This window comes from Polypterus senegalus, chromosome 13, assembly GCF_016835505.1.
Source record: "Polypterus senegalus isolate Bchr_013 chromosome 13, ASM1683550v1, whole genome shotgun sequence".
NCBI lineage: Eukaryota > Metazoa > Chordata > Cladistia > Polypteriformes > Polypteridae > Polypterus > Polypterus senegalus.
In genome coordinates, this window is record NC_053166.1 from 123,422,689 (window position 1) to 123,494,777 (window position 72,089).

General features: G+C 39.6%; 2 protein-coding genes across 6 annotated transcripts; one reads left to right on the top strand and one right to left on the bottom strand.

The window, feature by feature from the left end:
* The first annotated feature begins 19,436 nt into the window (after positions 1-19,436).
* zdhhc4 (zinc finger DHHC-type palmitoyltransferase 4) lies at positions 19,437-29,131 on the top strand. Of its 4 annotated transcripts, none has more exons than XM_039773936.1 (7): positions 19,437-19,461; positions 20,265-20,395; positions 24,121-24,194; positions 24,284-24,462; positions 27,165-27,290; positions 27,703-27,947; positions 28,487-29,131. In XM_039773936.1, the coding sequence occupies exons 2-7, from the start codon at positions 20,273-20,275 to the stop codon at positions 28,766-28,768; spliced, it is 1,029 nt and encodes a 342-aa protein (XP_039629870.1). In that variant the 5' UTR covers positions 19,437-19,461; positions 20,265-20,272; the 3' UTR covers positions 28,769-29,131. The 4 variants fall into 4 exon arrangements, with proteins under 4 accessions (XP_039629870.1, XP_039629868.1, XP_039629869.1 ...); XM_039773934.1 differs by lacking the exon at positions 19,437-19,461 and adding an exon at positions 19,477-19,714; XM_039773935.1 differs by lacking the exon at positions 19,437-19,461 and adding an exon at positions 19,477-19,691.
* On the bottom strand, positions 29,103-55,445 carry e4f1 (E4F transcription factor 1). 2 transcript variants are annotated; one of them, XM_039773932.1, is made up of 14 exons: positions 55,300-55,445; positions 46,841-46,989; positions 42,840-42,930; positions 42,436-42,617; positions 42,031-42,151; positions 41,770-41,922; positions 41,514-41,668; positions 40,872-41,102; positions 39,095-39,200; positions 38,682-38,899; positions 38,189-38,387; positions 36,386-36,546; positions 36,236-36,298; positions 29,103-30,007 (listed from the first exon to the last, which is right to left on the bottom strand). In XM_039773932.1, exons 1-14 carry the CDS (start codon positions 55,391-55,393, stop codon positions 29,663-29,665), a joined length of 2,268 nt encoding a protein of 755 aa, XP_039629866.1. In that variant the 5' UTR covers positions 55,394-55,445; the 3' UTR covers positions 29,103-29,662. The 2 variants fall into 2 exon arrangements, with proteins under 2 accessions (XP_039629866.1, XP_039629865.1); XM_039773931.1 differs by having other exon boundaries at positions 42,436-42,620; positions 55,300-55,444.
* Positions 55,446-72,089: the final 16,644 nt, after the last annotated feature.

Consider the following 72,089-nt stretch of genomic DNA (forward strand, 5'->3'; position numbering starts at 1 on the left):
CTTGGACTTTTATCCGGTGTCTGGAGTGGTACCTGAGGGTTCAAGAGGTGGACAAGAGCCTTATCTGCGACAATGTCTATATAAAGAGGGGGTAACTACCAGCTGTTTGTTACACATTATGTATGAGAATGATGAAGAAGTGTATTTCTGAGATCCTCGTTCATCTAGTTCCTTGATATCTTCTAGATAATCTGTCTCATTGTGGGGTTTTCATAAAAGGTATATCTTTATACATATGATCCAGCACATAATTAAAGATGCTGCCCTATTGTTTCGCTGCTGATTAAATATATTGATGACATATTTCAAGTAATTTCAATTGACAAACTCATACTGAGCAAGTCAAGCAGTATGTCAAAAGTCGTGCTATCAATATACAGTGGTGTGAAAAATTATTTGCCCCCTTCCTGATTTCTTATTCTTTTGCATGTTTGTCACACAAAATGTTTCTGATCATCAAACACATTTAACCATTAGTCAAATATAACACAAGTAAACACAAAATGTAGTTTTTAAATGATGGTTTTTATTATATAGGGAGAAAAAAAATGCAAACCTACATGGCCCTGTGTAAAAAAGTAATTGCCCCCTGAACCTAATAACTGGTTGGGCCACCCTTAGCAGCAATAACTGCAATCAAGCGTTTGCGATAACTTGCAATGAGTCTTTTACAGCGCTCTGGAGGAATTTTGGCCCACTCATCTTTGCAGAATTGTTGTAATTCAGCTTTATTTGAGGGTTTTCTAGCATGAACCACCTTTTTAAGGTCATGCCATAGCATCTCAATTGGATTCAGGTCAGGACTTTGACTAGGCCACTCCAAAGTCTTCATTTTGTTTTTCTTCAGCCATTCAGAGGTGGATTTGCTGGTGTGTTTTGGGTCATTGTCCTGTTGCAGCACCCAAGATCGCTTCAGCTTGAGTTGACAACAGATGGCGGACATTCTCCTTCAGGATTTTTGGTAGACAGTAGAATTCATGGTTCCATCTATCACAGCAAGCCTTCCAGGTCCTGAAGCAGCAAAACAACCCCAGACCATCACACTACCACCACCATATTTTACTGTTGGTATGATGTTCTTTTTCTGAAATGCTGTGTTCCTTTTACGCCAGATGTAACGGACATTTGCCTTCCAAAAGTTCAACTTTTGTCTCATCAGTCCACAAGGTATTTTCCCAAAAGTCTTGGCAATCATTGAGATGTTTCTTAGCAAAATTGAGACGAGCCCTAATGTTCTTTTTGCTTAACAGTGGTTTGCGTCTTGGAAATCTGCCATGCAGGCCATTTTGCCCAGTCTCTTTCTTATGGTGGAGTCGTAAACACTGACCTTAATTGAGGCAAGTGAGGCCTGCAGTTCTTTAGACGTTGTCCTGGGGTCTTTGTGACCTCTCGGATGAGTCGTCTCTGCGCTCTTGGGGTAATTTTGGTCGGCCGGCCACTCCTGGGAAGGTTCACCACTGTTCCATGTTTTTGCCATTTGTGGATAATGGCTCTCACTGTGGTTCGCTGGAGTCCCAAAGCTTTAGAAATGGCTTTATAACCTTTACCAGACTGATAGATCTCAATTACTTCTATTCTCATTTGTTCCAGAATTTCTTTGGATCTTGGCATGATGTCTAGCTTTTGAGGTGCTTTTGGTCTACTTCTCTGTGTCAGGCAGCTCCTATTTAAGTGATTTCTTGATTGAAACAGGTGTGGCAGTAATCAGGCCTGGGGGTGGCTACGGAAATTGAACTCAGGTGTGATACACCACAGTTAGGTTATTTTTAACAAGGGGCAATTACTTTTCACACAGGGCCATGTAGGTTTGGATTTTTTTTCTCCCTAAATAATAACAACCATCATTTAAAAACTGCATTTTGTGTTTACTTGTGTTATATTTGACTAATGGTTAAATGTGTTTGATGATCAGAAACTTTTTGTGTGACAAACATGCAAAAGAATAAGAAATCAGGAAGGGGGCAAATAGTTTTTCACACCACTGTATATTGCATCTTAGAATGGAGTTTATAACATAAAGGTGCTACACAAAAGCAAATTAATATACATCCATTTATTTATTATTGGCCGTACATTAGTAAGCAAAATGTGAGATCAAATAAATTCTAAATATTTTAATGCATTTTTAAACTAACCTGATTATGTCTTTTGTATGATGGTAGGTGGAAGTATCTTCTTTCATGTATTGTTGTAGATTAATTCCAACTTCTCCTGTCCAGAGAACATTGTTTCAGGAGTTCTGTTCTACACCCTGATGATCTCTATCAAGTATTATGTATTTTCACTTTTTAGAACAGATTATTCTTTGTTCTATATCTCCCATACTGATGAGAGTTGTCCAAGCTCTTCGTAACAGATGCAGAACCGGCCCTAGACAATTTCGGGCCCGAAGCAAAGACCCCTGCAGCTAGGGGGTCCGGGGCAGAGCACCGACTGCCAAGCGATTTCCTGCATTCTGAGCTGCAGAAATGCATTTTCCCGGCATCTACAACCATCACTTTTTGACGATTTCCATTTGACACTGACAACCGTAACCGTAACACACTGACAGGAGCCAAATTTGCAGGCTGTCAGCGCATTATCATTTGGTAATTTTCGGGAATAAAAGGAATCAGAAAAATGGCGCCCATCATCATTCGTCAGATATTGAATCCTTGTTTCGTGAAAGGGCCCCTTTTGGACTAGGAAGACACATTCCTTGTCGGTGATTGCTGCACCCCACAAACCTGGATCTCCCCAACTAAAGGAATCGAAATCATTATCAGCCTCATCATGATCTTCATTTTTCTGGTTAGAAACCGAAACGGCTGGCAACATTGCTGAACCTGACGAAAAACCCATGTCCATGTCATTCTTAACATCATCGGCTTCTGACTCCTCAGAGTTGGATACAAGTTTGTGGGGCTTGGACGGCGTTGCGGTATCTTCGACTAATGGAAGTTCAGTCCTGGTGCTAGTGCTGCTGCTGCTAGAGCTAACCGTTTTCGTTAGGAAGCGTTGCAAAGCGCCTTTTTGGGTAGCGAAGAATTCATCTTTCGCTGCTTTTTCTTTACGTTTTTGAGCACCTGATTTATATTTCTTTGGCAGTGGAACTGAAGACATTTGGAATACAATAATTTCAAACTCGGCAAGGCCTAAGTACTATCTACAAGACGTTCTTTCTAACAAAATGGAAATATATTGATATGAAGAAAAGTGATGGCTTTACGAAGAGAAGGGCCCCTTTTATGCTCTGTCGAGAATGCAGTGCGGCGAAGCGGCCCTGACTGAAGTATAAGTGGCCGCCTACTGAGGACAGAGGCACAGATGAGCCGTGTGGGCGGCAACAGGAGTGTGGGCCTGAGTGAAGCGTAATGAAGATTGGAGTGCCGAGTGGAGATGTCCATGTGGAGTAATTAGATGATGGAATATGTTGCCCGTGAATTATATATACAGTGGTGTGAAAAACTATTTCCCCCCTTCCTGATTTCTTATTCTTTTGCATGTTTGTCACACAAAATGTTTCTGATCATCAAACACATTTAACCATTAGTCAAATATAACACAAGTAATTATGGTTTTTATTATTTAGGGAGAAAAAAAAATCCAAACCTACATGGCCCTGTGTGAAAAAGTAATTGCCCCTTGTTAAAAAATAACCTAACTGTGGTGTATCACACCTGAGTTCAATTTCCATAGCCACCCCCAGGCCTGATTACTGCCACACCTGTTTCAATCAAGAAATCACTTAAATAGGAGCTGCCTGACACAGAGAACTGTTGGGCCACCCTTAGCAGCAATAACTGCAATCAAGCGTTTGCGATAACTTGCAATGAGTCTTTTACAGCTCTGGAGGAATTTTGGCCCACTCATCTTTGCAGAATTGTTGTAATTCAGCTTTATTTGAGGGTTTTCTAGCATGAACCGCCTTTTTAAGGTCATGCCATAGCATCTCAATTGGATTCAGGTCAGGACTTTGACTAGGCCACTCCAAAGTCTTCATTTTGTTTTTCTTCAGCCATTCAGAGGTGGATTTGCTGGTGTGTTTTGGGTCATTGTCCTGTTGCAGCACCCAAGATCGCTTCAGCTTGAGTTGACGAACAGATGGCCGGACATTCTCCTTCAGGATTTTTTGGTAGACAGTAGAATTCATGGTTCCATCTATCACAGCAAGCCTTCCAGGTCCTGAAGCAGCAAAACAACCCCAGACCATCACACTACCACCACCTTATTTTACTGTTGGTATGATGATCTTTTTCTGAAATGCTGTGTTCCTTTTACGCCAGATGTAACGGGACATTTGCCTTCCAAAAAGTTCAACTTTTGTCTCATCAGTTCACAAGGTATTTTCCCAAAAGTCTTGGCAATCATTGAGATGTTTCTTAGTAAAACTGAGATGAGCCCTAATGTTCTTTTTGCTTAACAGTGGTTTGCGTCTTGGAAATCTGCCATGCAGGCCGTTTTTGCCCAGTCTCTTTCTTATGGTGGAGTCGTGAACACTGACCTTAACAGAGGTAAGTGAGGCCTGCAGTTCTTTAGACGTTGTCCTGGGGTCTTTTGTGACCTCTCAGATGAGTCGTCTCTGCGCTCTTGGGGTAATTTTGGTTGGCCGGCCACTCCTGGGAAGGTTCACCACTGTTCCATGTTTTTGCCATTTGTGGATAATGGCTCTCACTGTGGTTCACTGGAGTCCCAAAGCTTTAGAAATGGCTTTATAACCTTTACCAGACTGATAGATCTCAATTACTTCTGTTCTCATTTGTTCCTGAATTTCTTTGGATCTTGGCATGATGTCTAGCTTTTGAGGTGCTTTTGGTCTACTTCTCTGTGTCAGGCAGCTCCTAGTTAAGTGATTTCTTGATTGAAACAGGTGTGGCAGTAATCAGGCCTGGGGGTGGCTACGGAAATTGAACTCAGGTGTGATACACCACCGTTAGGTTACTTTTTAACAAGGGGGCAATTACTTTTTCACACAGGGCCATGTAGGTTTGGATTTGTTTTCTCCCTAAATAATAAAAAACATCATTTAAAAACTGCATTTTGTGTTTACTTGTGTTATATTTGACTAATGGTTAAATGTGTTTGATGATCAGAAACATTTTGTGTGACAAACATGCAAAAGAATAAGAAATCAGGAAGGGGAGAAATAGTTTTTCACACCACTGTATATATAAAAATTAGTAATAGAGGTTGGAGTGAAGGAGTCTGTTGCATTATTGGGCCCTCCGCAGCAGCGTCATGTCACAGGAAAAAAAAAACCTTGGGCGCAGTGAGCCCCCTCCAACTGTGGGCACAAAGAGTTTGCTTCGCCCTAAGGCCAGCTCTGACAGATGATTCATATACCTTTGACAATGACTGTATAAAGAAATGCTTTTAGATCTCCTAATGTTAACTGGACATTCTTGAAGACTTTTTTGAACATTTTTTCCGAGCACATACAGAGCCAAATACAAATTAAGAGAATCGTATTGTAAACCATGATGATGGGAGCTTTACAGTTTGTGGCTGAGTTGCTGCTGCAGAGTCTTTGTGACTTGGTATCATGGAGTCTTCGAAGAACTCTAAAAATACAAGATAACAGTTGAGCAAGATGAAAAGATACCAAACAAAGTAAGAGATTCAATCAAAAATGGTCTTACAATGGGACTTTACAGTAAATCTACAACAAAATTACCCAAAAAGAACAAAAGGCGACTTCTGCAATGACTAAGCCAAAAGCCTAAACTCTGCCTAAACTAAACTCTGTTGAAGCATTGTAGGTGGACTTAACGGGCCATACATGCAATAAAACACCCAAACTCTGAAGTAATTCTGTGTGAATGTAAGCTACATGTTGGCACTTACAAGAAATATCAAAAGGAGGCAACACCCAGTACTAGGGTGCCTTTACTTATGTTTTTGTAAATGGCATTTATGATGATTTTTTATTTTGTTATATTATCAAAGAGAAATCCTTCCAATATAATTTGCTAGACCAGGTCATCTTAAGTAATCTGTTTTGAGTATTGAAAATTTCCTTATATTCATTTATGGCTAAATATACAACACTTTACAGGACTGAATTAGTAATGTAACTATGCTTCCTAAAACATTGAAAATGCAAAGAGGTCCTCCTCTCCTCCATCACATTCATAACGAATTGAAGCACAGTGAACAACAAAATGTGTTAGCTCAGACACCATTGAAATCTCTGTTCTTCACTGTAGCTTGCATATTCCACATTCAGGCATCCAGCCAGCAGCAGAGCATCTGTGCCCCCTGCTGAAATGTCAGAGACAATTGCACAACAGTGGTTCGACTTGTCTAAAAAAATCACCATCTCAGAAAACACATAGCAACCAGTCAGTTGTCTTACATTATTCCATGTATAGAAAGTCTCAAAGTGAAGGCTATATGGCTATCATTTGGAAATGAAAAGTGGCCAAGTATCAAAATATCTGAGCACATATGGGCCTGTTATCGCAGGTATTTAAACTCAATTTTACCAAATGGAATTGTTCACCCACTTTCCTAGCACTTGGTCACTACAAAAGCGCTCCTTTTCACACCTCTCATGTACACCAGTTTTAACCCTTGCTTCTTCCTCCAACTGGCAGACTCAATTTGACTGAATGAGGCCTCTCTGCTCGAGGATATGATTCTGCAAACTAACCCACAAGTAAAGTGAATTCATTTGCGGTTAAGAGGTATACAGTAGAAGAGAATGAAATCTACTGGACAAAGAAGAAGGGAGGCAAACAAATGCTCTGCTTGAAGAGGCAAAGAGAGCAGAGAAGTCAAACAGGCAAAGAAAAGGGGCAGAATAGGAGGTGAAAGAATAGAGACCTTAAAAACAATTCAGGCTACTGTATGTGATCCTTCACATTACCAAGCCATCCTGATATTCAAGTTCAAGTAGCCATATTGTGGATGTGTTCTTTCCCATCAACTAAACTCTTAAATGAGCTAAATAAAACGTCTCCAGTAAAGGACAAAACTTGTGTCTTTGAGTCCACTGCCCCAACACAAGACACAAAACATATGTATTCAGCAATTACTTAAAACACAACTGCAAGATCACTTAGAAATAACCTGACTTTAAAAAAGCCTGACTGAAAAAGTCAGCATCTACCAAGAACTCATTAGGAAGAATACAATTATATTGGCCTTCTTTCTCCCCAGGGCTGGTTCCTGTCTTGTGCCCCAATGAGGTAGAATAAACAGGTTTGGGTACGTAAAGTGATAAATATACTGTATCAACATAATTATAAAAGTAAGTTTAATATTAAATTGCAATTCATAGAGAAAATAACTTTAAATTATCGCTTGGCCGCTTCCTGTTTCCACATTTGCTGCTCTCTTTTCAGCATGCCCCTATGAGTTTTTGACATAAAATCTGTTTATGCAAAACCTGCTTCCTCCTTCTCACTTCTGCACTTTTACATGCTTTACTTTTCTGTTTACTGCACCTTCTCTCTACACTAATCCAACTACATTCCACAATCAACAGTTTGTCCAATTGCCTACAGTAGGTGACAAACATACCATAGAATAATAATAGATATATAAATGACAACACAATGAAACATGTTTTAGCTGGTTTTGACTTGCTCAAGTGACATATTTCCTTTCACGCGTCATATAATCATTTTTCAAATTAGCCAGCACAGAATCTGGATTGTTACAAGGAATAGTTCAGTAAATTGAGGATGAATTTTAAACATACTGAAGTTTCAAAGTAAACTTTTTAGTGCTATGCTGCACCAGATTTTATAAACTATGTTTACCAAAATATTCTCAAACCAACTTAATCCCATTGAGAGTTGAGGGAAGGCAAAGCCTGTCCTGGTTCACTGGGTGTAAGTCAAGCCTGGATGGATTGCCAGTCAAACACAGGGCCCACTCACGTACGCACTCCACATGGACAAAATTTAGAGTTTACAATTAACTTAACATAAAAGTCTTTAAGGATGTGAGAAAAAAACAGAGTACTCCATGAAAGCTGCAGCAAGAAGGTTCTTTTGTGCCAAAACAATCTGTGAAATTTATTTGAAAGCCGCGCAATTCAGCTGAAAAGAGAGAGACTGGCAGAGAGACAGACAAATGACAACTGGAAAGCACAGGCTAGAGCAGCGTTTCTCATCCTTTATGTATTTGCGACCCGAGTTTTCATAACAGTTTTAATCGCCCAACATTTTTGAAATGTAGATGCATATTTTATTATACCTACTTAACTTTTATCGACATTTATCTAACTCTATATTTATTGTTCTGGTATCAGAATGTAGTTTACGTTAATTTGTTTTGGTTTCAACAGATTTTTTTTTCATATTTTTGATTCTTGTTTTCTTTTTTTCACATCTTCGCGCCCCCCTTTTTGTTACTTCGCGCCTCCCTAGGGGGGCCCGCCCCACAGGTTGAGAACCACTGGGCTAAAGAGATGGCAAGAAAACATGTGAAGGACACACAAGCAGGCTTTTTTAAAACTCTTTGAGGGCTGAATATATTTTCCAAAAAACAATGGTTTCACTCAGAAATCAACATTAAACGTCTGTTGCTGCATGCTGTGGCTGCACGTTTGCCAAGAAAGTGGAGCAGGCTTGCTGCCAGGCTGTCTTCGCAGGGCTGGGATAGCAGCAGAGTTCACGATCGCAGTGCATTATAATCTGGTTTCTACCTCTTATAATTCTTAAGTGGCAGTCCTACCTGCTAAACATTGTCAGCTACACGATTAGCTGGGGACCAATCAGCTGAAGCTGGAACCTCACAATCGTTTTCGATCACTTGTATTAAAAACTGAGTCTGACATTACACATTTGCTTTGATCTCTTGCCAGATGTCGGTGCCATTCTTGCCGTTGTGTGCGCCTTGGTACTCATGACAGCACAGGGAATCTTGGTCAAACCAATGAATCTAACTTTCCTTCTAGCAACGAGAGTCCAACTAAAACGTAACGGTTGGTTTTTTCACAGTTTACAGTTGATTACCATCGTCAACTCCTCCTTTTGACAAAAGTCGACATCAGCCCTGAAAGAGTTAAAAGTGCTGATGTCTGCTTGACCAATATGGTTAAAAAACACAGTCTGACACAAATGATGAGAATAGGTGAAGGTATTATTTGGGTTCAGCCCGTCCCTGTATCTGACAAGAATTTGATGAATATGTACAGTAAATATACTCAGCAAAAAACAACAACAACAACAACAACATTTATTTATATAGCACATTTTCATACAAACAGTAGCTCAAAGTGCTTTACATATTAAAGAATAGAAAAATGAAAGACATAATTATAAAAAAATAAATCAACATTAACATCGAATAAGAGTAAGGTTCAATGGCCAGGGGGGACAGAAAAAACAAAAAAACTCCAGACGGCTGGAGAAAAATAAAATCTGTAGGGATTCCAGACCATGATACCGCCCAGTCCCCTCTGGGCATTCTACCTAACATAAATGAAACAGTCCTCTTTGGATTTAGGGTTCTCACGGAAGGGCTTGATGATGATGATGGTCACGTAGACTTCTTCCTTTTAATCCGTCCATCATTGTTGGAGCATCATGAAGCTTTGAGTAGGTGGAGGTGGCGCAGGCCACCACCACAAAGAAACCGGAAAAAGAAACAGAAAAGAGAGTAGGGGTCAGTACCGATTTTAGAGCCACAAAAAAAAGAAACGTCCTCTGAGTTTCAACTGTTTTTACTTTCAGTAAACTTAATGTGTAAATATTTGTATGAACACTAAAAGACTCAACACCATAAGACATAAACTAAAAATGTTTCACAATGTGTCCCTGAATGAAGGGAGGCTCAAAATCAAAAGTACCAGTCAGTATCTGGTGTGGCCACCAGCTGCTTGAAGTACTGCAGTGCATCTCCTCCTCATGGACTGGACCAGATTTGTCAGTTCTTGCTGTGAGATGTTACCCCACTCTTCCACCAAGGCACCTGCAACTTTCTGGACATTTCTGGGGGGAATGGCCCTAGCCATCGATCCAAATCGATCCCGCTCCAGGGTACAGGCCTCGGTGTAACGCTCATTCCTTCGACGATAAACACGAATCCGTCCATCACCCCTGGTGAGACAAAACCGTGACTCATCAGTGAAGAGCACTTTTTGCCACTCCTGTCTGGTCCAGCGAAGGTGGGTTTGTGCCCATAGGCGGCGTTGTTGCTGGTGATGTCTGGTAAGGACCTGCCTTACAACAGGCCTACAAGCCCTCACTCCAGCCTCTCTCAGCCTATTGCGGACAGTCTGAGCACTGATGGAGGGATTGTGTGTTCCTGGTGTGACTCGGGCAGTTGTTGTGGCCATCCTGTACCTGTCACGCAGGTGTGATATTCGGATGTACTGATCCTGTGCAGGTGTTGTTACATGTGGTCTTCCACTGCGAGGATGATCAGCTGTCCTTCCTGTCTCCCTGTAGCGCTGTCTTAGGCGTCTCACAGTGCGGACGTGGCAATTTATTGCCCTAGCCACATCAGCAGTCCTCATGCCTCCCTGCAGCATGCCTAATGCACATTCACGCAGATGAGCAGGGACCCTGGGCATCTTTCTTTGGGTGTTTTTCACAGTCGGTAGACAAGTCTCTTTAGTGTCCTGCGTTTTTGGAACTGTGACCTTAAATGCCTACTTTCTTTAAGCTGTTAAGGTCTTAACGACCATTCCACAGGTGCATGTTAATTAATTGATTATGGTTAATTGAACATGCATGGAAAACATTGTTTAAACCCTTTACAATGAAGATCTGTCAAGTTATTTGGATTTTTAAAACATTATTGTTGAAATACACAGTCCTGAAAAAGGGACGTTTCTTTTTTTGCTGAGTATATGTGAGTGGTTATAATGACGAGGATCCAGCAGCCAGTCAGAAGCGCCCATATGCCACCGAACATTCCTGCCGGATGGACATGCAGTTAACAGAGTATCCCCACCTGAAGAACAGGCTGCCATGGTTGCTTTGTACATTGGCTTCTCTCCGGCCTGAATATGTAAGCACACATGATTATACATTGTATTATGGGAATGGAAGTTATCATTGAAAGCAAGTTAAATACATATATCTCTTTTTGTACCATATTTCTCTCATGTAATTTTTTTCCGCCATGGTTACAAGATGGGATGGTATTGGCTCTAGTCTGTTCTACATCAGGGCGGCATGGTGGCGCAGTGGTAGCGCTGCTGCCTTGCAGTTAGGAGACCCAGGTTCGCTTCCCTGGTCCTCCCTGCGTGGAGTTTGCATGTTCTCCCCGTGTCCAAAGACATGCAGGTTAGGTGGATTAGCGATTCTAAATTGGCCCTACTGTGTGCTTGGTGTGTGGGTGCGTTTGTGGTGGGATTGGTTCCTGCCTTGTGCCCTGTGTTGGCTGGGAATGGCTCCAGCTGACCCCCGTGACCCTGTGTTCGGATTCAGCAGGTTGGAAAATGGATGGATGTTCTACATCAAGAAACAGCACCCCCTGCTGGATACAAATGCCCTCAAAGACATAGGGAGAACATGCAAACTCCAAACAGTTACTGGTGCAAGATACATACCCGCAATCCAAGAATCACTGTAATTACCAGATATATAATAAACACATTGTAAGGTTTCTAAACTCTTTTAGGACTCCCCACAACGGGAAGACACACAGAAGAGCGTCCCGAAGCACAACCACTGCGATGTAGCAGCTCGCATCAAAAGCAAATCCGAGCCGAATGCTTTCATGCTATAAGTGCCTGTCATCGATGGGTGATGCAAGGAACATTGTAAATGCAGGGAACAGTAATACTGCCTGATTGCTGTGTCTGTGTATAGGAGTGTGGTAGATCCCGTTACAATAAATAACCAGGCTGTTCCTGTTTTCAAGCTGAATAAAGCAGGTTTTGCTAAAGTATTGAGCCTCAGCCTCATGTTTTGGGGTGTAGGACAGGGACTCACATGTCACAACATAATGGCTTTATTATGAACACCTTAGAGTTTATCCAATTACCATATAGCTTGTACTTTTATTTAGTCTCACTGCATGCACTCTCTTTGTCTTTCATTACAAAATAAAGGAGAAGCACCTAGCTGATTAACAAATTAATTCCTGAGTAAAATCACTTTCCACTTCATTATTTCTGCTCATCCACTCTTATTACAAAGAAAGTTTCAGAAATCTGCTGCAGCACATCACACATATATAAAAAAAAAAAACCCCACACTGCCATGTGGACAACATTACATTAAGAAGAACATTTCCTCAGTTGGGGCAGCACCAGAGCTCCAGTGTCATCCCACATGGAGTTTGTATGTCCCTTGTACATTTACTTCAGTTTTCTTCTCATATTCCTGTGAGATTAATTGCTGACTCCACGTTGTATGGGTGTACGCCTCTCAGTGGTTTGGTATCTTGTCCAGGGTTAGTTCCAGCATAAAGAATTATGGATCAGGCTGCTTACTTGTGACTGGATAACCAGGATAAGGAAATAATGGATTAATGGATGGATTTCTCTTTTGGCCTCCTATGCAATCCTTGGTCTCCCCATGACTTGACCTTGATCTGGTATTAAACAATGATGTACATACAAGGTCAGTTGTGTAGAAACCCAACAGCTGACACACAGAATATCTAAATGCAGTGGTACAGAGGTTTTCACACTATCCATCTGAAGGATTTTCTCCAATTTTCCTTTCACACACCCAAAAACATGCATGTTAGGTTGACTGTCCCACAATAAACTGCCCTCCCTGGCAGGACTGGCAGGGTTCCTGTCCTGGGCCCTATTGCTACTGAGAACAATTTCATCTTTCAGCAGGAATACACAAAAAATTATAAGGTAAGAAAAAAAGTATTAGGTCTCTACTTCTCTTTTTAGCTTCTAGTGTTAGTATATCATGCCAGTACTATATTTGTATTTACTAATCCACTGTATTTATTTATTTTTTAATCAGTATATGTCATCTTACAAAACCTATGTACAAGGCATGGAGTAACTTAAGTAATTTTTAATATGTTAAAGGGAAGATGTTTCAGGAATTTACTGGTTGTTCATCAGTTAATGACAAATATGTTTTGCCATTTTTCAGGTGAGGAAGACAAAATGATAATCTGTTACATGTTATTTAACACATGCAAGTAATAATTTTGCTACTGTAGTCTGTATACTTGACAAGAATTAATCTACTGTATGAGTCAATAAACCTACTGTTTTGATTCAATGCATTTTCATGCTCTGGTGTGCTATCCCCAAAAGTCCAGTTTGTCTAAGTAGATGTGAACTTGCCAGTTGCCGGTTGACCACAACAACTGGATCCGCGACCTTTGCAATGGATGGCCTCGGTGTGGTAACAAGCAGAGGCTGGAGTGGTTCGTATTAATGTGATCTGCCACAGGATGCATATAGCGCATGAAATACTGAGCATTATGGGAGAAAGTGTGCATGTGCGACAAACATCCATCCATCCATTATCCAACCCACTATATCCTAACTACAGGGTCACGGGGGTCTGCTGGAGCCAATCCCAGCCAACACAGGGCACAAGGCAGGAAACAAACCCCAGGCAGGGTGCCAGCCCACCACAGGGCACACACACACCATTTAGAGTCGCCAATGCACCTAACCTGCTTGTCTTTGAACTGTGGGAGGAAACCAGAGTGCCTGGAGGAAACCCTCACAGACACGGGAAGAACATGCAAACTCCATGCAGGGAGGTCCCGGGAAGCGAACCTGGGTCTCCTAACCCACTGCGCCACCGTGCCGCCCCTTTTTTCTTTTTTTTGTTCAGCCATCCATCCATTATCCAACCTGCTATATCCTAACTACAGGGTCACGGGGGTCTGCTGGAGCCAATCCCAGCCAACACAGGGTGCAAGGCAGGAAACAAGTGCGGCAAACAATGAGTATTAAAAACAACAAAAAGACAAAGACAAATATGCACAAAGGAACCAATGGGACACAATTCACATCAAACGACTTGCACAGTTACATGTCAATCAGAGCAAACCAGCACCTGATCCACGTCACCCGCACACACAATTGTACAGCTCTTGAAAAAAAAAGAAAGTGTGTAAATTCACTTGTGATTGAATCAATCAAAACACATAGAGGGGTGGCGAGAAACTAACAGCAGTGCCCTGTGAGACCCACGATCAGACCCCCCAATCTGACACCACAAAAGTGATGCATGCAGGTGGGGCATCCTCTCAATGGTGATCACTTTTCTTACGCAATGCGGACAAGACACAGTAATACAGTAGTTATAGGAGTAAATACAGTAGACATGTGATGTGAGCTAACCTAGAGTGATGTTACAGTCAAATGATGGCTACTGGGAAGTAAATGAACAAATTTATAGAGTAAAATGAAACTCACCTGACACGTCTACTACTATAAAACTGAAGCATAGCTTGTCTTCTTTTGTACATTTTCCTACTGAGACATGTCTTTCTTGTACCGTGCGTAGTAACAAAAACTTCTCAAATATTTTTCTAGTTATTTGATAATAGTCATTCTGCTTATAGACCTGGGTTTAGTAAATGAAAATGAAAATAATTAATAATGGAAAATACAGACATGCTCTTCTTGGGTTATACTGTAACCACTGTAGACCAACACTAAGATCGACCTTTCTGACTATTACATGTGAAATCTCACATTTTTAAATGATTAAATCAACTTTTCAGTGAGGATGGAGTTTTGTGGGCCTCATGGCCATGAAATACATTTATTAGTGAACAGACGGTCATATAGGTTGTCTTCAAATAGACAAAGTAGCTTTTTATGCATAAAGATTTCAATTCTAAGTTATTTTTACAAACCATATTGAAAGGTGTTCACATTTTATTAAAACTTTTTTGAGTACTTGTGTACAGAGCTCAGAATGTGTAAATGGAAAGTCTGCTTTAGAAATACAGTGAACTGAATTTTTGTTGCAGGACATTTTAATCGCCACATTTCATTTTGAATCAAATGTATGCTGGCTTTGTAAATATGGTACAGGAACTACAATTTTTGTTATTTTATGTGAACATACTGGTTTCCTTCTACAATCCAAACACATCCTATAAGATTAACTGGGTGTGACTGAGTGACGGAGGATGTGTACTTTAGTGCCTTCCGTACAAGACTGCTAAAGTCATGTCCACACATTTACAATTTCTTACTAAAAAAATCAAAATATTTGTACCACAAAGAGAAAAGAAATGCATTGTCGTACATCCATTATTTACCAGAGAATTAATAATTCATTTGATTTTAAGTGCATTTTGATTCCATTTGGTCTTTCTTAATGAGAGTTTCAAGAGTTTACGGTCTATTCCAAGCAAACCTGGAGAGGTATTGATTGATATATTGAACCTTGAATAGGTACGGGCTCTTGTGATACTCAAGCAGGTTAGGGGGTTACAAAATGGATGGACGTATTTGATGTTAAACGAATACTCCATCCAAAAAATTATTTTTTTATGTGTTATTTAACCCATTTGTTTCGTAGTGAAGACTGAGAAAAATTTGTAATCACATATTTTCAAGGAGAATGGAGATAAAAAGTTTACGATATAAAACAAGTCAATGGTCCCCCCTGGCCATTGGACCTTACTCTTATTCTATGTTAATTAATGTTGACTTATTTTGTTTACTTCTTGTGTCTTTTATTTTTCTATTCTTTACTATGTAAAGCACTTTGAGCTACTGTTTGTATGAAAATGTGCTATATAAATAAATGTTGTTGTTGTTGTTGTAATGGTGACCCATGCTGTATAAGGGTAAATGCTGAAAAAATCATTCATAGAAAAGAAAGAAAAACTTGCGTTACTTGTTTTGAATAATTCACATGTCAGTTATCCAGTTATATGCTCACACCATGCAAGAAACATGCATTTTTTGCTAAAACTGTGTCAAAAAAACGAGACATAAACAGATAAAGGTTTGGGGCAGCCACCTGTAAAATATGGTATCCCGGCTGCAAAATAATCAGCACTGAAGTGCATACAACTGAGTCCAGAACAAGACTGAGGGAAAAGGGGAAAAGGGTAGGCTTTTAAAGGGGAAGACAGAAAGTGAGGTCATAAGGATCGGGCCCATGTTCTTCAATCATTGGTTCGACCCCAGACGTGACATCACAGGGGTCGGAGCTGGTAAGGTCTACTTCCATTGGCTCAGTCCCAGAAGTGACGTCAAGAGAGCCAGGTGGAATCTCCTGGGAATGGTCTACAGGAAAGGGAGAAAAAGAGTCAGTGCACTCTGCCACATCCCGGCATGCCTCAGAACCGCTGACACTCAAGCCCTTTAGCTGCCTCCCATGCGCACGTGTGTGGCAACTGTTAGGCATTTATGGAAAAAATCACAGCTTTGAATAAACAAAAAGCACATTCATTTGGAATTGAGCTTTTGAATTGAAAATCCACGACCCCCTCATTCACTTGTTAAGAGTCCTGCCCTCATGTCGAAAGCTCAGACTGTATTTCCTGTTTATGATATACGCTTGTGCAATGGCAGATCACTTCTTGTTGCCACAGAGGAACAAATAAGACTAGTACTAGAATAAAACAGTTCGGCAAACTCAGTTTTTCAATTATACAAAGGTAAACTGCTTACATACTGGCTGCATGTGTGGTTAATGTTTAAACTGTGCACATTGCTAATGACATTTTGCTTTAGAAAAACACAGAATAATAAAGAGATTTGTGTTCTAATTTTGAGAGCGATAAGGTGATTTGTTTGCAGCTGGGGACGGGGGATCTTAAGTTTGTCTTGTCCTTACTGGAAGGGGGTTGGGAGATTTGTGACGAAATGTGATGAGGGGCCAATTTTGTGCCAAAATAGTTTGTGGATGACACCTTCAGTTTGACCTGGGTGTTAACTGTTACATTGCAGCTCTTCTCTTTAGCATCCTCTACAAATTTTACTGAGGAAATTACTCTTCTGTATCTACCACACATACTAAGTCAGGCCCTAATGTATTTTAATCTCCTCTATCAGTGCATGCTACCAACGTCTCCTCCCCTCTTACGTTGTCAGTTGTACACTGAGTTCTCTGTTTTGAAAATTGTTAGTTTTCACACTTATATTTCCACATTTCAAACATACTGTATGTTTCCTTCTTTTAAGTTTAAGTGAATGATTTCACACATTTAGAAAACGTCTCGTTTGAACCTGGATGTTGCAGAGAGGGTGGATCATTTATTGGCATGGCAGAGGTTAAGCTGATTGCATGACGCTCACAACCACATATGTTAAAATGTCTCTGACTTGATTTTAACAATATTGTTCTTTCAAATAAAACCAAATGTAGTTCTTTTAACCACCTATCATATCCAGCGTATTCAAATAAGAATTCAATGTCCGGAGAACACTGTACATCATTTAAGAACTAAATATTTCACGTTTCCTGCTCCTCCAAAAATCTAAATAAATTCATTCAGAATTTTTAAACTATACATACCCTTCTAAAGAACTTTTAATATAGCAGTTAGGTTTTGACTGGAATAACTGTGAATACTGTAATGTCAAAGTCAAAGTCAAAGTGAACTTTATTGTCATCTCAATCATATACAAGTATACAGAGAGGCGAAATTGTGAAGCTCAGGGTCCACAGTGTAACATGAAGTGCAAATAATAAATTAAAATTTAAAATTGAAAAATTGAAAATTAAAACACAAACAAGACAAGACATTGTGCAAAGATAGGACAAAGAAGTAGCAGCAATATTGATGTGTAAGATATGTAATATAATAAATAAATAAATAATAGATATAGATAATACAGAAATTATCAGTGTATGATCATAGTTGTTTAAGACATGTGTAAACAATGACAGGTCAGAATGTTTCACAGCACAAGGATAAAGAGTGTCAAAATCCTTAAAGGCCAGTATGAGATTTTCAGTTCTTCTCTATATGCACACTCGTCTTTGCAGGACAGTGGTTTTCATGTATAAAAGTTCTGTTTTTAGAGGTGGTTGAGGCTGTGTGGAAGGTCCCAGGGGGCAGCCTGGTGTTAAGGAGTCTAACAGCTTGGCGGTAAAAACTCTCCTGCAGCCTGGCAGATCTGGCTCTGATGCTGCAGTATCTTCTCTTGGATGGCAAGTGCGAAAAGTCCATGTGAGGGGTGTAAGGGGTCTTGCACAATGCTGCAGGCCTTGCGGACACTGCGTTTGTAAAATATGTCTTGTACTGAAGGGAGAGGCACCCCTAATAATGTTCTCTGATGTCTTCACTATCCTTTGCAGGCGCTTGCAGTCGGATATGTTGCAATTGCCATACCAGACAGTGATGCAGCTGGTCAATACATTCTCAATGGTGCCTCTGTAGAACATGGTGAGGATGGAAGGGGGAAGACTTGCTCGCTTCAGCCGCCTCAGGAAGTGTAGTCTCTGCTGGGCTTTCTTGATTAGTGATGAGGTGTTATGCGTCCACATACGTTCCTCAGTTATGTGCACACCGAGGAACTTGGTACTCCTAACAGTCTCCACATCTAAAACATTGATGCTGACTGGGATGTGGGCAGGATGTGATTTTCTGAAGTCCACGATTATCTCTTTTGTCTTGTCGACATTGAGAGATAGATTGTTGTCTTCACACCATGCGGACAGCTGTTCCACCTCATCTCTGTATGCTCTTTCACCATCCCTGCTCATCAGTCCCAGCACCGTCGTATCATCCTGGAAACAACTAATAATTTATTTTTTTAGTACTTATTCCAACAAGTTCTGGGATGATTTGCATAAATGGTTATACCAAAAAAAGTCTTACCTTGACAGTTTCTCTATAAAGTACATTACTTTTACTTTTATGCTAGAAAACAAACAAGATGTCCATTTAGTTAATGTTAACATGTTTTGGTAAAAATGTTTATTATAAATGTAAGCATCCTAAAATGACTCCTTCTTTCTCCATTGTTCTAAATAACTTGAAGGATTATTTTTTGTGGAGAAAAGAACTGTTGAAAGATTGAAAACTTTAATTAAGGAAAATTTAATGGAGATTTAATAATTCCTTTACCCCCATATTTGTTATATTTTATGACTTTCAGTTCTTTGTTGTTTATATTCATTTTCCATACTCTTCTTTTTTATTTCTTCAGTTTAACATGGATAAGTTTATTAAAAGATGTGCTTCATTGGTTGTTTAATATGTCAATAAAGTTTTTTTTATAAGTCTCAGTATGAAAAGTTTACGTTCTTTCCAGAAACTACCACTTACTTAACATCCCAGACAAAAATCGAACACACTAAAGACACTAGAATTTCTTACAAAATCCTGAAATTAAAAAAACGTGCAAACATTATATTACTGGAATGTCTTTGCATTGTGTCTTTCTCTTAGCAGTACGAAAACACAGTAATAACACAAAAACTACGAGCTAGATTACTGGTAAAGCGAAGTTCTCCAACAGCGCCACCCTTTGATTGCGAAGAACACACGCGGCAAGTCTGCAAACGCGCGACGCCTTCCATTTCCGCCTCTCGCGAAAACTGAAAAAGGCGGGCTCTTCCGGAACAAACCAATCAGAACTCTCCCCAAGCGGAAGTTCGTGCTCATGTGAGTACTAACTTTCAAGAGTATTAGTTCGCAATCGCTAGTCAAAACTAAAGGAAAAAGACTTATGTTTCGCACTGCACTATTTTTCATTTCGGAGTGCTGCATGTATTACATTGTTTTGCAATCAAGGAAGTGAAAAAAGACAGTATAACAATCACATTTTCTCTCCGGATGTGAAAATTCAACGGTGCAACCGTGAAAACTTTCCCCTTCGGAACGCATTCAAAGAGGTGAACCGGCAAAGTTCAGATAGGTCTAGTTTCCTTTTTTTATTATATATAAAGTGAGACGTACCATAAGCAAATTGTATAAAACCCGAGTAGGACGCCCTTAGTTTTCGATCGTGGTTACTATAAGTGCTCCACTGTGTATGGTGTACTCCGTGTATGTTCTCCCCGTGTGGACGTGGGGTTTTTGTCTCAAAGCTGAACAGGTCTTGTTAGTTGACTTATCTGAACTGTCCTGTGTGTGAATATGGGGGTGTTAATGAATATGCGCAATGATGGACTGACGTCCCGTTCAGGGATAGCTTCTTTTTACACGTCATACACCAGAAAGAAAGTAGTTCAGTGCTTTTCAGAAGGGTAGAGCGTTGGTATCTGCATGGCGATTTGTTGCCCACTTTTTTTGCAGTGAATATTGTCTTTCAGGCATTGGCCGTGTTTTACCTTGTCAAATTTAAAGAAGGTGCACCGCATTTCACTGCTGAATCGGAGGACTAATAGAAGGATAGTGACACAATTATTCTCGACTGAAGAGTTAATTTTTGTACATTTTTTATGTGGTTTGTTTCTCTGTTTCAGATAACAAAATGGACTTTCTGACATTATTTGCAATTTATGGCATAGTCGTTCTGGGCTGCATTTTCCTAATGTGCACATATACCAGCCAGGTGGAGACATCACTTGGAAGGCTGGGCGACTTTTTCACCAAGGTTAGTGTCTGCGCATCACCTTTGTCTCAGTCTAATAATTACAGAATGTACTGAACACAGTTTGCTTTTTCAGTCTGCTTGCCATTATGTGATATTGTACCCCACATAGCCACCACAGTGTCACAAGATAATGATAGTGCTGCTGCCTCAGAGGTCCAGGGGTCATATTTATAACACTTTGCATGGATTCATGCATCACAATATGTACACACCAAAAAAAAAATCTTACTTATAAAATGTGGCATATGCACATTTCTATACAATTGACCTTTTTAAATCACAATCATCTTTTAAGTGTGCGTACATGAATGTGCCACCGTGAAACAACCATACATGGACTATGCTAACCAACGTCGGATATGCGCAATCACGATATTGCTGAACTTCATTGACTGGTAGAGCAGCCGTCTTCCTGATGCATCTAGTCCTATACTGGTGTCCACAACTGAGTGAACAAGAGCATGTATGGCACTATAGCGCCTCTCCTCTGTGTTCTGGGATTTGGGGAGAGGTGGTCAGAACATTTAGCCACTGTCACCTGGCACATGTAATGACATGATTGCTGTTACAATGAATGGTATAGGCCATATGAAAACCAAGGGTACAGCCAGTTGCCTTACCAACAAACCTGCCACCACATATGGTACCATTATCTCTGCCAAAGCTACTTGCCTCAAAATACATGAATCATGTGTTGACCCAAGCCTTTGAGCCACAATGCTTGTCAGACTCATCTTGACATCACAGGTAACTCTTCATTAATGGAATGTCACTGCTTACAGTTAAAAAAAAGCAAAACTCCTTTATTGCCTACTGCACTTATTGCCATGTAAGTTATTGTCAGTTGCCCTAATTACGTTCGGAAAAGTGGACACTGCTGCAAATTGACTTTTTGTGTTGGCAAAAACATGTTATGTTTTATGTAAGTTTATCCACACCATACAAAAACTGAATGTAGATCCTTGCTGGTCAGTTAATGACTTTCAGAAGAGCAGGCGTGATGGAGTGAAACTTGGCGTAAGTATTGCTGACCTGTCAACTAGTTCCCTGAGAACTGACAACAGGTAGCCTAAATAAGCTGATGAAAAACCATAAAAGTTCTTCAGTGCCATTAAACACGGAATTGGCCCTCTTAAAAGAGAACTAATATAGAGAACCTGTACATCATATTTGTCACTTTTAAGCTTTAATACATTTGTCATGTTAAACGCACATTATAAAAATGGCTCAGAGATATGAATTATTATATGCATGAGTCATCATTTACCTGATTTGGCTGCATCGCTCTACTTGATCAAAGGTGTTATTTCCCAGTTTCTCCAATATGTTGCATAGGGATGATGCAGAGTTGCTTTAAATATATGCAAGTTTTCTAATCAGCTTTTCTTTTATAAATCTGACTTCTGCATGGAAAGTTGCACACACACATTCTGGGCGTCTTTTGGTTTTTTTGTACACAGGTTTTGTAAATCTAAACACCAGGAGACTGGGTTTGGACCTCCTTCTGAAGGGGTTGGCATGATCTCCTTGTGTCTGTATTATTTGTCTTTGGGTCCTTTAGTGTTTCTTTCACATCTGCAAGACAAAATCCCTTTATTGGGTGTGTATGTGTGTGCATGAGTGAGTGTGCCCTGTAATGGACTGGCATCCTGTCCTGGACTACTTCCTGCCTTATGACTGATACTTCTAGAATACATAGTTTTATGAAATTAGATGGATGGATGGATGGATGGATGAATGAAGAGAAAAAAAAAACTTTAAAGGATGGAGCTAATTGAATAGTATACAGTGATCCCTCGCTATATCGCGCTTCGACTTTCGCGGCTTCACTCCATCGCAGATTTTAAATGTAAGCATATCTAAATATGGTTCGCGGATTTCTGCGGACAGTGGGTCTTTTAATTTATGCTCCATGCTTCCTCAGTTTGTTTGCCCAGTTGATTTCATACAAGGGAGGCTATTGGCGGATGGCTTAGAAGCTACCCAATCAGAGCATGTATTACATATTAACTAAAACTCCTCAATGATATACGATATGCTTCCCGCGAGGTGCTTGATTGTTTGCTTTCCTCTCTCTCACCCTCTCTGACATTCTGTGCTGTGTGCACAGAGTATACGGACGCTCCTCTAAAAAATGCTGCTTTATCGCGTTGCGTCAGCATACTTAAAAGCCCAAAAACACGTATTGATTTTTTGATTGTTTGCTTTTCTCTCTCTCTCTCTCTGACATTCTCTGCTCCTGACACGCATTCTTTGAAGATAAGATATGTTTGCATTCTTTTAATTGTGAGAAAGAACTGTCATCTCTGTCTTGTCATGGAGCACAGTTTAAACTCTTGACTAAAGGGTGTTATTTTATGTCTAGAGGGCTCTAATAATGTTAACAGTGTGGGAGAGTTTATAAGGGCTTAAAATATATAAAAATAGCCATACAAACATATGGTTTCTACTTCGCGGATTTTCATCTATCACAGGGGTTCTTGAACGCAACCCCCGCAATCGAGGAGGGATTACTGTAGTAAGAAAGTATGGTAGACCGGAATAACACAGACGCAGAAAGTTGTGGGAGATGAGTGAAACACTGCTGCGTGTCTGATGACTCTAACTTGTGTCTACATTTGTATTAGTGCAGATCTATTCACATAATACACAGAACTCCAATAGTTTGTATCGTTCATCCATTTTTGTTTCATGGAGTGCTTGTGTAAAGGAATTTCCCACCAGGAGAAAACCATAAGGCAGACCCAGTGTGCTGCCGCCTCACAGATCCAGCATTTTGGATTCAGATCTTCTGCATGGGTTTTCCTTCACGTGCTCCTGTCATCTGCCTGCACTGTTAAAGTAATGTTAATTAGCAATTCCAGATTGTTCCTGTGACTCCAGTATGTGAGTGAACCCTGCAACTCTGATTTGGGTTAGGCAGGTTTGAGGATGTTAGTTGTTATTCCATATTATGATTTGAATTTAGTTTTTTCTAATCCTGCACAGTCCTTTGCTTGACTGAGCTGTTGGCCTGATGTTGTGAATGTAGGTGGGTGTGCACAGTGGTGGACAGATACAGTATACTATGCAGGATACATTTCTGCTAAGTGTCCAATGCTGTGGGCATAGGCAGTAACTCACTTGAGACCATGAACTGGATAAGCAGGTTAGAAAAAGGATGGGTGCTTACTTTATGGCAATTTGTGTTCTCATTTTGGATTTTACAAACTCTGTCTAGTTAGAGGAGGCAGTGTGTAAGAACTTCCTATGAAATCCCTTGGATCTCAAATCCTCAAATAAAAAAAAAAAAAAACACACATTTTGCAGTTCAACTATGTGCCAAGAAACTGAAAGCCTTATTTATCCGAGTTTCACTGAGTTGTCACCGCACATCCAAAAACCAGCCGTGTTCCGTCCCTTTCATTCCAGGCTACTTAATTAGCCTAATTGTCTGAGAAGCTGGCTCAAGGCCACGGCCTACTTTGCAGTGTCAGATGTCTCACTGAAGCCATTATTTTTACTGGTCTGTTTACAGCAGGACCCCTGTCTGCCATGGCTTGCGGATTGAAACATGAGTAATTCCAGCTTCTGTACTGGCAGCTTTTGCCACAACACATCCATACTTGTTATGGTGGGATAGATGAGGGGCCTCTTCTTATTTTCACTCCTACATATGAAACATTTTCTTAGCATTGGCATGCATCCTGTCCCTTTTGAAGGCTTTTTTTTTTTTTCCTGACCAGGTCTCTTCCCTTTTTCTGCCAGAATGGCTGCAAACAACACTACGTGGTGCCTTCCATCGTCTTTTCCACCAGCAGTGAGTAGCCGGCTGATTTGACGGTGGTGGTTGTGGTTGAGCCAATAAGTCAGAAACTGACTCTGGTCTTTTTTTTTCTTTTCTTTCAGAAACCGTCTGTTTGTGGCCCTACACTTCATGCTGGAGGCAGCTGTGTACGGGGAGTTTACTTTTGAAGTTTTTGGCTACTGCAGAGAAATGGGATTTGGAATTAACGGCCTCCTGTGGCCTTATTGGCTGTTTGCTGTGAAGACCTATTTCTTCTATAGATGCAGCACCAAAGATCCTGGTAAATAGTTACACTTCCCAGCCTAGCTTGTGACGAACATTAAATCATTTTCAAATCCAAGTGGTATTATGTAATATCTACTGTTGAATTCTGCTCTGTACTTGTAGTATTTTACATATTGTATTGAGGATTACTTGTGTTCTATTCTGTGTATTGTATTGACCCCCTTGTTTGACACCCACTGCACACCCAACCTGCCTAGAAAGGGTTTCTCTCTTTGAACGGCCTTTCCCAAGGTTTCTTCCATTTTTTTCCCTACAAGGGTCTTTTTTGGGGCTTGTGGACTATCAAAAGGCAGGGCCTGTTAAAGCCCACTGCAGCACGTCTTGTGTGATTTTGGGCTAATACACAAATAAATTGTATTGTATTTCATTCATGCTGTATGATAAAAGAAGCTGCCTGCAGGTGTTACAGTGCAGTACACAAGTAGGGTGCAAGATAGAAGAAGTAAGCCAGAGATAGTGTGCTGTTTTGCCTAGAGCGGGATGAGATCCCCAAGGGCTGCAGTGGCTGCACGTTTTTAATCCAGCCTGTTTTTAAATAAGTAGCTCATTACTGTTGCCAGTGGAACATACCTTGATTTTTAATTGACCCACTTTTTAAAATTCAGACCCTAAATTGTTTGATTTTTCTTTAAATATCTGACAGTTAACAGTAAAGACACTGCCACTTTCGGTCTAAAAACAAAGATGATGCTCCCAGGAAAATAATCTGAACAATATAAGAAATTCCCGATGTGTCTAAGACTGTGCATTGCCAAGCCATATAATTACATCAATATACCACACTAGCCAACCCGCGGCGTACCATACGCCGCATAATCAGGCCGGTTTTTTAATAATTTTTAAGCACTGGGAGAAAATTAACATTTGAAAAATCGGTAATGTAATAAATTAGCAAGAAAAGCAACATTGTAACAATGCACGGAACGAACCAACACACAATCGTCCGTGACTAAAAACTGGCGGACCGCAATCGCGCCTTCTCCTGCCAGACGGAGGGATGGGGGTGCACGGCGTGGAGTGTGGAACGGGAGGAGAGGAGGACGACGTCCATTCAGCTCCGTCCGTCATGCTAGTCTGCTGAATTCTCGTTCAGTATGTACTGCCCGCTCATGTGCCCACCTCCAACTCGTCACTTGAGTCGCTGGCTGCTTTTCTAAATATAATCCACCAAGACACCTGACCACGATAGTAGCGAGGTGGTAGGGGGGTGTGTACAAAGGGTAGGGACACAACCAGTGGGAGCATACGAGTCGCACTTAGTAGGAATTCCACGGTTTGCAGCCCGAACGGGGTTCAACGGCTTACCTACGCCGGGTAGACACACGCTAAATGTCATGCATAACTATTTGTTGAATGCTAAACACTTCTGGAAAGACACGGTTGTCTAAAACGGGTTGGTGTGAGAATACAACAATAAGCGAATGAAAAGATTTAACTCTGGCGAGAGCAAAATACAACACAATAGTGAACCCTCGGCATAACAAACGCCGCTTAATTATTTATTGATGGTTGAACACTTCTGGAAAGACACAGTTGTCTAAAAAGGGAGGGTCTGAGGATACAACAGAAAGTGAATGAAAAGATGGAACTCTAGACTTTTAATTGCTCTTTGCAGTTTTGGCTGCCTTTCTATATATAAACCACCAAGACACCAGATCACGGTAGTAGCGAAGTGGGAGGGGGGTGTGTACAAAGTGCAGGAGCATCTAAGAAGATGCATGTTTGTCGCCGATGCGAATTGCTGTATGTAGCGTGTAAAACAGTTTGCTATGGTGCACGCAGTCGTGCGTCGTAACCGAAAACTCGTTTTTTAAAGACTGCTCACTTCATTGTGCTTTAACCTCAGTTGTAAAGGATTGTTTTAAGGATCCCATGGGATACCCCTCGCAAACCATTTCACACGCTGCATATGGCGATTCACCTCCGCGAGAAACATGCCTCTATGAACAGTCAACGTAGCTTGGAGGTGCATGACATGCACATGACATTAAGCTGACCTGCACTGCATGTGGCCTCTACAACAGACGAATATAAATGACGCCATTTTTTCTGTGTCTTCGCATCCGAGTTGGTGGGCGTGGCCCTGCGAGTTGTCGTCATATCCAATGGTCTTGGAGTTGGTGGGCATGGCTCCTTCCTGCGTGCGCCATAGGTGTCTCACTTGTCGGCGGCTTAGTGAATCCACGCCCCTTCCGGTGTGCTTTCCATGGTTGTGTTGCCTTAGTGAATTATATATATATATATATATATATATATATATATATATATATATAGATAGATATTAAGGGGGAAACAAGTTTGGCAATTTTAAAAACCTAATAAATTAAAGTAGAGGCAACAGGGTATATACCATTGGCTGCTACTTGTAGAAGTGGCTGGCATGAAAACCTCTAGGACCTCAGTTTGAGACTCCTGGCCCAGAGCTTACCTCATTTCATTATGCAAGAATTCTGAAATCCCACACCCAGCTTAGGTGGCAGTTGGCATGCAGGGTCTTGCACCAAACAAGAATCTTCTGAAGAATATAGGAAGGGGCAGTTAGCTGGACTACATGATCAACACATTGTTGAGGTTTTGAGCAAGATATTTTAATGTCTTGGTCAGTTTAAGCAAGTCTCTTGGTTGTCACTGGTGTTTACAGCCTCCTCTAGGCCTTAGTATGATTCCTCTGTTCTCTTTTATTTTTCAATTCCACAGGCACGATCAGCAGGTCCAATCATGGCCAACTTGTTCAGGTGTATCCGTATGATGGATTAATGTTCCGGGAAGCCACATCCTGCCCCACATGTGAATTTGTGAAGCCAGCGCGTTCAAAGCACTGCTGTATGGCCCATAAAGAATTAGAGTATCTGGGTTTTAGGGAGGAGGGTTGTGGGTGCTGGAAAAAAGTAGTATGAAAATGTAAGAATGTGATAGTGTCAGCTAGGGTTATAAGTGCATGTCAATTTAGTGTAAAGTCATACGTTTTTAGAACAAGCACGTTGAACTTTAAAAGGTAATTCCAGAGGACAAGAGTAATTTAGTCTAGAAGGCCATTTCCTCTGGTTTGCTGATGACTAGTGGTTTTAGTGATTAATGTTTTAGGACGATAATAGCTACATTGATTTAGGTTGCTTACTAGGCAAAGCAAAAGGGGGCAAGTCAAGATTACTAATACCTGGGTGCATAGCCTACTTATATGGCATGACTATGAAAGTCTTACTTTGAAATACATGCATCTGCTTCCTACCAACAGGGATCTGCAACAGATGTGTTCATCGTTTTGATCACCACTGTGTCTGGGTGAACAACTGCATTGGTGCTCTCAATCTTAAATATTTCCTTGCTTACCTGGTCACGCTGACCGCTGCAGTAGCAAGTGTTACTTTGCTGACAGGTGGGCTACTCTTGCAGGCGGTGCTTAGTTCAGATCTCATCAATGCAACCTACATTGACAACAGCGGACTGACACATCCAGTTGGGCTTTTCTTCATCATTCAGGTAATGGATGTTCAGTAGAAGTTCTTCCATCAGGCATGCACCATTCAGAACAGGGTATTTAATATAAAGTTATAATGAACTGTTCTTTTAAGGAATGCTCAATGTATATTTATAACCCCCGTATGTTGTATCAAAACCAAAATAACTCCATGGAGGGAGGTCAAGTTTTATGCATTTTTACATTTCTGTACTGGAAAATAAATAACCTGATGCTAGTCCAATGACTGACAGATGTAAAAATATAATCTGGAGTCGGGGTGTAGATTGCCCGACCAGTATACTTGGGAGTTCCATTTGATACAGAAAGCTGACTTGTGTTGAAAATAAAAGTAAAGACAGAGATGGAGTTTGAGGTATGCAAAATTGACAAAGCAAGACAACTGTCAGCCTCTAACACCCCTTATTAACCAACCAGGCTTATTGTTGGATTTCTTTCACTTCATCATACACATTGTATAAAGAAATGAGATGAGCGCAAGACATTTTAACTTTAGCGTTTTTGCTCTAAACATGTCCAATTTCCTTCATGTCTTTCACAGCATCTGTTCCTGACATTCCCTCGAATTGTCTTCATGCTGGGTTTTCTGATCTTCCTCTTCCTGTTGCTGGTGGGATACACATTTTTCCACTTCTACCTGTCTCTTAGTAACAAGACCTCCAATGAGTGGTACAAGCTGAGAAGTCTACTATTGTGCCATCGCCGTCATAACTCGCAAGGGAAAAATCACATCACTCAGCAAAACATTTACTTTAAGGGACTTGTGGCCAATCTGAAAGAGATCTTTCAACCCATCAACACTTCTGAGAAGAAAACCAGATGATGGGGATGCCTAAAATAAGCTGGGGTTGGGGGTCCTGTCACAGTCACTGCTATTGCGGAAGATGTTTATGCAACAATTGCTGTTTTCATTGTCCGTTGAATACAGCTCAGCTGGTAGAACATCTTGCGTTACAGGCCGTACGGCAGACTTTTCATAGGTGTGGATGTGTGTGTGTTCTGTGTGGTATAGGTGCCAACGTGACTTGGACATTCCCCTTGCGAGTTGCAGTTTCCCAAAAAAGCTGTAAAAATGTGAGAACAATCTGTAAACTTATTTATCAATCATGGTAAGAGAATGGGGAGAAAAGATGTTTTGATAGACCAAAATATATAAATATATTTATATAAAAGAAGTCTCTGATTTATTAACACACACTGTTCAAGGCGATGCAATTCAAAGCTATGGCAGTCATTTTTCCTTTCAGGATTCCATTCTGTACACTTGTAAACAATGACACGGTCAGTCCCTCCTTACCTTCACTCAGATTAGCCAAAGCTACTGCAGCTGACGCACCTCCTAAGGAAGGGTCCATCCTGCTAGCTCAGGCGCCATGTGCTTCATATTGGCGCTGCTCGAGTTTCTTATCCAAGGCACTTTGATCCAGTCGACTGTCGACCAGTAGAGATCATTATCTGCTATGTTAGCCATATTCCGGCATGATGTAGATGTCAAAAACACCTTCAGCTCCTTTTAGGAGTCTCTTAGGTGACAACTGTTGTTGAAATGTTCTTTTTCCATAGAAATATGCTCTGTTCAGTCATCACTGTGGGAGACACTCTCAGCCACAAGAGTACAAGCAACCAGGCATAATATGCATGGTTATGAGTGCTGTAAAAAAAGTTAGGACAGCAGTACAGGTGGTCAGCTACAAATACCAGGGCATCGCCCTAGTGGTTACACAATGACCGTCTGTATTTCTACTTCCTCTGGTGTGGCTATGACATACTCTTCTGCATGTTCCATCACTTCAATGTCCTGAGAGGCCAACATTGTAACTGTCCCCTCAGTAGCTTCCAAATTGCCCTCTGTGGTCAGGATGGTACCTTCTCCAATAGCGGATGCCAGTGTCATAGCCACCTGCTCTGTCAGACTCTCTGGTGTGGCTATGGTAATGGTGTCCCCGCCATCTTCTGCCACATCTGTGTTTTCATCCACAGTAAGATTTTGAACAATTATCTGGTGACCAGAACTGGCTTGATTTACTATCTGCTGGACTACCTTCATAATGTGGCTGCCCACCTAAAAACAGAGAAATCAAAGTTAATTTGTCCACAAACAACAACTTAAAATTGCAGTTATTTTTATTTTAAATGTAAGACTTAAACAGGAGATTGAACCAAAATGGCTCATCATTTTTTCATGTTGGGATTTGAAGGTCTCCAATTGAACTCCCAATTCTTTCCTAAAAAGGCACAGATTCAAGCTCCAGACCCTCGAGTGTATATTTGCATCAAATATTTACTCCTTTATGTATGCACATTAAACATTATTTGTTAGATATCTTTCCTACGTCTGAATTATGTGCAGCTCCTTCAGTCAAAATTTTGCTGACTGTACAACATCTCTTCATCTAATTTTGTGTCTTTCAGAACATTTGTTTTATGCCATTTATATAAAATAAAAATTAAAAACGGTTCTCAGCACTGACCCCTGTATGATCCCACTTAACCTCGATATACTCGGGAACAAATCTTCATACCATAACTCACTTAACTTTAATCCAACCTGAATGTTCAGCTTCTTTACATTGACCCTCATAAAGCTTTTCATAAGGCACCCCTTTAAAGGCTACAATGATCAAAGTTCAGACAAACCCTCCACTAATGTTCAAATTCTACTTTTGCATCCTCAGGGAAAACTCCAGCATATAAATGAAATATCACTTATTTTAATTTTTCAGTACATTCATCTCCTCAGTCTACAGGCATCTAAGTGGCATTAGAAAAGAAAAAAAGGTTTTCTGGCCGAACGTAAAGACCGTTATTCACGGGTTTTTTTCTCCTTGTCATCATTTGCAAATGCAGAACCTCTTGTTGCTATAAAGCATTATTCTTTTGTCAGTATGAACAATGGTCCTAGCTACTTGCCACTTCTCATCAGTGGTTGATGTCCATGGCCATTCAGAGTGGTTTGCACCTGTTACGGTTATTTGACCATTTTTTGTAGCCACCTTGGTAAAATAATGCACTGTCCTCATACTAAAAGCATACGTTTTGTATATAAACACAAAAAAAAAAACCAAACACGTCACCGTAGTAGTTCTTGTTTGAGAGAAACAGAGATGCACAGGATGGCCGACAGCGGCAGACTAACTGCTACAATCTACAAAGTCTAAGCAAATTCTCTCACAAAATGGCATGGAAAATGAGGAAAAATGTTTGAAGAGTGTATAAAGAATACATACATAGCTTGGCAACATACAACAGTAAACGAAGAACAAGAATGCAGAATGTAAAGCCAGTACTAGTTTGCTTTTCCCTTGTGGTGCTCAAACAATCACGTAAATAGTCTATAATCACCAATTTCTCTAAGCTCTACAGTAGATTTACTTAAAGTATGTTTAACTGTAGTTCCACTGTGCTCCTTATAATCTCCAAATTACTCACTATTTCCACTACATACCTGTAGTTACTAGCATGCCACTCACACTCTAAATCAGTGTTTCTCAACCTTTACGTACTTGCGACCCAAGGTTTCATAACAGTTTTAATCGCGCCCCCCTAACATTTTTTTGAAAGGAGCCCACTAATACCAATTTGTTCTTTTTTCATTATTCATATATCATAGATGCATATTTTATTATACCTACTTAACTTTTATTGACATTTATCTAACTATATATTTATTTTTCTAGTATCAGAATGTAGTTTAAGTTAATTTGTTTTGGTTTCAATAGATGTATTTTTCATATTTTCGATTCTGGTTTTCTTTTTTTCACATCTTTGCGCCCCCTTTTTGTTACTTCACTCCCCCCTAGTGGGGCCCGCCCCACAGTTTGAGAACCACTGCTCTAAATGAATATCCAACACTGCATTTCTTTTTCTGTACATTTTGCTTCCCCCCCTTGCTGTTCCTAGATCACCTGCTCTTTAGTTTATCCTCTTACTACAATACTGAAAAAAAAAAAACAAAACACCTTATATAAACTATTAGCAAAATTTCAGTCTAGGTATACTATATACAGTGCCTTCAGTAAGGTTTAGGATTATGACCCATTTTCCTTGGTTTAACCCTCTGCTTCACAGTTTAAAATTACAAATGAAAAAATGTAGATGCGATTAAAAGTGCACTTTGCAGACTTTCTTTTAAGAGTATTCACAAACATTTCAGTCCCACCGTGTAAAAATGGCAACACTTTTTCTACCTGCTCTCCCCATTTCAGGGCACCATAATGTTTGGGACAACTGGTGTCACAGATGTTTCATGGATTCATAAGATGCTTCGGCTTGCTTCCACCCTTTGGAGTCTGTAGTTGCCATTGTTCAATGTAAACACCATCCCACAACTACCATGTTTGACTGTGGGCATGATGTTATAACTGTGGAAAGCTCAGTTAGTTTTACACCAGATGTAACAGGACCCATTCTTCCAAAAGTTTTGGGGGCAATCGGTGGTTTTTGTCAAATGTTTGAGTCTTTATGTTCCTCTTGTTAATCAATTAGTGGGTTTTGCCTTGCAGCTCTGCCATTTTTTTCCCCAATGTCTTTCAAATGGTAGAATAATGAGTGCGGTCATTAAATAAGCTGAGACAGGCCTGTACATCTAGGTTCTTTTATAACTTTCTAGATGAGTATTCCCATGCGCTCTTGGAGCGATTTTGATAGGCTAGACACTCCTGGGCAGATTTCATACTGTTTCAAACTGTCTCCATTTGAAGATGATGGCTCTCGCAGTGGTTTGTTGGAGTCGCAGGGTTTTGGAGATTTTGTAAACCTTTCCTGATGGATATATTTCAGCCAACTTTCTTTCTTTCTTAGTTCAACTGTAAGGCATGGCATGCTGCTTGTTGAGACTTTTTAGTCCACATCGCATCGCTGAAAAGGTTCTGCTTAAGTGATGTTTAGACTCAATAGGAATGGCAGCAGTCAAGCTGGGGTGTGCCCTGCCTAGTTTAAGCCGTTATTTAAATTTGGTTCATTGGTTGACTAAGTGACTAATGGGGCAGTAGCTTTTCACATGGGTGATATAAGTGTTAGTGAACTTTTTTCCTTCACATCAAAACCAAAGAAATCGATAGTTTTAAAATAAAAATAAAAAAATGATGTATTGGTTTTTTTTCAGGTTTTTGTATTATACTATATGAAAATTTTATTTATTACCAATTTTCTCTACCCAAACACTGTAATCACTGGATCCTAATACTTTAATAAGCTGTAAATTTTAGAGTTTACTCACACTGGCAATTTGTTCTGTGCCCAAGCACATTTGTCCTAATGTGATTGCTCCATGCCAGGCCTACTTGGGCCTAAGCACGGTTCAGTAGTGTGATTGCTAAACATGCCTGAGTATAAAAAACAGACATGACGTCAATGATATGACAAGTCAGACGGTGCAATTCTCATTTCATTCAATATTCTTTTGAGGTTTTTTATATAAAAAAAAAAAAAAAAAAAGGTTTTTATTTTCACCTTATACATGAATGTGAACTGTAGTTGGCAAGAAAAGATGCAATTTCCTCCCTTAACATCATTTGTCTCCGTAAAAATCTTCTCGTACATTCAGCACGATTAACAGCAAAACACTGTGCCGCAGACTCAACAAATCTGTAAGAGGGTAGAGCGTTATCCTGCCCTACACGACTCCAAAACTACAACAAAATTAAGTAAAACTAGGGGGCTCCACCACCTGCTCGCGTCAGTCGCCCACCCCTGGGTTTGGTTTACTGGATATGCAATTTAAAGAGATTGTTATTTTCATGGGAATTGTTACATGTGCATTATTTTCACTTCATCACTTCGGATCATCTGCTGGCTTGTTGCTGCTGCAGTCGAGCTGCATGTTCTGCTTGTCGTGCTGCCCGTCGATCATTTAAAAGCCTGTACAGCAGCTGTCCTTTTGCCATTTCATGTCTTTGTCACTCGCGTTGTGAATTTTGTGATGAACGCACTCTAAGGAGAAGCGTTCGGATCATCTGCTGGCTTGCTGCGTGTTCTGCTTGTCGTTTTATGAAGTGTGCCTGCCAAAAGCATTCCAACAACTGCTAGGTTAGGATGTCCGTGAACTTGTTTTAAATGCTGTATCACTGCCTTGTCTCTCGCGTGATGTCAAAGTGTCTTCCAAGATGATCATGTCTCGTCTCCTTAATCTCCCTCCCAAGATATAGTGGTGTGAAAAACTATTTGCCCCTTCCTGATTTCTTATTCTTTTGCATGTTTGTCACACAAAATGTTTCTGATCATCAAACACATTTAACCATTAGTCAAATATAACACAAGTAAACACAAAATGCAGTTTTTAAATGATGGTTTTATTATTTAGGGAGAAAAAAATCCAAACCTACATGGCCCTGTGTGAAAAAGTAATTGCCCCTGAACCTAATAACTGGTTGGGCCACCCTTAGCAGCAATAACTGCAATCAAGCGCTTGCGATAACTTGCAATGAGTCTTTACAGCGCTCTGGAGGAATTTTGGCCCACTCATCTTTGCAGAATTGTTGTAATTCAGCTTTATTTGAGGGTTTTCTAGCATGAACCGCCTTTTAAGGTCATGCCATAGCATCTCAATTGGATTCAGGTCAGGACTTTGACTAGGCCACTCCAAAGTCTTCATTTTGTTTTTCTTCAGCCATTCAGAGGTGGATTTGCTGGTGTGTTTTGGGTCATTGTCCTGTTGCAGCACCCAAGATCGCTTCAGCTTGAGTTGACGAACAGATGGCGGACATTCTCCTTCAGGATTTTTGGTAGACAGTAGAATTCATGGTTCCATCTATCACAGCAAGCCTTCCAGGTCCTGAAGCAGCAAAACAACCCCAGACCATCACACTACCACCACCATATTTTACTGTTGGTATGATGTTCTTTTCTGAAATGCTGTGTTCCTTTTACGCCAGATGTAACGGGACATTTGCCTTCCAAAAGTTCAACTTTTGTCTCATCAGTCCACAAGGTATTTTCCCAAAAGTCTTGGCAATCATTGAGATGTTTCTTAGCAAAATTGAGACGAGCCCTAATGTTCTTTTTGCTTAACAGTGGTTTGCGTCTTGGAAATCTGCCATGCAGGCCGTTTTGCCCAGTCTCTTTCTTATGGTGGAGTCGTGAACACTGACCTTAATTGAGGCAAGTGAGGCCTGCAGTTCTTTAGACGTTGTCCTGGGGTCTTTGTGACCTCTCGGATGAGTCGCCTCTGCGCTCTTGGGGTAATTTTGGTCGGCCGGCCACTCCTGGGAAGGTTCACCACTGTTCCATGTTTTTGCCATTTGTGGATAATGGCTCTCACTGTGGTTCGCTGGAGTCCCAAAGCTTTAGAAATGGCTTTATAACCTTTACCAGACTGATAGATCTCAATTACTTCTGTTCTCATTTGTTCCTGAATTTCTTTGGATCTTGGCATGATGTCTAGCTTTTGAGGTGCTTTTGGTCTACTTCTCTGTGTCAGGCAGCTCCTATTTAAGTGATTTCTTGATTGAAACAGGTGTGGCAGTAATCAGGCCTGGGGTGGCTACGAAATTGAACTCAGGTGTGATACACCACAGTTAGGTTATTTTTAACAAGGGGCAATTACTTTTTCACACAGGGCCATGTAGGTTTGGATTTTTTCTCCCTAAATAATAAAACCATCATTTAAAACTGCATTTTGTGTTTACTTGTGTTATATTTGACTAATGGTTAAATGTGTTTGATGATCAGAAACATTTTGTGTGACAAACATGCAAAAGAATAAGAAATCAGGAAGGGGCAAATAGTTTTTCACACCACTGTATATATATATATATATATATATATATATATATATATATATATATATATATATATATATATTTTTTTTATAATAGAAAGATCATTTTGACATGCATGCTGTCACTCTGTGTTCAGATCTTGTTTTGGCTTTACACAAAGTCACATGGTCATGAAAAAGTCTGCCCAGGCCCAGAAAGTTAAGCACAGTGTGAGTGCAGGCCAGTGGGGGTGTAAGGAGGGAGGATAGTCATGTTTGGGCACAGTATGGAATAAATGTGCTCAGTGCGAGTACACACTTAGATTTACCTTCATCATTACAAAATATTAGCTCTGGCTTCCCCCTATTGTGGGCACTTAAAAAAAAAAAAAACACACACCCTGCTTACATATTAAACTTATTCTTGGAATCTACTCTTTTTACTTGAGTATTTCAACTTGCCTATTACTATCTAAACTTGCTTTATACAACGATGGCTACTAACAATACTCTTACTTGAGTTGGGCTCTATAACACACTTTCAGGGTCATGCTATTATCTTCACTAAACTGTTAAGTAAGAAAGAGGCCACACCTGCTGCTGGTCATCATGGATCAGTTCAGTCTCTTCAACTCCTGCTGCACTCTCTCCTGGGGCCTGCATAGAAAAAAGCAGAAATAAGATCCTGAACATCAGGCAGAAAACGTAAAGGGCTGTGACACCCATGACCCCCAGTTCGCTTACCTCAATGATATATTCCTGTGTGTCGGCCACCACTGAGGAGAACTCAACAAGCACAGTGTGGGGGTCTTCTGAAATAATTGTGGCAGCTATGCTGTCAGCAGTGTTGTCCTCCTCTGACACCTCTGCAGGCTCAGACTCTTTTGTACCTGCAAAGCAACCACCTGCATTTGCAGGACAGGGAATTTAACATTGGAAAGCACTGTGTAACCTCCCCTCCTAACTGTTTGCATCGCTACGCGTATAGTGTGCCTAACATCAGCTGCCTACTTTTCAAGAAAGGTCAATCTAGTGACGTCTCAGTAGCCAGCAAGCCATCCAGGAGTTCAGCACTAGGTCACTAGAAGTGATGCAAGATACAAAGGCAGACTGATGGCTTTAAATTCCAATACGGATTGCTCATGTAAGAAGCAAAATTTATAAAATTGCTTTATTCTTGCAAATACCCAAACACTACCTCTGTCTCTTATACATACTCAGGATTTTAAATTAAAATGTAGGTCAGCACAGAGTTATGAGGGGATCTCGCCAAACCAATGTTTCAGATATTTTGAACATGCAACTTCAGTAATGGAAAAAAATGCAAAAGCATACAAGATAATTTTCTTAAGACTTTCAAAAAGCACTTGATGCAATCCCTCATCAAAGATACATTCTAAAACCAGAAGCTGCAGGCACCAGAGATAACCTGTAAAACTAAATCTCTAGCTGGTTAACTAGGAGGAGACAAAGAGAACAGATAAGAGCAGAATGCTGCACGTGGAGTGAGGTCATCGGTGGAGTCCCTCGGGGGTCTCTCCTGGGACTATTACCTTTTCCTGATTTACATTAATGACAGATTTTGATATATTTAGTTTACTTGTGCAATTTGCCGATGATACTAAAATTGGAGCAATGGGTGACACAGAGGAGGAAGAAAAAACAAATCACAATGACTTGGACAAGCTTTACAACTGAACTGGGTGATCACTTGAAAATGTAATTTAATGTAGAAAAGTGCAAAGTGCTATACATGAGCAAAAAGAACATCAATTATAAATACACGATAGGAGACACAGTCTCAAAGGAGGCAACCTCTAAAAAGTATTTATGAGTTTATGTTGACGATATTTTCTTCATCTAAGCAATGTATAGAAGTGATTAAAAAAGGAAAATAAAATGTCAAGGTTATACTGTAAAAACAAGTTGAATATAAAATTAAAGAGACATTCTACTCAGAATTTATATAACTCACTAAGGAGACTGCATTTAGAGTACTGAGTGCTACTTTGGTCACTGTACTATCAGAAAAACAGCTGTGCAGAGGAGAGCAACTAAGAACATCTCAGGACTTAATGACATGTTGTACTTTGACAGACTCGATGAATTCAACTTGTAATCTCGGGCAGTTAAGACTGTATGGGGACCTAATCCAGATTTTCAAAATCCTGAAAGGAACTCAAAGTACATCCAGCAGAATTCTTTCATCTTACCAGTGAATCACATACTCAAGGGAGGGTGCATTTAGGACTGAAGGCAGAAAGCAATTCTTCACGCAAAAAAGTTAAGGGAATCTAGAATAAACTACAGAGCCATGTAACTGAAGCAGAAACCTTGACGACTTTTAAGTAGTATGTGGATGAGATACTATGTCAGCTCAACTGCTAGTTAAACAATTAAGCATGATGGACTGAATGGTCTCCCCTTTTGGTTATTCATTAATAAGAATGTAAGAACATAAGTTTGACAAACATCTCAGAGACTCTCTACAATCATCATCCCAAAGCCAGTATGAATTGCTGTTATTTACTTTAATGCTATACATACCTTTAGCACGCAAGTGTCTATTCAGGGTGCCATGTTCAGCAAAACCCCGTCCACACTTGAAACATTTGAACGGCTTCTCTCCTGTATGGTGGCGGATGTGCCGCACCAAGGAGCCTTTTTCCCTGAACCCACGAAAGCAGAACTGACAAACATAAGGCTTTTCATCAAAGTGAGTCCGAAGGTGCACTTGGAGAGCATTCTGAAACGTAGAACAGCACTAATGTCATAACGAGGCTTGATCGAGACTGCAAGTACATTCACTTTGATTACTGGAGTCAAATGGCAACTTTTGGATCATTGCCACTTGAAGTATATATATATATATATATATATATATATATATATATATATATATATATATATATATATATATATATCTGTGCAAATATGAGCTTGGGCTGAACAGAGGAAAAGCTGAAAATGGATATTTTCTAAGCATGCCAACAGCACAGGTTAGCCTACATGAGCAAAGTAACAGCCGTTTAAATTCTACCTTAGTCTTGTAGCCCTTGCCACACTTGTGGCAGGAATATGGTCGCTCATCTGAATGAACTCGCATGTGTTCTCTCACATGACCTATGGTCTTGTACAGTTTCCCACACTCCCCACATTTGAAGCGCCTCTCACTCATGTGTGCTTCCATATGTTTCTTCAGGAGGTAGCCTGTGATGAACTCCTTGTCACACTCCTGACACTTAAAGGGTTTGTAACCTGGAACGTAAAAGTAAATCACATGACACAGTCTACTGCTCAGCATTCCTTCCTTTTTCTGAAAAGATTCACAGCTACACCACAACAACCTGAATGGTCCTTAAATTAAAAAAAAAAAAAATGCATCCCATCTCTCAATAAGAGAATCCCTCTACCCCATTACATGTCAGGGCCCACACATATTTGAGTCCTCACCCAAGTGTCCTTTAATATGCAGGCGCAGATAACTTGGTCCACTGAAGACACGACTACAGTGAGGACAGGCGTAACTCTTAGAGTCAGACTCTCTACTTGAAGTCTCCTGTAAACAACAAGCAAGGGAGCGGTCATGCGTAGCCAAACACTTTACAAGCAAAAAAATACATACTTGAAAGTGACAGTTTACTCTTATGGTAAATGTTTGTAATTATACTTCAGTACACAATAGAAACATCTGACAAAAAGATCTAAAAACACTGAAGCAGCAAACTTTGTGAAAACCATTATTTGTGTCATTCTCAAAACTTTTGGCCACAATTGTATTAATTATGAATCAAACATGTAGAGCTGATTTCAGTTATGAATAATTTAACATGTGCAGTGGAGAGATGCGGAGTGGGAGAAGGATGTTAAGGATAGAGCTGCCAAGTAAGAGGAAAAGAGGAAGGCCTAAGAGAAGGTTTATGGATGTGGTGAGAGAGGACATGCAGGTGATGGGGGTAACAGAGCAAGATGCAGAGGACAAGACGATATGGAAAAAGATGATCCGCTGTGGCAACCCCTAACGGGAGCAGCCTAAAGAAGAAGATATTAAGAAATAATGCCCTACAGTGGAATGGTACCCTGTACGCTTGTGTCATTCTCAAAACTTCTGGCCACGACTGTATACTTAATACTTCGTATTTTAATGTTCATCCAATATATGAGACTGTTCATCAGGGAGAGAAGGTTTAATACCACAGGTCAAATCAGGGATCAATGAGATCTGCTTACAATGTTTGTTATGGTGTCTGAGTTGAAGCCTATAAACGTCTTTAGATAAGGGTATTCACAGCTAAAGTGGAAACAGCTTAATAATTTTTTTTTTTTTTTATTTCAGCCTTACATCAAGCACACAGATGGTGTCAAAAAATCTGGGCATTATTATGCATACATAACTTAAGGAAAAGAGGATGGTTATGAACCAATAGAGATTAAACATTCTCCTTCAAGAATTCTCCTCTATCACAGGCATACGAGTTTCATTATCCATTTAATTATATCAAACGCCCTTAGTGCTTCTCAATGTCTGCTGTCTTTCATGTTTAAAAGAAACAGCCAGAAGGTCATCAACTCATTTGAAAAGCACAGTTTTGGCTTTACTATTTTTTTTTTTTTTTAATTGCCTGTCAACACCCTACTTAATATATGATGCAGAGCAGAAATTAATGTACACAGAAACTCATAGCATGTTGGAATTGGATTACTATTAAAAAATGAACATGCACTTAGCAGAGTTTTAACATAATAAACTTAACCAATTAAAGATACTCCCCAATGATCTCTTTTCCAGAAAGAATGTTAACTGAGCTTGTTGATCACATCTAATATACCATATATCAGATGTTGATGCAGCTCATGGTTCAGCTTTTCCTCGAAATATTTTAATTCTGTACAGGTAAATAACTAGAATACTGATTCACTGGTCCATGCATATCCATGCCATTTGGAAACACAAAGCATACATAATTTATGGGCCTCCATTCCTTCTTTTGTCTCACCATACCCCACCCCCACCCCCAATTGCAGAAAACTCACAATTTCATTAAATGTAAATTTAAATCTGAGTTGTATGAACTGAAACATTTTGCCCCTGTAATAAAATTCTAGCCAGTCTGGTTTTCAAATGAAACCAGAGAATCAGTTATGGAAAAAAATGTCAAACAAATGCTCAGATGTTACAGTATTTTGTCCAGCATAATTCCATCAGTTCCTACATTTGACGTTTGCTCACCATCTCTTCGGAGCCCACTTCCACACACTCTTCGGTCACTTGGATGTCCTCCATACGTTCACCATCAGTTATCTCACCCTCATCTTCATCATCAATGTCATCAACATCATCATCATCATCATCCTCCTCCTCCTCAGCACCAATTTCAGAACTGATTATTGCCTGGTTAATCAGACTGCTGCCATCAGTCTCTGAGTGACTGGATTGCCCATTTGACTCAGATGTAGTGATCTAGGAAAATAAATATATGTTAAAAGAGAATACATAAGTAGCTCCCTTATTCCATTTCTCTGTTCTTTGCTGAAACAAGTGCTTCTAAACAATTCAAAAATCAACTAGAAATCATGACTTTCCCGTATAGCTCCAGATCTATAATGTTTAACTCTTCCATTAAAGGGCCTATTTAAGCATTCAAATGAAAAAAAGAAAAAAAAGAAAATGGAGTTTAAGAGAGGGGCATTTACTGACCGCTAACAAATTCACAGAATTCAAGAAGGGAAGGTTTAGTTATTTATTTATTTTGTACACAATTATTAGAGTCAATGACATCAACTCAAAATAGAAATAGCAGGTCCAGTAACTCTCCCTGTAGAAAGATCTCTTTGTCAACTGCACCCTTTGTTTAAGCAGAGGTCTACCCACCTGTTCTGTGTGCCCTGTGTTTTCCAATTCCATTTGCATGTGAACTTCCTGCTCAACGTGGTGCTCTTCAGCAGGCACAACCTCCACCACTGATGGTTGCTCCTCAGCTGGCCTGAGACGATAGACAGAAGAGTCCAATTCGGCATCACTGGACACTGCAGAGAAGGGAGGAATGTTTGACAGTGTACATTGTATGGATGGTTTCAATGTTACTAGCCAGGGCCAGCAGCCATTGAGTGTTGAGCAGTACAATGACCTTTTTGAATGCTATTCTTGCTGACCAGGATTTCTTTGCACTGATGAAATCGAATCTTCTCCGTACAGGGTGTAATGGATTTCAAGTGCCTGGTCAGTGCTCCGGACTCCCTAAAGCATAACCCGCAGAGGCTACACCTGTAAGGACGTTCATCTGTAAGAATAAATATGCTGTTTAATTGGATCTCTGCAAATGGGAGCTATTCAAAAAGAATAAAAATACTAGAACCTCTGAAACATATCCCAACAGGGCAACATTTACCTGTATGCCGCCTGTTGTGCCGAATAAGAGAACCTTTTGTACGGAAGGCATTGCCACACAGCTCACACCGGAAATTCTTCTTCTCACTGTGGGTGCTTAAATGAGCACGGAGAATGTTGCCCTGAAACAGGGAAGAATTTCAAAGGAGTCAACATCATACATCATGAATGGTTCCAAAGAGCAAAGATTCTACTACAAATGAACTCTGTAAACTGGACAAGTCTTTAATTGTATGCCATATTTGGCAATGGGGTTCTTAAAGAGTTGCTTCCTAAGATCAAAAATGGAGGATCTATAATCCATCTCAACACCTAACTAAGGTCACCAGGGCCCACAAGCTCAGTCCCTGGACTTGATAGGGAACACCACAGCTAATTCTTGCTATGGCAAAACACTCACACTAACCGTTTTGAACGTTTTGTCACACAACTGACAAAGGAAGCGGCCATGCTCATTGGTCCTTAACTTGGCCTTCAGAGCAGTTCCTTGGCTGTCCTGTTCCTCTTCTTTGTGCTCCTCATCATTCCCGTCATCTCCATGTTGAGACAGCTGATCTCCTGAATGATCATCCGTTTTTGTTTTGGTCCCTTCTAATTCAAATAAATTAGTAAATAAGTAGCTAAACAACCACTACTCACTTGCAGCATTCAGACACTACAGCCAGGGGTGGAACTGCAGCCAATATATTCCATAAATTAACATCAGCCAACAGATTGGACAATTCTAGGATCTTAAAAAAATTTCCCCAGCCATGCTTGGAACATTCAGAGCAACTCTCAGCTTATCGACCGCAAATGTGCAGTAATTACCTGGATCAGATGAACTTTTAGCCTCTTCAAGTAGTCGGTTGCTCTCATCCACCAAAATTGCTGCAACCGTGATCTCATCTGACAACACAACCTGAAAGAAGACAATTCATCTATAAAGAACAACTCTTGGAGTTCATTCTTATCTTTTACTTCACTTGGCAAGTTGTCCTCGATACACAATTTATTACCTCTACCTCAAACCGTTTTCTCAACTCTGTACTCATATGCTTCTCCATCAACAAAACTGCACACGTCTACAGTACTCTGATCATTCTAACTACTGGCGTTTCCAATCAACCACTTCTCACAGGCCAAACATCTCCTCAAATTGCTTTTATAAACATCTCACTTCACATACCAGTAAGCCGTTTTAATAAGCCAGTAGTGCAATATTCTGGGAACCCTTTCATGCACATTTTAATTTGGCAGCATATTACTGTGATTGCAAACTCCAGACACACTAAATATCTTGGTTATACAAATTAACTTTCCTATCTACTTCAAAGCAAATCAACTAATAAGTGACTATGAGTCAGGTAGAGTCGTCTTTGCAGCAAATCATAGGGACAATGGATTTTTTACTAAAACTTGCTTTTAGTGGAAAACAAGTGCTAAGTATAACCGAGTGTGGTAGGCAATGCACTGGAGCCTTGTTCATGTGTACTTCCCACATTGTGCCCAGTAGTGCCAAAATCGGCACCAGTTCTATACCACTGTTAACTGAATAAGCCAGTTATAAAATAAATAATGCAGAAAATATGACCATACTTTAATAGACTGCATTCATGTTAATTATAAAAGAAAACTATATAAAACTCTGAAAAGTCTAGCTTTTATTTACCATGTTTAGTTTATTAATTTACAATTATTATAAAAACACAGCCTCAACTTGCTACCATTACAATTTTAGCAATTAGCAAAAAAATTATACACTGATCTCAAAAATAAGCCAAAAATATCCAGGCCAAACCAAAACGGTGAACAGTTTCATCAAGCACCTGCCCCACTAGAACATGTTTTAGAAATGCTCTAAACTCAAACCACATTTGCAAAAAAAATCTTCGTAAACACAAAAATATCAGACAAACAGCAATTACATCAAAACACTATCTAGTATAACCCACTGTCTTACAAGATCTACTGTGATCTTACACTGCACTACTTACCCATAAGATTATTTCAGTTGAGTTAAACAAGGGAATTTCTACTTCTACTTCTTAAAATTAGAAAAGAAAATCAAATTTACACTGTGAGGAACAATCCAAAGCCATTTAGAATTTGGCAAGAATGTATTAATGTTTTTTTACAAAAAAAAAAGGGAAAAAAAACAAACCTCATAAGCTTCCTTGCTAGATCAATATGAAAGGCACTCTATGAGAGATGGATAGATGGACAGATCTTTATTTGTCCCAAGGGGAAGATTTGTGACATTTTAAAATGAGGGACTGCTGTGTCCTGGGGTTTGTGTTAACAGAGCCCTCTGAATTGGGTAGGAAATTTGGTGTTGGTAATGATTAGATTTCATATACAACATAAATATGTGTAAAGTAGTACTGATTGGATTTTTTTTTGTTCTGTGTCAAACTGAGTAATAAAATAAAAAAGCACTCCTATCAGTAGATGGATAGATATATAGATACTTTATTAATCCCAAGGGGAAATTCACATGATCCAGCAGCAGTATACTGATACAAAGAAACAATATTAAATAGTAATAAAAATGAAAAAAATTAAAATTAAAATAAAATAAAGTAAAACACCATCATGTTGGTAATGGTATACAAAGTAAAACAAAGACAAAAGGAACAGAATTCTTGGTTGAGACAAGTCAGGTGTAGGATTAAAAAAAAAAAGTGTGTGTGACTTTCTGTGAATCCCAGGAAACAATGTTATATTTGTTATCAGGAAATGGAAGTGACATATTCATAGATGTTTCAAAGTATATGTCAAAACTCAAAAGCTAAGCAAGTTTGAAAATGGTCAAGAGGCAAAAAACATCTTTTAGATTCGCAGAGTGTCACAGCTGAGATAAGAGAAACTTAAGAGTCGGTTAACAAATACTGATGTACTCTGCCTATCTGGTTCATATGGTAAAACAGTCAAAGAGGAAGATGTATGTTGAAAAGGTCACACTTTGAACTTGTAAAAATGCAAGCAGGACATGGACATTTTTCTGAACTAAATGCCAAGTAATTCTGTAGTTTGTAACAAAAAAAGAGAACATCTCATCTTACAAAACTCTATTCCAACAAAATATGGTGGCAGCAACACATTCAGTGGTTGTCTTCTATTAGCAGGTACTGGCAGGCTTGTCAACACATAAGGTAAAAACGAATGGACCAATACAGAGAGAGAAACTGAAGCAAAACCACTGAAAGTGGGACAGAGATTCACTACTCACTAGGTACATCAAAGAAAGACCTTTACAAGTCAGGCATCAACCTCTTTCACTCCTCCTGCTCCTTGGACTTTCCTACATTTACTTTTTTGCAGTATCTTGTATTTCTATACCAGCATACCACGTAGTATCCATTACTTCAGTTCCAATTTACTTTTCTTCATTACTCCAGCCATGTGCCTGGTGCTGCCAGAATGGTTTCTGGCCCCATGTGACCCTGAACTGGATTAAGAGGGTTTCAGAATGTTTTAATTATTTAGATATATATGTAATGACTGTACGTATTTATATGGATGGCATGGTGGTGTAGTGGGTAGCAATGGCACCTCACGAACCCTGTGTCCTGGATCTATATATGCCTTACCATGTCTGTGTGGGCTTTTCTATGGGTATTGAGGTTTTCTCAAGTCCCCAAAAATACAGGGTGGTCCAGATCTAATTATGCAGATCCTAATCATCTGGATGACTTTGATTTATGTGGGGATGATTCCAGTTCAGCATGAAGGCGATTCTTCATGCCGTCAGTCTGCACACTTCTCGATGGTCCACGATTTTTTGGGTGATTTTCTATGTAATAAACTTAATAAGTTATAGCGTAATGAAAATTGCATAATTAGATCTGGGTGACCCTATATACTGGACAGGTTTACTGACAATTTCAAATTATTCTATGAGTGAGCAATCATTTGTGCGAGTGTGTGTGACTGGGCTCTGTAATGGACTGGCACTCTGTCCAGGGCTGTTTTATGCAATGTGCTTAACAATGCAGTGTTCTGTTCAGATTCCCTTCTATTCTGAACTGGATTAGGTGGGTTTAAGAATGTTAAGTTTACTTTATTAGTACACCATGTTCAACAAAGGTTTTCAAATGTATCCTACCTCCCAAAAAACCTACAATTTCAGCCAATACACTCATTATTCCTTTTCAGAAACATTTATATCAAAACACATGCCATATTGGTTTTACAATGTCATGTTGTGCTGTAGGGCACTGCTGAAGTGGTATACAGTTACATTTATTACTATTATTTTATATTGGGCTGATACTTTTATCCAAAGTAACTGATAAGATCAGGATATGTTACAGATGGAGCAAGCATGGGCAGGCTGAGTGACATGGCCATGGTCACAAAATAAGTCAAAATTTGGGACTTAACTAAACTGGCAACTTTGGACTTAAAGTACAGTGCCTTAGCCTCTATGCCATATACCTGTCGAATCACATTTTGACATTTATGCTGAAGTTTGCTCAAAATGTGTTTACAAAGGTTCTTATGTAAAATTTGTGCAGCACACTGGCAATGAATGCTGTATCTGCTGCTATCCAACCTGCCACCTGGACTTTGTCAGAGTTTAACAAATCCTATCCCATCCTTTTTCAACCATACCACTCCACGCCCCAATATGATAACAGCTTCAGCACCTAAACTATTGGTGTTTGGGCTCTGCTTAACGGCACTTTTCAGTTACCATTCAACATCACCAACTTGCCATCCAGGTTTCATTCCACCTTTCCATACTGTCAGCATGAACCACCCTAGCCACCTTACCACCACAACTCAGCTCTCAATTCCACATGTTGTGTACAACAATCTTGTCTTACTGGACTGTTCTCTTGGCTTGACTCATCTGCCTGGATGACAGGAACAGCATCCTGACCACGCTGGCAGTTGTTCCGTAGCTTATGCTGAATGAAAGACTCCAGACTTGTAAACTCCAGTTGACAGCGACCACATTTATGCACATCTTCATCTGTGGAGAGGAAAAAAAAAAATAACACCCAGGTTTTTTCAAAACTGAATGCACAAAAATTTCTATACATTCTAACTGGTCCATAATATTCTTAAACATCTTGCCCAAAACTCCCCAGTGAATACATGTACTGCATTAATGTACATAAATAAATTCACACGATATATGAAAAATTACAGATAACTTTGTATTGCTATACTGACTCCAACTGTTGTTAGCATCCACAGTTAATGCATGTTCTGTCGATTACCATTAGGATTAAAATAGTAACACTAATAATAATATAACATTCATCCTGGGTAAACTTTGTTCCTTCTGAGTAACTGGATTTGAAACTTATGTCACAAAGCTAACATTTTCTTATAATGAATTCCCTGCTCAACAACTGAATGGAATTGGGTTGGATTTACTTTGATATTCCCACCGACTGCTTTGACTTTCCAAAACTACTGCAAAGAAATAAAAAAACATTGTAAGGTTGTTGTTATTAAATGTAAGGTAATAAAAACTAAGCCAAGAATAAAGGTATTATACATAAATAGGGGACAGACTGGGACATTCTGGCAATGTTAGATCAGCACTTCAGTCAAATCTGAAAAGAAAGTTTACTCAACTGTAGGGCTGCAAAGATTAGTCGACGTAATCAACGACGTCGACTACAAAAAATCGTCAACGCATCATAAACAGAACCTTCAATAGAGGTTCCAGTCACAAAGAATCACATTGGTTTTTGAAACTACAATGCACTACATGAACGTTTTGGGGCAGTATCTTTTGTTATTGTTTGTCAAGACTGCACACAGTCCTACCGAAGAAGAACGTCTGAGGAGAAGAAGAATGTAGAGGAAAAAATACGTGGTTGCAATGGCAAGTCGGATAGAGGTGGGGGAAGGAGATGGAAAAAAAATTGAGACAGAAACTTTCTAAAGTGTGGGAGCACTTCACCGAAAAAGAAAAAAAAGCTTAATGCAGATTATGCAAAGCAGAGCTTTATTTTCACGGCAGCACCACTGCGATGCATGAGCATCTGAAACGCAAGCATCCTGGAGCTGTGATGCCGCTGTCTCTTGAGAATTTATGCTGCCGCTGTTAGTTAGTTAGGGTCAGATCAGGAGGGGAGGGAGAGCGTGAACAAGACAGAGAAAATAAAAGTGAAAAAAAGCTTTTACAAGTTACTTTTACAAGTAACACATTTACACCTGATCTGTTCGTTTTCAAATAATATTGTGCAATGATGGTTTCTGATTTTTACTATTCAGGTCATGCAATGATTTCTTCAAAATGTCACATATATTTGTCTCTTTGTTTTTGTTCCCCCCGGTGCTGCACGCTTACAGCAAAAGACGTGAGCTTATTCAGTGCTACCAGCAGCACGCATTTGGCCGGTTGCTTGTGCTATAACAAGCTTGACCTGGCGGCAATCAAAGCACATGTACGGTGCAAGGCATGTACGGGGTCCACTGAGAAAAGAAGAGTGTTCATGGCTCACCTTGCAGAGGAACATTCTTTCCTCTGCATGTCCTGGAGTCCTGTGCAGGCCGGGCAAGATCGGGGGCGGTTTGGAGGGTTTGGGTGTTAGAGAAAACGCAGTCACTGATTACAACCGCCAGAAGGTACGCGAATGAATATGAATAATGTTGCATCCGTGCCACAATGTTTTCCGAAATGTACTATAAGGTCATAAAATGAATAATTCCAAATATCATATACTGTATACTGTATATACCATGTCTCTGGTTTTTTGTCAGTGCGGTGTTGACATCACAGGCCATAAGGCACATACTAATTCAGCGTAAGCAGGAACACTCAATAAAATTGAATAAAAAAAAATCAAGTGACAATGTGATACAAATAAGGCAGATTGACCAGCGTTTGTGTGTCAGCTTTTATCCATCCAGATCAGAGAATTTCCAGTTCAATTGTCTCAAAACACCACTCACATCTACAGTTATTCCCAGTTTCAGATAAAAAGTAACAGTGTTAGATCCCTGCGGGGGCGGTAGTATGTATCATGATCGTAACTGAGAGAATATAATTGGAACAAAAAAGTACAGTACTATACATTTACAGTGGCTGTTACAGACACAAATCAAATGTATGTGTTTATTGTATAATATTAACAGTAACAGCAACTCACTACTGAAAATGGCAAATGTAGGAGGCAGTCGGGACAGAACGGGGGACTCTTGATTATAAGTCAGCAATTCCTACCGCTGCACCACAGAAGCTATTGTATCGTCCTTGAACCTTTTGTGGAAGTGTTTATTTGATCTTTGCACTTCAGGCTTTACACATTATATAGTTTATGTCTACATTTTGTCATTTTTACTAAAATATGAAAACGTTTCAGTTTTAACAATGTATTTTTTGGTTAAGTTAAATGCACTTTTTTTGTTTAATAACTATGTGCACTTTAGTTTGTATTGTTTAATGTATTTCTTTTTTATTGTGATGGTCACACTAATACAAAAACATCTGCTTATTTTCAAATTCATGTTTCACTGGTTGTTATTTTAATTTGATTATTATTAATTTTAATTGTGTTAATGCAGAGACATCAGGGTGACATTCACAGGATGACAGACGTGAGCAGATGAGGTAAGACATGCACTGGAGCCAAGAACAGGATGTGCAACCACAGGTCACAGGCATCAAATAATCGTGACTAATTGAAAGATAAATTGAACGATTATTCGACTATCAAAATAATCATTAGTTGCAGCCCTACTCAACTGTTAAAAAGTGTCTTTGATTATTTTGTACGAGCCTGGCATCCTGGTGCCTACTCTCATGTCTTATACTAAGCTGACAATCCAGAACAGACAATGATATAATGAAGGACCTACTGTATAGTGGAGGACCAAAGGACTATACCATTTGTGAAGTCTATGAAGATAATTGGTTGTAATGAAGGTTCAGCAGAATTCCCTAAAGTCGCAGAGATAAACAGATATCACATTATGGAAATTTTCCAGTTATTTTCAGTTGTAGCCTTAATTTATATAATCTTATCAAGATAGTGGAAGCCAGCAGCATGGACCCGTGAAGCCAGTCTCATAAAGTGACATGCTTAGCAGCTCAAATCAACTAGTCTAAGATTTTCCCTATGATTTGGGGGCAGGCTCTGTGTGCACATTAGATACGACAACAAACAAACACTCATCTGGAAGTACAGTGCATATAATGCAGAGATGAGGAACAAGAAGCTAGTCTATCTGATGTCTTTTGTTTTGCAGACCACTATAGAAAAGAAAAAAGAGAAGAGAGACTGTGGCTGAATTTTCCATACCTGTGAACCCTTTGTATAGCATGTCATTGGCTGTCACAAAAATGGGCAAGCGTAACTGTGCTGGAAGGTTTGCACGCAACAGCTAAGTATGACATGTATGGTCTGGCAACAAGATAACAACTGCAGAAGGCAAGTCAGGCATACCAAACAACTGTACGTCGTGTAATGTGACGTTGCCTTTACACTCGCTGCTGCTTTTATTTTAAATCCAAAATGTCAAAATGACAGTGTCAGGTCACCCTGTGCTAGCAGGAGTACAAGGGGGGCAAGATCTAGTGACCCCGATTGCAGAGAGACTGCATGAGGACGACAGGTATATTTCATGTCAGGGAGGTAAAAGATGGCAAGATAATTCTTCAGTCAGCTACAGTACCACTCCTGACTATCTGTTTAAGTAATTAACCCTAAAAGTTGTGAAAAGTAGGGCCACTCTTGGTGCTATAACCATAACATTGTCTGGTTCAAAAATGGGAGGCAACGGAGTCTGTGCAAGGGCAAAATGAGGAAATCAGAACTTCTTAAGATAAACTAAAGTAACAAGGTGAACATGTATCTACACCTAATCAAAATGCAGCAGCCTGTTGGGTTAGAGCCTATCATTACATTTCCATGTTTACAGTAGGTGCCACTCTTATCCCCCCTCCTTGCCCGTCTCTTGAGTAGGGCAACTGGGGCGTCTGTGCTGGGCCTCATCAAGTGCTGCACCTTATTCATCTTTTCTGAACATTGTTAAGATTCAGTTTTCAGATTTCTTAAACAGTATCCCAAGGTATCATACAGTGTAGCACTTTCTACCCACAACACTGTATGGTCATTTAAAACATGAATGGAGTGGGTTCTATTTGGTCAAAAGATAAAGTCCCACATTTTAATTTCATTTGACTTTTTGTAGCAAGTGCAAGAACACTTCTCAAATTCACTTTGCTCATTCTGCTACACTGCATGGGATGAACTATAATACTGTATCTAAAAAAGGTTAAATCACAAGTTTTTAACAAAATGGGGTTTCTCCTTTTAACAAATATGTCTCCAAAGAGATTGAATGGATTAGCTATGGTCTTAGTTGGAAAAGAACTAGCAGAAGGTCTGTATTATGAGGTTTTAACAGAAGAGTTTGCTGCAAAGATGGTTAAGAAAATTTTGAAAATAATCTTCATAATTTTCTCAGAAAAGCCATACATTTGTGCAAAATTTATACACATTTTTTAATGACTCATTATGTGCTGATAGCATTCCATTATTTAATGGGCTTCATGACCAAAAAAGTTGTCTTGCTTGATAAATCATAAATAGACAATTTCCTATTACATCTACTGTAGACGTCTACCTGAAAAAACCTACATATGTAAGCACTTATTTTTATGTCTTTTATTTAACACACACACACAGTATACCGCTATATCTATCTATCTATAAATCAAAGTTGACTAACTGACTGACTCACTCACTCACTTAACAACAAAACCACTATTTCCAGTTTAGATAAAAAGCTGGAATTTACCAAGATGTTAAATCCCAACCAGTAGCTGTCTGCTAAGAAAAGACATTTTGATATACCAATATTTAGGGGTAATTTAAAACAGAAAAACTAAATGCCCCAAAATCTCAAAAATACTTCAACAGATATGACTGAAACTTGCTGATGCTACAGCAAAAAGAAAACTAGTCGACCCACTTTTTTTTTTAGTTAATAATACTTTAGAGCTGGGGGGGGGGTTCTTATGCTCCACGTGGTTTTCCTGCTCAGGGTTGACAAATGGAAAAATGGGGCATGCAATTCACACAAACACTGGAAGCAGGAGAGTGCCACTGCCCAAGTTGTAGATGTAATCATGCAAAGATATGAGGCTGGCAGAGAGTCAAGAAGGGCAGCTACCCTGCACAGAAAAAAACAGGCAAGGTGGCAAGCTGCATGGTAATTGAGATATGAGGTGGACAAAGAAAAGTTAGGCAAATCTCACACAAGATGTGATTAGCAAGTGGCCTCCTCAGGTACACCCTGTAACTATTCTGTCGGCTACCTGCAGTCCCTCATGATATGGTATAATATGCATACAAATTAAACCGACATTGGATCGTTGAGTACGCTTATATACATCCATCCATCTATCATCCAACCCACTATATCCGAACTACAGGGTCACGGGGGTCTGCTGGAGCCAATCCCAGCCAACACAGGGTGCAAAGCAGGAATAAACCCAGGCAGGGCGCCAGCCCACCGCAGGGCAAACACACACACTAGGGATAGTTAGGGATCGCCAATGCACCTAACTTGCACATTTTTGGACTGTGGGAGGAAACCCAGGCAGACACATATACTACATATATGTCAAAGAACGGGGGTGTTGGGGGTTCTCGTAATAAAAATGCATACAGTGTTATGGAGAACTAAGATGTTAACCTTGATGTACAGCTATGATGTGCTGCTACACTCTGGTTCAAAAAGCAGAAACAGTGAAGCGCTGGTGCAGTGTACCACCCCATTTTAAGCCCTATGTACAACACAAGCTAGGAGCGACAGTATGCCTTGATCATTTTAAGCTAGTGTTTCTTAACCAGTGGGTCACTGGTTGGCATTGTTGGGTGTGAGAGAGGGTTGTGGTGGGTGACAGTGCTGAGTGCACTTATCTCTGTTTCTATTCATTTTCTCGCCCCACACCTACAAACATGCTGATTTTATCAAGGGAAACCCCCTCTTACATTCAAGCTCATTTCACTCACTTGTGAGTCATCAATAAACTTCAAAGCCTTGCACAGCTAAGTAAAGGGTCTCCCACAAAACAGAATATAGAGGAAATGGACATTTTACAATTGAAGAGCTCAGTTCCAAAATCAGCTAAGTACAAAAGATACATTTTGGAGATAAATAGGAAAATGTGGGTCCGTACTTAGCAGATTTTGAAACTAAATCCCTTACACTATAGCGCTACACTGTTGCAATTTGCTGGTTTTGAAGCTCATACATATTTTCGGCGCATGACCAACTGCATGAAAAGTCACAATCACGTGTTCACTAAATTTTTACCAAAAGGTATAATTAGCAGATTTTGAAACTCATATCTTCAATTGTTCTTTTCTGTACAATGCGTAAAACATTCAGTTCACTGCATGGGCCACTTAAATGTGCAGCATGTAATAAATTAAACCATAGTTGTTGATCTAAACTCTCCAAAACTTCATAATGGTAAACGATTACAGATCAGAATGCTACATTCAAATATGATTTAAGCTGCAATTTTTACAGGATATATTACAAGTTGAAATTTCTAACACTGAATTTCCATTATTCCTAATAGTAACGTCTTTCAGTTCAAAAGAATACTGTTTCCACCAAAACTGATTTACAATGACCATCAAGAAAAGTCAAGTAGCTGGAAAGAGCAAGAACTGATTTACAGCAGGAAGCTTCTATGTCCGTCACTATTCAAGGAGTGGATTAAAGGTGGTCCATTCCTCAAGTACTTGGTGGTCCACATTAACACAGATAAACTCTATGAGAAAGGGCAGAGCAATCTAATTGCATGTTGAATGTTCCAAAAGAAACAAGCTCCAGTGAGCTAATATACCCTGCGAGGACTGATACCACGTACAGAAAAGTACTCAGTTACTTATGCAGTACTTCTGATATATCCAGTTAACCCTTGGCAGAATAAGTGAAGCCTATTGTATTAGGAAATTGGCTAGTATATGTAAATTTTGAATATATTATTCTGCGCTGGTTGAGGTACCACAGCCCCACAACCTTTTAGGGATGACCCTTCCTATTAATTATGGCCTACATCAGATTCAATATTCCAGTCTTGGCACATTGGGCCATTAAGAAAGGTGGCCCTGTGCAGTGGCAGGCCACTTGTCCAAAACACATAACAGGAGCGACATTGATCATCTCCTGATGATAGATTTACAGCTTGCTGCTCCTGAGCTCTGCCACTGCAGTGGTGAAACAGCCGTCTCATTACAATTAGAAATGCTGACGCCAGCCACAAAATAACCACACACTCCACAAATTCTGAATTTTCTATAAATATACATGCTGCCGATCAGTTTAATTTTCTTGACATTATGTATTTCTTAGAATTTTCTGTTTTTGAAGTGACAATAAACACGCATATTTAATGTATTTATTACTTACTAGATTCAACTGATGTACCTCATTTCAAAGTGGCATATCTTTGAGATAAAACCCGTGTGTGTTCGCAGGATCCGTCATACCCGTTACAAGTCGCATTTGTTAAAATCATAAGTTGAATTGAGGAAACTTAAACGCACCATTTGTTCTTAAACGCTGGTCAATGCATGGAAGGGAACTGAACCCTTGCACCCAGGAGTACAAGTCATGTTGACTGAACAGCACATTATTATTTACGGCATTGCGCGAAAATATTTAAAAGTGCAAACTGAATACAAGCGACCCAAATACTGTATAGTGCAAAAGAGGACAAAAGCAAACATCATTAACACAGTCCGGCAATACAATTTGCCACTTCACTCGCACTTTCACATGACGCATGTCCATTACCTCCAGTTGTTATCCAACACCTTACTTTAGGCGATTTTGAAAAGGCTAATATGGCCATTCATGAATCGCTCGTGCAATTTATGTAATAATGCAACTCCGGCTTACGTTTCTCCATTAATAAATAAATTACATAAATAAAAACTATCCAGTATTTTAAGAAGACGGGAAACCCCGGGAGATTTAAGCATCAATCAGGGATACAAAAATCTACAATAACCTGCAAAATCAATCTACTGTGAAGTTTTGTAAAGACATCAACATATTAAGAGACGATGAGACGGAAAGGTGCTCCAGTTCATTTAAGAGGCAAACACCACCATCTCGGGGACAGTCTGAAACCAGGCTAAGAAGAGGAGGTTCTTTCTTTCTGGCCGCTTCACAAACACTGTCCGCCCAGCTTTGGCTCCGACTTACGCGGAGGCGACTGTTTCCGATGTCCCACCATGAAATCTAGAATTTTCTAAAATTATAAAAATGCAGCAGCGACTGATTCCGACGTTACCTTCGTCGCCAAGGCCGCTGTGAATTGTGAAGATGCTGCCTGAGGCCGCCCTGTCGCATACTGCTTCTGCCGTATTATTATTCTCCACGTTCATTTCGACCAGGCGCTCCGTCCCTGTCGCAACGCCTCGCTCAGGAAAACATGGCGGATTTACGACTTCGTCGTCATAACAACACAGAGCAGGGCTACTGCTGAGAGGCGGGGACTTAAAGAGAGAGGCTTACGTACTGCGCCCAGTTATGGCGCCGACCATCGTGCCGTACACAAGGGCTCATGAGGGAGCAGGAGACGCGAGTCCGCGGTTTTACCAGTTACTGGTAAGTTATGGAGGAATATTTCGGACAAAAATAAATGCGTAAATAAATAAAAGTACTGTGAAATGTGAGCATAAATAAATAAATGTGTCATGAAATGAGAGCCTAAATTAATAAATATGTCATGAAATGAGAGCATAAATAAATAAATGTGTCACGAAATATGTTTTTTGTCGCTCATTTATTTATTTAATTTTGTCCGTAAAATTCCTGCAAACCGTCACGAAATACGACTTGAAATAAAACTGTCACTTTCACTCGTCAAAGTTGAGAGGGTGGGCTCTAACACGCCCTCTAGTTACTGATTGGTGAATCGAAGCACAAGAATTGATTAGAAAAATGCTTACTACTGCCGATGAAATGGATTCTGCCGAAGATATTACCTATTTCAGAGAGAGAATTGAAGATTTATCAGAAGAAATTACAAAGTTGTCGGCCCTTTTAGACTCCGATATAGATGAAACTATTTTTGAAATTGTCGAAGAACAGGTGGAACGCACCCTACTACACTCCAGTTCAGGTGACACAGTTCCCTGCTCTGGACCTCCATCCTTTGACATTCCAGCAGAGTCAATAGAATACTCTACAGCTCTGATCAGTGGCAAAGTGGTTTGAAAAAGTAGCTGCGAATATGCACCTGACTTTATACTCGTAAAACAAGGGTCAAATACTCAGTTCAAAATATTAGTTGGAGTTGCTTTGGGCATTCCATTTCAAAGTATCTAAACTAATACAGCCGTTGCAGCTTACCGTATATCAAACTGGCTCATTCGCCTTGTGATCGTCTTCTCCGATACAACCATATAGATCTACAATCTGTCGTACTTTTAAACCGCATAACAGAAGGTGTTCTATTGAATCAGCTGGAATGTCAAAGGATGGACGTCCAGAGCAGGGAACTGTGTCACCTGAACTGGAGTGTAGTAGAGTCCGTTCCATCTGTTCTTCGATAATTTTAAAATAGTTTAATCTACATTGGAGTCTAAAAGGGCCGCCAACATTGTAATTTCTTCTGATAAATCTTCAATTCTCTCTCTGAAATAGGTAATATCTTCGGCAGAATCCATTTCATCGGCAGTAGTAAGCATTTTTCTAATTAATTCTTGTGCTTCGATTCACCAATCAGTAACTAGAGGGCGTGTTAGAGCCCACCCTCTCAACTTTGACGAGTGAAAGTGACAGTTTTATTTCAAGTCGTATTTCATGACGGTTTGCAGGAATGTTACAGACAAAATTAAATAAATAAATAAGCAACAAAAAACATATTTCGTGACACATTTATATATTTATGCTATCATTTCATGACATATTTTATTTATTTAGGCTCTCATTTAATGACACATTTATTTATTTATGCTCACATTTCATAGTACTTTTATTTATTTACGCATTTATTTATTTATTTTATTTTGTTTGAAATATTCCTCCATAGTAAGTCAGGTGACTTTCTTAGCATACCACTCACACACAGCAAACGGTGGTACGAAATAACATTCGCCAGGACTGCTATGCAAAACACGGACACACAAATTTCAAGTGCAAGATAAAAAGAAGGTACTATAAATTGATTAACAAATAATAGGTAAATGAATAGTTAGCAATACATAAGTGACAACAACTAATAATAAAAAACAGTAGTAGAAAATGTAATAATAATACATTTGCATTTATATACCGCTTTTCTCACTACTCGAAGTGCTCAGCAATTGCAGGTTAAGGGCCTTGCTCAAGGGCCCAACAGAGCAGTAACACATTTACTGCATCCATTGTGTGTGTCTGTGTGTGTATATATAGATCAGCCCCCTGATCTGAACCCGAGTGGTGTTTTGTTATTGGATTAATGTGCTCGTCACGGATTGTCCATAATGAACACAATGTTTAGGCATGGGGTGTCCATATGTGAATTTCCTCTTGGGATTAATAAAGTATCTATCTATCTATCTATCTATCTATCTATCTATCTATCTATCTATCTATCTATGTGCACCTTACATGGGATCTTAGCTGTGAACTCCTTCTTGTCAATTATTATGCCAGGGGTGTCTGACAGTTGTTGTTTCTGTGGGGAAAGAGAGACCGTGTTTCACTGTTTTATGTTTTGTCCAAGGCTTGAGCCTTTGTTTAATTTAATAGAGAGGCTTGTTGGGGGATTGGAAATGGTGTACACTAGGGTGGGCTTTCTGTTTGGTTTTAAAAAAACTAAACGAAACATAGATAATGTGAATTTGGCAAACTTTATTATGGGGCAAAGTAAATTAGCTATTTGGAAAACGAGAAAGCATAAAATTGTAGGGAGTGGTTTGCAAGATCCAATTGTGCTTTTTAAAATACTGTGCATTAGTCGCATTTTGATTGATTTTAATTTTTACAAATCCACAAAGAATATGGACAAGTTTAAAACAATATGGTGTGTGAATAGTGTACTATGTGACTGTATTAATGAGGAACTGCAATTTGTTTTTTAGGGGGTTTGTTGGTTCAATTGTTTTTTTTAAAAAAAAAACGTGAAAATGTATTTATAATAATATAATGTGTAAGTTGTATATTTGACTGATGTTTCTGTCAATAAAGTTTGTTTTTAAAAATAAAAAAAAAAAAATATGTGCACCTGGCACCATAACGCCCTAGGCCTCAGTTCAATGATCGACTTCGTGGTCGTGTCATCGGATTTGCGGCCACATGTCCTGGACACTCTGGCAAAGAGAGGGGCGGAGTTGTCAACTGATCACTACCTGGTGGTGAGTTGGTTTTGATGGTGCGGGAGGATGCCGGTCAGGCCTGGTGGGTCCAAACGTATTGTGAGGGTCTGCTGAGAACATCTGGCAGAGTCCCCTGTCAGAAGTAGCTTCAACTCCCACCTCCGGCAGAACTTCGACCACATCCCGAAGGAGGTGGGGGATATTGAGTCTGAATGGGCCATGTTCCATGCCTCTATTATTGAGGCGGCTGACCGGAGTTGTGGCTGTAAGGTGGTCGGTGCATGTTGTGGTGGCAATCCCCAAACCCATTGGTGGACACCGGCAGTGAGGGATGCAGTCAAGCTGAAGAAGGTGTCCTACAGGACCCTTTTGTCCTGTGGGACTCCAGAGGTGCATAACAGGTACCGGCAGACCAAGTGGAATGCGGCTTCAGTGGTCGCTGAGGCAAAAACTTGGGCATGTGAGGATTTTGTGGAGGCCATGGAGAACGACTTCCGGATGGCTTTGAGAAGATTCTGGTCCACCATCCACCATCTCAGGAGGGGGAAGCAGTGCAGTGTCAACACCGTATATGGTGGGGATGGTGCGCTGCTGACCTCGATTCGGGACGTTGTGGGTCGGTGGGGGGAGTACTTCGAAGATCTCCTTAATCCCACTAACATGTCTTCCAATGAGGAAGCAGAGCCTGTGAACTCGGAGGTAGGCTCCCCCATCTCTGGGACTGAGGTCACCAAGGTGGTCAAAAAACTCCTTGGTGGGAGGGCCCCGGGGGTGGATGAGATACACCCGGAGTCCTCAAGGCTCTGGATGTTGTAGGACTGTCTTGGTTGACACACCTCTGCCACATCGCATGGGCATTGGGGACAGTGCCTCTGGATTGGCAGACCGGGGTGGTGGTCTCTTTAAGAAAGGGGACCGGAGGGTGTGTTCCAACTAAAGAGGGATCACACTCCTCAGCCACCCTGGAAAAGTCTATTTGAGGGTCCTGGAGAGGAGGGTCTGTCAGATAGTCAAACCTCGGATTCAGGAGGAACAGTGGGGTTTTCGTCTTAGTCGCAGAACAGTGGACCAGCTCTACACCCTTGGCAGAGTCCTGGAAGGTGCATGGGAGTTTACAGTCTACATGTGTTTTGTGGACTTGGAAAAGGCGTTCGACTGTGTCCCTCAGAGAATCCTGTGAGGGGTGCTCTGGGAGTATGGGGTACCATATCAGAGCTTGGTCCGCATTGCAGACAGTAAGTCGAACCTGTTTCTGGTGAGAGTTGCACTGCGCCAGAGCTGCCCTTTGTCACCGATTCTGTTCATAACTTTTATGGGCAGAATTTCCAGGCACAGCCAGGGCATTGAGGAGATCTGGTTTGGTGGGCTCAGGATTGGGTCACTGCTTTTTGCAGATGATGTTGTCCTGTTTGCTTCATCAGGCCGTGATCTTCAGCTCTCTCTGGATCGGTTCACAGCCGAGTGTAAAGTGGCTGGGATGGGAATCAGCACCTCCAAATTCGAGACCATGGTCCTTAACTGGAATAGGGTGGAGTGCCCTCTCAGGATTGGGAGCAAGATCCTGCCCCAAGTGGAAGAGTTCAAGTATCTTGGAGTCTTGTTCACGAGTGAGGGAAGAATGGACCGTGAGATCGACAGGCGGATCAGTGCGGCATCCACAGTGATGTGGGCTCTGGATCGGTCTGTCATGGTGAAAAAGGAGCTGAGCCGAAAGGCAAAGCTCTCAATTTACCAGTCAATCTATGTTCTTACCCTCACCTCTGATCATGAGCTGTGGGTAGTGACCAAAAGAACGAGATCGCAAATACAAGCGGCTGAAATGAGTTTCCTCCGCAGTGTGTCTGGGCTTTCCCTTAAAGATAGGCTGAGGAGCTCAGTCATCTGGGAGGAGCTCAGAGTAGAGCCACTGCTCCTCCACATCTAAAGGAGTCAGATGAGGTGCCTCGGACATCTGATCAAGATGTCTCCTGGACGCCTCTCTGGTGAGGTGTTCCGGGCATGTCTTACCAGGAGGAGGCCCCGAGGAAGACCAAGGACACGCTGGAGGGACTATGTCTCTCAGCTGCCCTGGGAACGCCTCGGAATTCCCCAGAAAGAGCTAGAAGAAGTGCCCGGGGCGAAGGAAGTCTGGGCATCTCTGCTGAAGCTGAAGCTGCTGCCCCCACGACCCAATCTTGGATAAGCAGAAGAGGATGGATGGATGGATTTTTATATACTCTATATATACAGCCTGTTTATAAATTTAAACAGTGGAAATACTGCGGTGATTTCTTGGCTATAGAGGTGATGTAAGGTTATCTGCCAATTGCTTTTCACCAGTTTCTCCTTAGGACCCTCAAGGTACAGTGGTATGTGGATAGCACAGGACCTCCTGAAGTCAACAATCATCTTTTTTTCTGTTATCCATGTTAAGAGACAGATTTCACACTTACACCAGTCCATCAATTGTTGTATCTCCATTATGTAAGTTGATTCAGTTTCACTGCTGATGAGACTCATCACCATTCTTTTGTCAGCAAACATAATGATGGTGTTAGATCTGTATGCAGCTGTACAATTATAAGTCAGCAGAGTGAATGGAAGAGGGCAGAGTATGCAGCGCCAGGGTGCACACGTACTCAGACTGATGGTGCTGGAGATGGTGTCTGGGGTCTCTCTATCAGGAAGTCCAGGGTCGAGTTGCATAGGGAAGTGTTGTATGAGTGTCTGAGGGATGATGGCATTGAAGGCTGAACTAAAGTCTATGAACAGCATTCTAGCAGAAGTGTCTCTGTTGTCCAAATGAACAGGACCAGCAGAATAGTATATGGCATTCACAGTGAATAATTTGAGTGACAGGCAAACTGGATAGGGTTAGGTGAATCAGTGGGAATCTAAACCCCCCCTTGTTAGGAGCAAAACAGGTCCATAGGAGAAAAGATGGGGGATTTCTTAAAAATGAGAGGGATTTTTTTTTTAATGTGAATTAGATTCCAGTAGAAATAGACTTTCATTCCTTCCACATGTTCCCTACCCTCAACTGCTTGATGAACCATCATGCAGTAATAACCAACATATTGAACAGGCACCTTTCATTACTCTGCCCACTCATCTCAAAGCTCATTTATAATTAGTTAGAGGTCAGAGTGGTGTAGAATTGATGGGCTATTGATAGGCTATCTGACAATGTCCAGCGTGTCCTGCCCCACCCAGCCTGTACTCATCCTGTTAATTCTTCAATTTTTTAACAACAGTCAGTTCCAGCTAGGTGCAAATGCAAATCTTCAGCTTTACAAGATTGGAATCAAATTTTTATATTTCTTTGTAACAAATCACAAAGCATCAAGCAAAATGGAGTACATAACAAGAGTGTACAGTTAGTGTCTTCATCATTTAAATGATTGCTTTTGCTTTTCTAATTTTTTTTTACTTTTAAATGAAGAGAAAACTTAACAGACAGCTTTATTGTCTGATAAGTAATTTTAAAATGTGGATCAGAAGAGGAAATCAAGGAAAAATGTGTCTTTGTCCCAAACATTATGGTGTAATAAAATATTATTAAATAGCATGACTTGTTTTTTCAAAGTTTGTGCATTTGAGGAGTACTGCCTATAATACATCTTGTGGAGTAAATATATTTTGTTGATTTTGTGTCAAAATGAAAATATTCTTGTCATTCTAATCAGTACAATGTTTGTATTTTTGTTCCATGTGACTTTGTTCTGGATGAGCTGTTTTGGAAGATGGATGAATGGTTGGATTTATTTATGTTATTCCAAGCCTCACACAAGAGCTGCAATATACAGTATGGTTATATTGTTATTGATCCCATTCAAAATTCTTATACATAAGTGAAAAGTGTTCACCATTTCATTTGTTAAACATTTCTTTTATTTTAAATGCTGCCACCAATATTGAAGCAGCCTCTTCCCCGTGAGACCATGTCTCTCTATTTATTCCAATATTTAGAATACCTTCAGATGCCAGCACTTTCTTTCTTACAGTTTTCATGTACATGTCTTAAATTGTTGTGAGTTGCACAGCATGTCCTTATTTTTTAATATCTGTATAACGATATCACAAAAGGTTTGCAGAATGGTTCAAGGGGGGACATGGTGTATTACGCACCGGCCTGGCAGGAGACAAGTATGGTTTGATTGGCAAAGAAACAACACTGGTAATGTGAAAGCTGCTGCACGTCTCAGGGTGGGTAAACAGCCAGCCGTTGACAATATTCCCTGTTGTTCTGCTGGGTGCCTAGTAACTGCAGTAGGCCTAGGCACCAGTACAAATAAATAAGAATTGCAGAGTTGTCAGAAGACTGTAATATTTACCCAGAACACTAGATGGCAGAAAACCCTGACGTTCTCTGATAATATGGTCCTGACAACAAGGGAGAGGTTATGAGTAATAGGTAAAGGCCTAAGAAAATTTACCCAAAGCACCAGGTAGCAGCATTGTGATCTCATATGGTGTGGGTGCAGCTCTTTGTGCTCTTTTCAAAGGAACACATTGAGGTTGCTTGATACATTAAAATGTATTTTAAGAATTATGGATTCAGTGAGATCTGGGCTACAAAAGACAACTCTAGGGGGAAAGATCCAAGGACTTTCTAGACATGTTATTAACTTCAGAACCCCTTGGCCATAAACATGTTGAACTTAGAGTTGGTAGGACATATGAGTGAGAATTAAAGTTAAAGGGGAAGGGCACAAACTGGCAAAGACAAAATGCAGCCAAAGGAAGAGGCAAAATATTTGGAGGTGAGAGGGAAAGCATACCTGGTGTTCTTGGAATTTCATTTGCGATGAGTGGGCCACCTCACCCTCCCTATGATAATATTATAAATATTTTTGATATAGTGGTTTGTTTTAAAACTGTTATTCTCATGCTAAGGTGGTAAACGCATTTATTGTGTTTTTTTGAGTCAGCCAATAATATTTTAATTTTAGTATACTTTTTAATGTGTCTTTGAATACTTATTCAAATACTTATATTTTACATTACTAACATCCATGCTGTTTCTTTAGGTCGTGTGCATTGAATTGTCTTTGGACAATCTTGTTTCCTGCCATATTCTAAACTCATCTGTGCTAAGACGTATGGCTTCTCTGACTTGGTGCAGCGTGAGTGAGTTTCTGTATGTAGCAGTACCCTGTGAAGAGTGTCATGTTTGACACACTTTGGCTTCCTCAACTTTGTATTGAAAAACTTGGGTTCAGAAAGTGGGGGTTTATGAATGGCAGGTATGTTTTAATAATATTTTATTAATTCTGGATAGTATAAATTATTTTTTGGATTTACTGTATATACAGTATACTGTCCATAAAACAAACTGCTTGGTCATGTAGCTGAGCCCATTTAAAAGCCAAATGAAACTGAACTATTAAAAAGGCGCTCTAGGCAGAACGGTCTCTACTCATGTGTAAGATTTTATGTCCTAATGGAATTTGGTCAATAAATTTAATTAGCGGATAAAGCAACTTATTTATGGTAAATAAACACTAAAGCAATTGAAAGAATAAGTCTGTTTTCAAAAAGTACTTACTTTAATGTGTAACTTAACAATGATGATAAAAAGCCACTCTACCAACTAAGCAGTAGCAATGGCAGCTATTAGGGCATGCAAATTATGTAAAGCTATGAGGCTACATGGGGAGATCTGTGTTTTCTGGTGATATGTATAACACATCCTTATACTCATCTAATCTCACATAGGTTTTGTGGGGAGCTGAAATATATCCTAGCAGAATCGGGTGTATGACAGGAAACAACCTAGAGGCCAGAAATATTGTAGAGCCCATTTACACACAAAAACACATTCACACAAGGCCAAATTTAGAAACACCAATTCACCTAACATATGAGTTTTTAGAACGTTGAAGAAAACCCCTCCAGATAGTTGGGGGGCATGCAAATTCCACAAAGACAAGGACTGGGTGCAGGCATACTGTATATTAGTAGCAGCAGCAGTAGTGCAAACCACTTCACCAACATGATGCCCTGACAGTACTTATGCACTTTTTACATGTATATATGCCATTCTATTGTAGAGAAGAGCCAAGCAAAATGACACCTTTTATTGGCTAACTAAAAGATTACAATATGCAAGCTTTTAAGGCAACTCAGGCCCCTTCTTCAGGCAAGATGTCATTCTATTGTAACTGTTCATACATAGTTATCATTATGCATGTGTTACAGTGCATTCACATACACATGAAGAGTTTGATTCTGAAGTAAAATGAGTTTTGGTCGGTTTGCCATGAATTTATCCATAGGTAGCTCAGTGTGTAACCTTAAACATGTGACTTAACCCACTAGTGGCCTGCAACCTACAAATGGCCATCGCTTAGAACGTCTCTATAAAAAATCTGGTCTCACTGTGCACCTAGAAATTTGTCGTGAGCACATTTGTCTGTACATAGATGCATTATCTGCGGCTAAAACTGCTTATTACTCTAAACAAATTATGTCTGATAGTAATAAAAGAGTTTTGTTTTCCACTATCAACAGAATTCTGGCACCCCCTGATATAATTCCATCTCACATGTGTTGCACTGCTACTTGTGATGTATTCTTGACCTTTTTTAAAACCAAAATTGATAATATTCATTAACAACTTTCATTGTCAATACATCCATCCATTGTCTAACCCGCTGAATCTGAACACAGGGTCACGGGGGTCTGCCGGAGCCAATCCCAGTCAACAAAGGGCACAAGGCAGGAACCAATCCTGGGCAGGGTGCCACACAAACACACCCACACACACTAGGGCCAATTTAGAATCGCCAATCCACCTAACCTGCATGTCTTTGGATTGTGGGAGGAAACCGGAGTACCCGGAGGAAACCCACACAGACAAGGGGAGAACATACAAACTCCACGCAGGGAGGACCCGGGAAGCGAACCCGGGTCTCCTAACTGCGAGGCAGCAGCTCTACCACTGCGCCACCATGCCGCCCTGATGTAGAACAGACTAGAGCCAATACCATCCCTCTTGTAACCATGGCGGAAAAAATTACATGAGAGAAATATGGTACAAAAAGAGATATATGTATTTAACTTGCTTTCAATGATAACTTCCATTCCCATAATACAATGTATAATCATGTGTGCTTACATATTCAGGCCGGAGAGAAGCCGATGTACAAAGCAACCATGGCAGCCTGTTCTTCAGGTGGGGATACTCTGTTAACTGCATGTCCATCCGGCAGGAATGTTCGGTGGCATATGGGCGCTTCTGACTGGCTGCTGGATCCTCGTCATTATAACCACTCACATATATATTTACATATTCATCGAATTCTTGTCAGATACAGGGACGGGCTGTTCTTATTTAAATATTTCAACTAAGCCCTCTTTAACTTATCTATCAACTTTTGAATTGCCTACTGAAACTGAAATTTCTTCTCTTATTCCTAAATCTAGATCTGCCACTTGTCAGCTTGATTCCATGCCTACTTGACTGGTAAAAGTCTGCTTGCCTTCACTTTCTTCACTTATAGCCAATATCATTCAGTCTTCTCTTAGATCTGGTATGTTCCTTTATCCCTCAAATAAGCTGTAATAACTCCAATTTTAAAGAAACCTGATGTTGACCTCGAGCATTACAATAATAATCGTCCTATATCAAATCTACCATTCATTTCCAAAATTCTTGAAAAAGTAGTGGCAGCACAGGTTAATGCTCATCTCACAGATAACTACCTGTTTCAGATGTTTCAGATGTTTCAGTCTGACTTTCGTCCAAAACATAGTACTGAAATAGCCTTGGTAAGGCCACCAATGACCAGTTGATGGCTGCTGATGCTGGGCTTTTAACAATCCTTGTGCTACTCGATCTGAGTGCTGCCTTTAATACTGTCTCACATACTATCTTGTTGAGTCGGTTAGCCACCATTGGCATTACCGTTACTCCTTTTACTGTATATGGATACCTGTCATACCTGTCTAATCGTACTCAGTTTGTTAATCTAAAAAACTCTCGATCACGTTCCCTCTCAGTCACTAGTGGTGTTCCCCAGGGATCGGTGCTTGGCCCCTTACTGTTTTTAATATATTTACTCCCTTTAGGTGGCATTTTTAAGAAATTTAGAATTGCTTTTACTGTTATGCAGATGATACTCAGCTCTGTATACCTACAAAGCCCAACTCTGCCTTCCTCCTTCCTGATTCAATGACTGTCTATTTGAGGTGAAATCTTGGTTTTCCTCTAATTTCCTCCAATTCATTAGCCATAAGACAGAGGTTCTCCTCATTGGCTCCAAGTCTACTGTATCAAAATGTAATAATTTTTCACTTAATATTGATGGTACATCAGTCTATCCCTCCCCTCAGGTTAAACGTTTGGGGGTTATCTTTGATAGTACTCTGTCTTTTGAACCCCATATCAATACACGGTCATGTTACACGGTCATCTTTTTTTCATCTCCGTAGCTTTGCACGCCAAAATCAAACCTTTTCTCACACTAAATAGCATCGCCATCCTTATTCATACATTGTTCACTTCACACATTGGTTATTGTAATTTTGTTCTCTTTGGTCTCCCACATAAGCTTCTCCATATACTCCAGCTTGTTCAGAATTCAGCTGCCCACATTATAACTCAGACCTCTTCCATGCAACACATTACCCCATCTCTTAAACAGCTTCATTGGCTTCCTGTAAAATTTCCCATTGATTTTAAAATTCTTGTACTTACCTTTAAAGCACTTCATAACATTGCTCCATTATACCTTTCCAACGTCATACATGTCTGTACATCCAATTGCACTCTTAGGTCCTCTACTTCTGGTCTTTTCATCACCCCCTGTGCATGCCTGATCTCCATGGGTTCCAGGGCATTTAGTCGTAGTGCTCCCCATCTCTCAAACTCACTACCACAAAACATTCAGCACACAGAATCACTACTTATTTTCAGATCCCTTCTTAAGACTTATCTAATTAGATTAGCTTACACTACATGACCTCAGGCTGTATTCTTATTGCTGAATTTCCAGTTCCATAGATAAAGATATATGTTTATGTGTATATGTGAATTTCCCCTTGGGATTAACAAAGTATCTATCTATCTATCTATCTATCTATCATATAGTGCCATTTCTATCTATCTATCTATCTATCTATCTATCTATCTATCTATCTATCTATCTATCTATCTTTTATATAGTTCCTATCTATCTATCTATCTATCTATCTATCTATCTATCTATCTGCCATTTCTATCTATCTATCTATCTATCTATCTATCTATCTATCTATCTATCTATCTATCTATCTATCTATCTATCTATCTATCTATCTATATAGTGCCATTATCTATCTATCTATCTATCTATCTATCTATCTATCTATCTATCTATCTATCTATCTATCTATCTATCTATCTATCTATCTATCTATCTATCTATCTATCTATGTTTTTGTTGATTTTATGATTTTATTATCTGAATGGTGTCCTTGGGTGTTTAGAAAGGCGCCTTGAAATAAAATGTATTATTATTATTATTATTATTATTATTATTATTATTATTATTATTATTAACTGTTCAAAATGTATAAAGATCAAAACACATATATATATATATATATATATATATATATATATATATATATATATATATATATATATATAGTGCTTTCATGGTATACAATGTGCTTTGCCTAAATATGAAGTTGAAGGCAGAGGCAGGCATTAAATCCTATTAAATTTACAGCAGGCCCACTGTAACATATTTAAGGAAAGGACAGCAGAGACAATCAAAGGCTTACAACAAACCTGCATTTTTTGCCAATTAAATGATGCTGTTTGTGTGAAGTGCCACCTACACTTCGCACAGCTAAGTGGAAAATCTGGTGTGTCAACAGCATGACTGTCGTATTTATAGTTTGGAACACAAATGTAGACAAGACACCCAAGAGAAGAACAGAGGAGTCCTGAGGCATCTCATTTAGTTTTACTTTTTTCCATCATTACTGAAGAGCGAGACATTTCATTTGGAACACCAACACTGTACCTTTACTGTGCAAACATAAACATTGAGTTGTTTTGAAGATTTCAGCTTACCATAGAATGGAATCAAATAATAAGTTAAAGCACTAGTGGTATCCTACAAAGACTATTAATATTCTAGTGTAGGATTTTGAAGATTAATTTAAACACACACCCAACAATATTAACCATTTATTGTTAGAATAACTCCACATAAGATAATTATATAAATTCCATCCTGTTTATTCATTTTGTACCATTAAATTTGCTCTTACTTAGATATATTCAACATTAAGAAAAACATTTTAATTAACAAAAAAAAATCAGCTGCTTTAAGATGAAAAAAACAGAATAAGACTAGGCTTACATAGGTAAAATATATAAGAAAGTGTTCTGATGATATACAGTTAGGTAGAATATGCAGGAGTATATACTTACAGAGATACATTTAGGGTCAAGAGGATTGCTTGGGAGTATTTTAGCTGCCCAGTGTGCAGGAGAGGAAATGCCCAGGACTGGGCAACAAACTATCACAGGGTTCATATACTGATTTGAAAAAAAGATACTGCTACACACTGCACAATGACAAGTTAAAAAAGATATTCTCTTAGAATATAGAAGTCTTGACCTCTTCTTTCAAATGTTAATAAGAACATAATTTTTTGTACCGAAAAACACTATATAAATCAATGATGCAAACGTTAGGCAGTAATTAAAGACAGAAGCTGTGCACTGAGCTTCATGTGAACTCCAAACTGCTCCTTCTTCAAAAAATAAATAAAAACTGCACTGCCCTGCCTAAGCCTCCTTTAAGAAGCTAAGAAGCCACACAATTCAAGCCTAACCCCTTGTGACACCTTGTACCTGCTACTCACTGTTCTGCAAAAATCAAACCTTTCCAACTTAAAGTTTATAAAATCAATCCACCTGCTGCTGAACACACATAATGCAATTTTACAGTGTTTTAGGGGTGTCAGAAATTATTACCAATTAATTGCCCCAATATACACATTCAGTCTTTGCATTCTTAATAGGCCAGTATGGAAATGCCAATTAATTAAAAAAAAAATAAAAAACACTTCAGGGTAGGGTTGCCACATTAGAAAATTAGAAATATGGGACACTCTTATAATCTCTCTCTGTATTACTATATAAATAAATTTACACATGCCCCCTACACACCCAGACCAATAAATTATATAAAAGTAGAGACAAGTTAAAAACATAAAGCAAGGATTTTTAATGGGTTATGAAGAAAACAAAAGTAAAATCATTTGAAAATTATTTAACACAGGGGTGGGGATCGATCTGTTCTTAACTCAGTTTTTCTTTTTGTAAAATCTTGATTGCTTTGTATGGATTGTAATAAAATTAATAAAAATAAAAAATAAAAAATAAAAAAAAAATTATTTAACACAAGCTAAAAAAGAATCTGTAAAAGTAAAATCATTAGAAAATATTTATTTAATACAGACAACAGAGAAACATTATTATTATTTAATACATGCAGTTCGAAAAAAAGTGTGCTGTGGCAAGTAGTAAGACACACTTTGTTGACACTGTATGTTGCAATGCTGATACAGAATTGCACAGCAGTGCGTCTGGAGAGCAAAACGGTAAGAGTGTCGCTGTCCGCAGCCAACCATAGCAACTGAACAAGTCGCAAACAGGCAGCAGACACTAGTTTCCTCGTTACATTTGGGTTATTTTCATCAAGCGAATCTGAGAAAAGTATAAATTACTTATAAAGTTACAACTAAGTACTATAAGAAGGTAGTAAAAATATATTTTTATTACGAAATTTGAAAATGAACTAAATACGGGACATTTGGGTGTCTGCGAAAGGTCATTACAGGACAGGGGACAAAATGATCAAATATAGGACATGTCCAGTATATAAGGAACGTCTGGGAACCCTACTTCTGGGATGTGTCAGAAAATCTGGATTGCCCAGAGAAGAACCCATACAGATATTGGAAGGACTAGCAAACTGCAAAAAACATGAGGTAGCAGGAAACCTACAACCTCCAAATACTGTTTTTTCGGTTTGTTGTAGGTCTCGCCATGATGTTTTTTTAAACTGGGTTTTACAGTAACTGTTTTTGATAAGATGTTCTGTTTATGTTGCATTTCTGTTAATAGCTTTTCTATCATGTTTTATATATTCTTTGTATCATTCATTAGTTTAATTTCCTCCCTTCTTTGTGAATTTAATTGTTGTGGGATGAGATGCTTCTGTTGTGCTTGTCAGCAGTACGTGGAGGCTATCAGAAGCACTTGATGCTCTCTTTTTTGTTTTCGAAAATTGATTGCAGTCCTTAGTTTTTGGATATTTGATTTTGTTAACTCTGGTTCTCTTTTCAGCTTTGTTCTGTCCCTTTAATTCTCTGTTTTCATTTTTTATTTATTTTTTTAATTTAGTATCTTTTTTTTTATTTGAACATTTTGGATTTTTCTTTTTGCTTTACTATGTCTAATTTAACCAATCCATCCATCCATCATCCAACCCGATATATCCTAACTACAGGGCCACGGGGGTCTGCTGGAGCCAATCCCAGCCGACACAGGGTGCAAGGCAGGAAACATACCCCGGGCAGGGCGCCAGCCAACCGCAGGGTGCACATACACACACCCACACACACACACCAAGCACACATTGGGACAATTTAGGATCGCCAATGCACCTAACCTGCATGTCTTTAGACTGTGGGAGGAAACCGGAGTGCCCGGAGGAAACCCACGCAGACACGGGGAGAACATGCAAACTCCACGCAGGGAGAACCCAGGAAGCGAGCCCGGGTCTCCTTACTGCAAGGCAGCAGCGCTACCCACTGTGCCACCATGCCACCGAATTTAACAAATCATATTAAATAATTTATTTTGTGACCAGATTTTTTTTGCCAGTCTCCCTTTCCATTCACAACAACTACAAGTATACCTTACATGAAAAGATCACTTCATAGAGATTCACTAACAGGAAAAATATGATGTTAAGCAATGATAGTATTTACTATATTATTCAGAATCAACTAATTGTAAAAATTCAACTGGAAATCACTAGAAAATTGCAAACAAAAAATAAATGATCAAAGTTTTTAATGTGTTTTTCATATATTAAGCAAGCTTAAAATGGACTGATGGGTGGATAAATTATAATAATTAAAATTTGCCTCAAATTTGGATTTCAGTATAATTCAGGGGTTTATCTCATTAGTTATGTTTAATGGGACCTCTTTAGATTTTCACAGTAGGTTAACTGCCAATTTGTAAGTGGGATTGTATGATTGTTGGTGTGGGTGCAGGAATGAGTGTACCCAGGTATGAAGGGTGCCAGTCTCTTGTCTTGGTTCCTGTCTTGAATGTAATATTGCCTGGATGAACTTGTCATGAGCTCAAAAGACCGGATGTTAAAAATGGATGGAAGGATTGATTTTTTTAAAGAAGACTTTATTTTAAATGGAGAAATGTTTACAATTTCTCTGCGTAGAAAAAGGGATTCCAGTCTGCCAGGAAAAGAACTTTAATGAGAATAAATCAGGAAAGGAAAAGCAGCCTAAAGCTCAGAAAAGTTTGTAATCTGTAACTTTAAACTGATCTGTTACCAAACCTAATCAAAATAGTAGACATCAAAGTAAAAAAAAGAAGAATCCTAAGTAGTTAATAATAATAATAATAATAAATTGTATGTATATCGCGTTTTATATTTAACAATCTCAAAGTGCTACAAAATAAGAATAAATTAACAAACAAGAAATCTATAGAAATAATTGAACAAAATGCCTTTCTAAAAAGATAAGTTTTTAGGTT

Coding starts and splice junctions, on each gene's coding strand:
- e4f1 (XM_039773931.1), bottom strand. CDS start 55,393: ATGAACGTGGAGAATAATAATACGGCAGAAGCAGTATGCGACAGGGCG. Junction 41,103..41,513: donor ACACAGGGCACACAGAACAG/GTGGGTAGACCT, acceptor TTATTTTCCTAG/ATCACTACATCTGAGTCAAA. Junction 39,201..40,871: donor AAGTGGGCTCCGAAGAGATG/GTGAGCAAACGT, acceptor TGTTGTTTACAG/GAGACTTCAAGTAGAGAGTC.
- zdhhc4 (XM_039773936.1), top strand. CDS start 20,273: ATGGACTTTCTGACATTATTTGCAATTTATGGCATAGTCGTTCTGGGC. Junction 24,195..24,283: donor CATCGTCTTTTCCACCAGCA/GTGAGTAGCCGG, acceptor CTTTTCTTTCAG/AAACCGTCTGTTTGTGGCCC. Junction 27,948..28,486: donor GGCTTTTCTTCATCATTCAG/GTAATGGATGTT, acceptor TGTCTTTCACAG/CATCTGTTCCTGACATTCCC.